Here is a 72,089-nt window from a genome sequence, read left to right on the forward strand (position 1 = left end):
AAAATCCTGAGTTAATCACAACTAGCTTATTGCAAAGTTTGTAGTTGCCTCTACCCCACCCATTTCTCTATTTTTATAACCATTCATTGATATTCAGTGTCTGACCCTGGTATGGAATAGGGGATGGCTTGTGTTTAGAATTGCTTTTCTGGATTATTTATAAATCCTCTTTCCTGATGATTCTATTTTAATGATTGAATGATTTTGAATCTTGGTCATTTCACAAATTAAAAATGAGCACTATTACAAATAGTGATATATTTTAAATATTAAATCTCCATCCCACATTCTCAACACTCATAACAATTAAATGGTGATGGGTGACTATAACTTTATTCTTCTTTTGGACACTTTTGGCTTAAGACTGAATGGGCTTGTGGAGAGAAAGAGGAACAAATGAAAATATATTTTGTTGTTGTTGTTAGAGATGATGCTATGATGAACATTTTTTTACAGTACTTTATTTACTGATCCAGAAAGAATCCTAACCTTCATTTTTGCCATTCAACAAGTCAATAAGAAATCTCAGCTTTTATACAATCTCACACTTGGCTACAACATCCATGACAACTATTTAAACACCCTTGGGACTTCAGATGCCTTGCTGGACATTCTCTCAACTGGAGAAGCCAATATTCCCAACTATAGCTGTGGCAAGAAGGACAATCTGATGGCTATTCTTGATGGATCTCTTGATGACACCTCCATTCAGATTTCAACATTAGTAGGTACCTACAAAGTCCCACAGGTTTGTTTTTTTGTTTCTCTATCTGGCAAAGTGAGCAGGTTGTTGGTGGTTGGGTAATAGATTCAATCATATCTTTTCTATGGAATTCATGAGCTGCTTTTCACCATGGCCTTTGTCATGGCTAGGGATTGAGATCCAAAGGAGGCCTAAACATTTACTCGAGCAAGATTTGAGCAGCTGGACACAATGTTAAATAGGGAACATTTAAGCAAATCTCTAAAATGAACTGATTTGCATTTGCAGTGATCTAGAGATAGAAGACATAATATGTCTATTATCTGAATGTCAATTTTATTAGAAAAGAGAAAGAGAAGTATCTCAGACTCCAGATTAGACAAATAATTATATTCAATCTTCCTAGTATTTTGCATTTTGTATTCTTTATCTTGATTTGGTTAAGGGTTAATAACAATAGACTACTCCAGGGGTCACCAACTTTTCTGAACTCAGGGACTACCAAATTCATAATTTTAAATCAAATGGACCACTAATATGAGTTTTTTTCAAAAGATAAGTAGTATTTAGTGCAATATAAAATATGCAAATTTTTCTGCAGACCACCAACATTTTCTCACAGACCACCAGTGGTCCTTGGACCACCAATTGGTGACTGCTGGACTATTTTAGTATGTTCATGAGAACCACATTGGATGTGTTAAAAGCTTACATTTTGGACTTTATCTGATCTAATCATAATACACCATTCTTCATTGCTTCTTCAGATCAGTTATGGAATTGTTTCAGAGGCACAGAGTGATAAAAGTCAAATGCCTTTTTTTCATCAGATGCTTCCAAAAAATGGGATCCAGTATCCAGGAATTGTCCAACTCCTCCTCCATTTCAGATGGATTTTGATTGGTCTCTTTGCACCAGACTCAGAGGAGGGAGAGAATTTCATGAGAACTTTCACTCCTATGCTTGTCAGAAATGGAATTTGTGTGGTTATCTCACAACAATTCTCAAAGACTAGACGTACAGAAACTCTCAGAAATGCCATCTCTAAGTGGAGAAAAGTCAATGTCTTTGTTCACTTCATAGAATTTGCTTCCATTGTAGATAGAGTTCACGACATTCATTTAGCAATTGAAGGTTTGTCAGGACCCATTGAAGGGAAAGTCTGGATCACCACAATTGCGGACAAATTGACAGTGACAAGGGATACACATTTCAAATATATCCATAGCATTTGGAACTTTGCTTTTCAGGAAAGAAAATGGCCAAATGATGATGCCTTTCAACCCAGTCTTTTTAAGGATTCCAATTTTGAAGACCAGTCTTTTCGCTGTTCTTTTTCAAAGCATGTCCTTTCTGTCAAGGGCCGGAGACGATGCACCCAGATAGCACCACTGGACATGCAAGAGAAAAAGAATAGAATTCAGATAAAAAATGAGCACCGTTTTTATAGTGTTGTTAAGACTCTGGCCCATGTCTTGAATGTTGCATATTCCTCAATATCTACGAGGAAAAAAATGGAGAAGAAAGAGAGATTGGGGGCTGCAAGGCTAGAGCCATGGCAGGTATGGGCTCTTGACAAGGATTCATCAAACCTAGTTGATACCATCGACCATGTTATCATGCTGCACTGGCTGGAGGGATTGGGGGTGGGAGGCACCGTGTTGCGGTGGTTCTCCTTCTATCTCTCCGACCGGTCGCAGTCTGTGTTGGCAGGGGGGCAGAGGTCGACCTCGAGGCGCCTTGTTTGTGGGGTGCCACAAAGGTCGGTCCTCTCGCCACTCCTGTTCAACATTTATGTGAAGCTGCTGGGTGAGATCATCCGTGGATTTGAGGTGCGATGCCATCTGTACGCTGATGACACTCAGCTGTACATCTCCACCCCAAACCACCCCAACGATGCCCTTGAGGTGATGTCCCAGTCTCTGTAGGCCGTGCGGGTCTGGATGGGGAGGAACAGGCTTCGACTCAATCCTTCCAAGACCGAGTGGCTGTAGATGTCGGCATCCCGATATAGCCAGCTGGCACTCTCACTGGCTATTGGGGGCAAGTCATTGACCCCCACAGAGGGGGCTCGCAACTTGGGCATCCTCCTGGACACACGGCTGTCTTTAGAAGAGCATATGACGGCCGTGGCCAGGAGTGCTTTTTATCAGGTTCGCCTGATACGCCAGTTGCGCCCCTTTCTGAGTCGGGATTCCTTATGCACAGTCACTCATGCTCTCGTCACTTCTCACCTGGACTACGCTAATGGTCTCTACATGGGGCTCCCCTTGAGGAGCACCTGGAGGCTCCAACTGGTCCAGAATGCGGCCGCGCGGGTGATCACAGGAGTAACATGGCGCTCCCATATAACACCTCTCCTGTGCGAGCTGTACTGCTCCCGGTGGTCTTCTGGGTGCGCTTCAAGGTGTTAGTTGTCACCTTTAAAGCTCTCCATGGCTTAGGGCCAGGGTATTTACGAGACCGCCTGCTGCTACCGATAGCCTCCTACCGGCCAATACGCTCTCACAGAGAGGGCCTCCTCAGGGTGCCGTCGGTCAAGCAATGTCAGCTGGCAGCCCCCAGGGGGAGAGCCTTCTCTGTGGGAGCACCCGCTCTCTGGAACAAGCTACCTCCCGGAATACAGCTGATTCCGGATCTCCGCACTTTTTGTAAGGCCCTGAAGATGTTTTTATTTCAGCAAGCTGGCCTGGCCTGAATAGGTTTTAGGGTTTTTTTTAATTGTATTGCTAGGGGTTTTAAATTGGGGCGGCCGTTTAATTTAATTTATTTTTAATTATTTTAACTTTTATATTGTATGTTATTTTAATTCTCGGCTGTTCACCGCCCTGAGTCCCTTCGGGGAGAAGGGCGGGATATAAATTTAATAAATAAATAAATAAATAAATAAACAAATAAATAAATAAATAAATAAATAAATAAATAAATATTAAAAACTGCTATTATAAAATTCCTGTAGATATGGGTTAGTAATTATGGGTTTGTCATATATTCATAAATTTAAGGCAAGCCTGCGAGCATTTAGCCTAATCCCTGCTCACTGCAGGAATTTAATTAAAAATTTTCAGACTACACAGGGAACCTTCTTTCATGTCTGGTGGCTTTGCCCAAAAATTAAGAAATATTGGATAAAAACCAAAATTTGGATATCAGAAATAATTGAGGAGGATATTGAGTTAGAACCCGATTTTTTTTTGTTAGGAATGCTTAAACAAAATATTAGAAAGGAAAAAAGTACCTAATATTACATATAATTACGGCAGCTAGGTTAGCCCTAGCAAAAGTCTGGAAAACAGATCAATTGCCAAAGGAGCAGCAAATAATTCAAAAAATTTACACATGTGCAGAAATGGATAGACTAATGTTGAAATTGAAAGATAAAGAAGACTCACAGTATTTTAAGATATGGGACAGTTGGTATGAGTGGATAAACCAATGGAAAAGAAGGTAAAGTCAAAATTCAGTAAGAAATTAAAAATAATAATTATACACCGTCATTAAGGGGAAGAAAAAGGAAAATAAGTTTTTGTATATATGTGTACTTATATACATTATATATACTTTATTTTTTGTTTGTTGATACTGCTGATTGTATTTGAAGGTTGTGAATGTTTTATACAATTTTTTTAAAAATCTAATAAAGTTGGTTTTTTAAAATTAAAAAAAAAACTTTTCAGACTGATGACTACTCGGTCTTTGCATTTAGCCATGGCATTTATGCTAACCCTAACCCTAACCCTAACCCTAACCCTAACCCTAACCCTAGCCCTAGCCCTAGCCCTAGCCCTAGCCCTAGCCCTAGCCCTAGCCCTAGCCCTAGCCCTAGCCCTAACCCTAACTCACTGCTCACTGCCAGGAGTTCAATCCTGACCAGTTCAAGGTTGACTCAGCCTTCCATCCTTCCAAGTTGGCAAAATGGGAAACCAGATTGTTGGGGGCAATATGCTGATTGTATAAACATTTAGAGAGGGCTGTAAAAGCACTGTGAAGTGGTATATAAGTCTACGTGCTATTGCTAATTAGGCATATAGTGAAGAGGGGACTGAATATCTCTTGTCCACTAGCTAAGCTTTAAAATGGCTCCTCCTTTTATGATGTTTCAACTTGCTTTCAAAATTCCTGGATGTTTCAATTCTAGTTCCATCCCTTTCTGGAGAAGAATGAGTTTTGCAATTTTTCCTGGGAGAAACTGTACTTGGACCAAAGTGGAAATGTAGCAGCAGATCTGAATATCATAAGTTGGTTGCTTTTCCCCAAAGAGGATTCCATCAAAGAGCAATTGGGGAGTTTTGAAAGACAGCGGCTTATTATCGACCAAGATGCTTTTTCACGGCTAAAATTGCTCAACAAGGTGGTTGAAAATATTGGCAACTTTTCTGTCTGTATATTTTTGTCTGTTAGTATCCTGTGAAAGAGCAGGCTCAGATATTTTTAAAAAGCCCATATTTGACTACAGTTATTCATGCCTTTGTTTCACCCCACTGGGACAGACATCCTGCTGCTACAAAGGTGATCCAAGGTGTTCAATCAAAATGGAACCACAATGACTTTTCTGATGCGAGATAGTGCCTTCACCTAGAAAAATGAAGGACTGAAAGTTACCTTCACCACCAAACCCGTTCAAGTGTCGTTCTTGACACTTGAAATAATGATGGTCATTTTATAATGAAATACTACTTAGATTTGGTCTTTGACTTGTAAGCCATCTACAAATCCTTTAAATGCAATTGCTTATCTTGATTGGCAGCTACCTTAAGTCTTCCACTGAAACAAAGAATTCTCCAAATTTATGTATGAAATAAATGTGGGTCTGTCTTTCCATGTCATCTAATTGTAGTTCTAATTTTGGGAGGCAGTGGAGGACAGGGAGTCCTGGAGTGCTTTGGTTCTTGGGGGCTGAAAGAGTTGGACACACATAGCGACTAACAACAAAACTGTAATTCTTCAATGGAAAGGACCTTGTCTTGAATCCCTCACTTGGCCTTAGAAATAGCCCTTTCCCACACAGGGTTCATACTCATGTCCCATGGGCTGCAGGAAAACATGCCTGTCTTACCCTTTTTAAGTGACATGTTCTCATGATTTCATCTCCACTCCTCCTCAGTATAATTCTAGAAATTAGGCAGTAATGTTTAGTCTTATTTCACTAGTATGTCAGCTGTATGAATTAAAAATGTACAGATATAATTAAATAATACATCATTCGAGGTTGACAGTCCTAGTTGGTGAGGATTTTTTTCTTCATATTTTAACTGGAATAAGGATTAGGATTATTTTCAAAGGGGAGGGGCTTTGCAATATTTTATGTAGTCCAGAAGAAACCTTTTCTTGATCTACTGCTCAGAAATTTTTTCTTAAGCACAGTTTCATCTTATTTTAACCAACTTAATAAACACAAATTTGGCAGATATTTTGGAATGAATGTTGTTTTTCTGCTTAGTCTCTGCCTCAATCCAAATGTGTGGCCAAATGTCACCCTGGATTTGTAAAACGGGCTCGGAAAGAAGAACCCATTTGTTGCTATGATTGTATTCCTTGTCCGGAGAATACCATCTCCACACAGGAAGGTGAGTAACACAAGAGGAACTCTGGCTTTCCTGTCTCTCGGTATCAGCTGTCATCCAAAGAAAGTCTTTTTTGGAATGTAAAAGGAGGGACTATAAAAATAATATTACTGTTTTCTCAGATACTGAAAAATGCACCAAGTGCCCAGATGACAAATATCCCACTGAGGACAGAATCCAATGTATCCCCAAAAGAATAACCTTCCTGTCCTATGAAGAACTTCTGGGCATCATCCTGGTCTCCTTTGCTGTACTCTTGTTTCTAACAACAGGCCTTGTTTTAGTGATATTCCTTAAATACCTAGAAACTCCCATTGTCAAAGCTAACAACCGGGACCTGTCCTACATCCTCCTGGTTTCCCTCTTGCTTTGCTTCTTGTCCTCCTTTTTCTTCATTGGCCGACCAAGGAAAGCCACCTGCCTTCTCCGACAAACAATGTTCAGCATCATCTTCTCAGTAGCTGTGTCTTGTGTGTTAGCCAAAACAATCATGGTAGTGTTGGCCTTCCTGGCCACGAAACCAGGGAACAGGGTGAGGAGATGGTTGGGGAAGAGCTTGGCCAACTCCATCATCCTTTCTGGTTCTGCTGGAAAAATTGTAATTTGTGCAATCTGGCTGGGAGTTTCTCCTCCGTTTCCTGATTTTGACCTGCACTCCCAATCAGGAGTGATCATCCTTCAGTGCAATGAAGGCTCTGCGACCATGTTTTATCTTGTTCTCTGCTACATGGGTTTCCTTGCTGCCATTTGCTTCACAGTGGCTTTCCTGGCCAGGAACCTGCCTGGGGCCTTCAACGAAGCCAAATTGATCACCTTCAGCATGCTGGTCTTCTGCAGCGTCTGGATCTCCTTCCTGCCCACCTACTTGAGCACCAAAGGGAAATACATGGTGGCCGTGCAGGTTTTCTCCATCTTGGCTTCTGGGGCTGGCCTGCTGGGCTGCATCTTCTTCCCCAAGTGCTACATTATCATCCTGAGACCAGATCTAAATACTAAGGAACATTTAATGATAAAAGTTGGTATCTGATCATGAAGTAGTTTCTTAGTGTCATAACACTTAATTGTTTATTACAGTTATTATTGAGTTTGTGTCAGCCCCAGTGTGTTGCCTGGCCAGGGGCTGCTATTTTGCGGGGAGATGAGGAGGCGACCACACACTTGGCCATGATCCCGTGTAGCGTGCTCGATCATCCGGGGAAGCTTCAGACCCACCCGCTGCCATCCTGATGTTTCATAGGCGGTGGCGCGGCCGCTGCACAGCTGAGAGGCAGTCGCATATTGATGACATCACCAGACCAATCAGCTTGACCGGTGGATGCTACTGCTGTCCTCTACCTCGTACTGATGGATGTACCTGGAGGCTTTCTTGCAGGAACTGAAGGGCAACTATTTTCTTGTCTGATCTGCTGGGAGGAGGGGATTTCTCGCAAGCAGGGAAGTACATGGGAACATTGTAGGGAGCAGCAGCACTTACGGGTGTGAGGGGGAGGATACAACATGCAGGGATTGGATGGGGGTGATAAAGGGTAATTGTGGGCATGGGTAAGAAAAGGGCTAACATATAAAAGGTGGTGGGAAGCATGGGCCGTTAGCCCTAGCAATAGTTCCTCATTGTGTATTAATGAGTGCCACTAATAAAAAGGAAAAGCAACATCAATCCTAGTTTGTTTGTGTCAACCTTTCTTATTAGCCTGGAACCTGATAGATTTTATTCGGGCTCCCTTACAAACCATGGCTGAAGGCACGGTACCAGAGTTAGAGGCAGCTGACCTCGAGGAGTCCACAAATATTACTGGGCTGGAGGCTTCATCCCAAGCAGACAACACCCCTGCGGATGTTCGGCCTAAGGAGCGACCAAGCCACAGCAGGCTGCAGAGGCCCAGGTGCACCCTTTGGAAGCAGAACAAGGTGACTCTAGGAACTGGTGGTTGGGAAATATCAGGCTGGGGGACTTCAGAGGCCTTCCACCACCTGGACTCATGCTGACTGCATTGGGGGAACATTTCACCCAATCGAGGGAACGTAGAATATCGGACAATGATTACTGGAGCTATTCAATGGCTGTGGAGAACCAGACAATCAAAGCACTACAGAAGATGTATGGAGCAGCCGGTTTCCAAGAGCTGGGCCATCGTAGTGTTTGGCAAGGCCCTGCTGGAGGCCCACCTCCCTCCCCTGGAGCTCAGGGCCTTGAAGGTCTTCCTCGGTGGTCTAGGGTTCCAATGGCGGGTACACAATACGAGTTACATTATCATCCTGAGACCAGATCTAAATACTAAGGAACATTTAATGATAAAAGTCGGTATCCGATCATGAAGTAGTTTCTTAGGCTCATAACATTTAATTATTTATTACAGTTATTATTGAGTTTGTATGCTTCTTTTGACAAATAAGATTATTTAAAATCAAAAGAAATAAACATACAAAGAATGTAAGACTAACTTAAGATAATCATCAAAGTGTAAAATTAATTAATTAATAATTTAAATGGTCAAGAAACTAGGGAAGGACAAGAGAAGGAACGAGATTTTATTATCGTATAGGACTGACTGACTGAATAAATAAACAAACAGACATATGTTTGAAACAAGTTTACCAGTCAGTGCGTGGGATCTTCTTCAGTGCATTTAAAAAGAAAAAAAACATCTTTCCCACTTTGCAAAATCTTTATTTTTTGTAATCTTTTGTAATGTACAGCAAAGAGGTGATTTTAAAGTCACTTTTGGAAAATATTCCACAGCTGAAAATGGGGAAAGTCTAAAACGCTTTTGGCCAGGTGTTCAGAGCCATTAATGAACCCAGTTCCTGAAGTGCCAGGAATGAGCTCATCCTCCCTTGAGCTGACTTCTGAGGAGGAATCTGGGGAGTGGTCCAAGGGGGACATCATACTGCCTGCTGTTTGTTTAGTAAACAAAGACACTTCAAATTATAAATGTTCTCGGTTTCTTACATGAATACTGAAGGGCAAGTATAAAGAAAAAAAGTCTATCCCCATAACGTATTCCATACTTACCCAATGATACAGTTGGCCAATTATCAATTTCCAAACCCTTTGTCTCAAATATCACCCCAAAGTTGATATTTCTAGGGCAAATGAAATTTCACTATCGCATGAGAAATTTTAAAATCACTTCCAATTTCTGATTAATACAGGGAGATCTAAAAGAAAAGTAAATTACAAACAAGTCCTATTCTTAACATTAGGCAGAGTTCACAGTTACAGATTTCTTCCTTAACATTAAAAGACAGTCAGCATTAGAATTAAGTATCATCAACCTAAGTGTCAAGGTTCCAAGTAACAGCCCCTACGAAAGAAGAGTCTGAAGCTTGAATTTCCTCAATGTTCCATTTTATTGGAGATGGCACATCTGGGAAAACCCAAATCTGAAAGTTCCCAGGTTTTCCCCACACAAAAAAAATTCAAGTCCCTGCCCAGCACCCACATGTCCATCACATGATCCAATCAGGCACCATCCAAAACTGGAGATGCCTCTCAGTCACCTCATTGCAGCTTCAGGGCAAGGTGGCCATTGGCTCTATAAGAAAAGAATATTATTTTGACTACATATCACCCCTACTCTATGCAGTCCCCCCTCCCATTTTCCCATAGTAAAAAATGTGGCAGGCCTGAAGGCCCAAATGTAAAAGATGGCTTCCATGTCTGACACTAAGGTGGAACCAAACTCTATAGTTCTGGGTGACCTTCCCCAGGAGTCTCTGGAGACAAGAGAGTACATTGAAGGACAACACCCAATTTCCTGGGTGTCAACTTTCTTTCTTCAGCATCACTTTCTAGACATTTTCAGAAAGGAAAGACCACAATCACTTCAAACCAGTGCTCTCTAGGGGTATATCTATGATTTTTTCACTATGCTCTTCTCCAGATTCTCCTCTGCACATGGAGGCCCAGAAGTAGTTCAGGATTCCCAGAGGAGATATTGCTTCTTACGGTAATTATTAAAATCCTGGTCTGTGAGATCTCTCCTGTTAGATCTCTCAGCGGCTTTTGATACCATCGACCATGGTATCATGCTGCACCGGTTGGAAGAGTTAGGGGTGGGAGGCACTGTGTTGCGGTGGTTCTCCTCCTTTCTCTCTGACCGGTCGCAGTCTGTGTTGACAGGGGGACAGAGGTCGACCCCGAGGCCCCTCATATGTGGGGTGCCGCAAGGGTCGGTCCTCTCACCTCACCTGTTCAACATTTATGTGAAGCCGCTGGGCGAGATCATCCGTGGTTTCGGGGTGGAGTACCATCAGTACGCTGATGACACCCAGCTGTACATCTCCACCCCGGATCACCCCAACGATGCCCTTGAAGTGATGTCCCGGTGTCTGGAGGCCGTACGGATCTGGATGGGGGGAAACAGGCTCAGGCTCAACCCATCCAAGACCGAGTGGCTGTGGTTTCCGACGTCCCGATATAGCCAGTTGACGCCATCACTGACTATTGGGGGCGAATCATTGGCCCCCACGGAGAGGGCTCACAACTTGGGCGTCCTCCTGGATTCACGGCTGTCTTTAGAAGAGCACTTGACGGCCGTGACCGGGAGGATTTTTTATCAGGTCCGCCTGATTCGCCAGTTGCGTCCCTTTCTGGATCGGGACTCGTTACGCACGGTCACTCATGCCCTCGTCACCTCCCGGCTGGACTATTGTAATGCTCTCTACATGGGGCTCCCCTTGAGGAGCACCCGGAGGCTCCAGCTGGCGCAGAGTGCGGCCGCGTGGGTGGTAATGGGAGCAACATGGCGCTCCCATGTGACGCCTCTCCTGCGCGAGCTTCACTGGCTCCCGGTGGTCTTCCGGGTGCGCTTCAAGGTTTTGGTTACCACCTTTAAAGCGCTCCATGGCTTAGGGCCTGGTTATTTACGGGACCGCCTACTACCACCAATAGCCTCCCACCGGCCAGTACGCTCTCATAGAGAGGGACTCCTCCGGGTGCCGTCAGCCAAACAGTGTCGACTGGCGGCCCCTAGGGGGAGAGCCTTCTCTGTGGGGGCACCTACCATCTGGAATGAGCTCCCCCCGGAGATACGGAGGATCCCGGATCTGCGCTCCTTCCGCCGTGCTGTGAAGACCTTTTTATTCCATCAAGCGGGCTTGGCCTGATCTCTTCCCTTTTTAAATATGTAAATTTTAATCGGTTTTTAAATTATTGGGGTATTTTAATTTGTCTGGGCCAAAAAGCTTAATTTGATTTTATAGGGTTTTTAAATTTTGTGTATTTATGTATTTTACTGTTGGCTGTTCACCGCCCTGAGTCCTTCGGGAGTAGGGCGGTATACAAATCAAATAAACTAACTAAACTAAACTAACTAACTCCTGATATTCCTCCAGTGATCGCCTTCAATGTAAACATCAGACTGAAGCAACTTGAAAGGGATCTTGCATCAGAAAAGGATAAACGTCTCAGGTCACACTCTGTGTGGCACAAATTTTAGAGCATTCAGGGACTGTGCTTCCTGAATGTACCTTTCCTTTCTCTCCTTTCCAGGTGAAGTTCTGTTAATCTCTCTCTCGGTCAAGAAAGTCACTGTCATTTCCATCTTTGAATGGTGCTTTGAATTCTTTGAACTCTCCTGTTCTTCCTAAGAAATAGGAAGGGGATTGATTCAGCCCCATGAATTATGGACCTCCTCCTTCTGCTTCTGCTGCTGCTGATGTCCCAGCCAGTCTCTGGGAAGCCGAGAATGAAGTGCCTGCTGAGGTTGGAGGAACATGAGGGAAGAAAACTATGGAGCTATTACAGGCCAGGAGACCACCTCATTGGTATAGTCACCATTGCCACAATAATATCCCATATAACACTGTCTTTCAACACAGCTCCTTATACTCAATCTCCCTCGTAAGTCATTCAATGTGATGGAGTTGCTTTCCTTCCATTTGCAGTCCTAACACTCTTCTTCGTTTCTTTCAGTTACTCCTATATTGCAGGAGTTGTTTAATTTCTTGAATCATTGAGATTTCCATAGATTCTCTCCTATGTCTTATTTTAAGAGACAAAAATTCAAAGATGGAACAGCCCTGGCCCCCAAAGTCCAAATTATTTCCCCCTCTTGTACAATCCTGAGTTAATCACAACTAGCTTATTGAAAAGTTTGTAGTTTCCTCTGCCCCACTCATTTCTCTATTTTTATAACCATTCATTGATATTCAATGCCTGACCCTGGTATGGAATAGAGGATGGCTTGTTTTTGGAATTGCTTTTCTGGATCATTTACAAATCCTCTTTCCTGATGATTCTATTTTAATGATTGAATGATTTTGAATCTTGGTGATTGCACAAATTAAAAATAATTACAAATAATGTAATTACAAATTACATTACAAATAATTATATATTTTAAATATTAAAACTCCATCCCACGTTCTCAACACTCATAACAATTAAACGGTGATGGGTAACTATAAATTTATTCTTGTTTTGGACACTTTTGGCTTGGTATTGAATGGTTTTGTGGAGAAAAAGAGGAATAAATGAAAATATATATTGTTGTTGTTAGAGATGATGTTATCATGAACATTTTTTACAGTAGTTCATATACTGATCCAGAAAGAATCCTAACCTTCATTTTTGCCATTCAACAAATCAACAAGAAATCTCAACTTTTGTACAATCTCACACTTGGCTACAACATCCATGACAATTATTTAAGCACCCTTGGCACTTCAGATGCCTTGCTGGACATACTTTCTACTGGAGAAGCCAATGTTCCCAACTACAGCTGTGGAAAGAAGGACAACCTGATGGCTGTTCTTGATGGATCTCTTGATGACATCTCCATTCAGATGTCAACATTAGTAGGCACCTACAAAGTCCCACAGGTTTGTTTTTTTGTTTCTCTATCTGGCAAAGTGAGCAGGTTGTTGGTGGGTGGGTAATAGATTCAATCATATCTTTTCTATGGAATCCATGAGCTGCTTTTCACCATGGCCTTTGTCATGGCTAGGGATTGGGATCCACAGGAGGCATAAATATTTACTCAAGCAAGATTTGAGCAGCTGGACACAATGTTAAATAGGGAACATTTAAGCAAATCTCTAAAATGAACTGATTTGTATTTGCAGTGGTCTAGAGATAGAAGACATAGCACATCTATTATCTGAATATCAATTTTATTAGAAAAGAGAAAGAGCAGTATCTTAGACCCCAGATTAGATAAATGATTATATTCAATAGACTATTCCAGGGGTCACCAATCTTTCAGAACTCAGGGACCACCAAATTCATTATTTTAAGTCCTGTGGACCACTAATATGATTTTTTTTTCAACAGATAAATAGTATCTGTGCAACATAAAAATGCAAATAATTTTTCTACAGACTACCAAAATTTTCTCGCAGACCACCAGAGGTCCTTGGACCACCAGTTGGTGACTGCTGGACAATTCTAATATGTTTGTGAGAACTACACTGGATGTGTAGTGACCATAATACACGATTCTTCATTGCTTCTTCAGATCAGTTATGGAATTGTTTCAGAGGCTCTGAGTGATAAAAGACAAATTCCTTTTTTCCATCAGTTGCTTCCAAAAAATGGGATCCAGTATCCAGGAATTGTCCAACTCCTCCTCCATTTCAGTTGGACTTTGATTGGTCTCTTTGCAACAGACACAGAAGAGGGAGAGAATTTCATGAGAACTTTCACTCCTATTCTTGTCAGAAATGGAATTTGTGTGGTTATCTCAATGACTAGACATATAGAACCTCTCAGAAATGCCATCTCTAAGTGGAGAAAAGTCAATGTCTTTGTTCACTTCTTAGAATTTGCTTCCATTGTGGATAGAATTCACCACATCCATTTAGCAATTGAAGGTTTGCCAGGACCCATTGAAGGGAAAGTCTGGATCACCACAATCGTGGAGAAAGTGTCAATGAGAAGGGATCCACTTTCCAAATATATCCATAGCATTTGGGTCTTTGCTTTGCAGGAACGAAAATGGCCAAATGATGATGCCTTTCAACCCAGTCTTTTTAAGGATTCCAAATTTGAAGACCAGTCTTTTCGCTGTTCTTTTTCAAAGCATGTCCTTTCTGTCAAGGGCCAGAGACGATGCACTCAGATAGCACCACTGGACATGCAAGAGAAAAAGAATAGAATTCAGATACAAAATGACCACCGTTTTTACAGTGTTGCTAAGACTCTGGCCCATGTCTTGAATGTTGCATATTCCTCAATATCTAGGAGGAGAAAAAGGGAGAAGAAAGAGAGATTGGGAGCTGCAAGGCTAGAGCCATGGCAGGTATGGGGTCCTGACAAGGATCCATCAAAATTATTTCCTATTTAGAAAAAAAATCCAGTGCTGAAATAGGGGAAAAATTGTTCTACAAAAACCTAACAGGTTTGGCCAAGCTGAGGCCAGATTTAGTTCACAGAATTATTTTCCAAACAGCAGGCACTGAGACAATTATATTTTGATATTAAACATTTCTATTATAAAATTATTTAAAATGTATACATTGTAAATAAATTCCTGTACTGATGGGTTTGTAATTAGCATGATAGAATTTTATATTCATAAATTGCAGCTAAACCTGGGAGCATTTCACCTAACCCCTCCTCACTGCAAGAATCCAGTTAAAACCTTTCAGACTGATGGCTACTCAGTCTTTGCATTTAGCTGTGACATTTATGTGAATGCTAACACTAACCCTAACCCTGACTCACTGCTCACTGCCAGGAGTTCGATCCTGACCAGCTCAAGTTTGACTCAGTCTTCCATCCTTCCAGGTTGTTAAAATGGGTACCCAGATTCTTGCTGATTCTATAAACCACTTAGAGAGGGCTGTAAAAGCACTGTGAAGTGGTATATAAGTCTAAGTGTTATTGCTATTCAGGCAAATAGTGATGAAGGGACTGAACATCTCTCATTCACTAGCTCAGCTTTAAAATAGCTCCTCCTTTTATGATATTTCAACTTGCTTTCAAAATTCCTGGATGTTTCAATTCTAGTTCCATCCGTTTGTGGAGAAGAATGAGTTTTGCAATTTTTCCTGGGAGAAACTGTACTTGGACCAAAGTGGAAATGTAGCAGCAGATCTGAATATCATAAGTTGGTTACTTTTCTCCAAGGAAGATTCCATCAAAGAGCAACTGGGGAGTTTTGAAAGACAGAGGCTTATTATCAACCAAGATGCTCTTTCACAGCTAAAGTTGCTCAACAAGGTGGTTGAAAATATTGGTAACTTTTCTTGGTCTATATGGTTGGTGTTAGGGTCCCCTGAAAGAGCAGGCTCAGATATTTTTTAACAGCCCATATCTGAGCACAGTTATTCATGCCTCTGTTTCACCCCACTGGGATAGGCCTCCTGCTGCTAGGAAGGTCATCCAAGGTGTTCAATCAATGTGGAACCACAATGACTTGTCCGATATGAGATAATGCGTTAAACTAGAAAAATGAAGGACTTAAATTTGCCTTGACTGCCCATCCCCCAAGTCCTTCATGATACTTGTAATAATGAGGGTCAATTTGTAATATAATGCTACTTATATTTGGTCTTTGGCTTGTAAGCCGTCTAAAAACCCTTTGAAACAATTTTTTATCTTGATTGTCTTACATTAAAACGAAGAATTATCCAAGAGTTGGACACAACTAGCAATGAACAACAAAACTGTAATTCTTCAGTGGAAAGGGCCTTGTCTTGAATACCTCACTTGGCCTTAGAAATATCCCTTTCCCACACAGGGCTCATTCTCATGTCCCATGGGCTGCAGCAAAATATGCCTGACTTAACCTTTTTGAGTGACATGTTCTCATGATTTCATCTCTACTCGTCCTCATTATAATTCTAGAAACTAGACAGTAATCTTTAATCTTATTTCATCAGCATGGCAGCTGTACGAATTGAAAATATGAATGTACAGACATAACTTAATAATACCTCATTTGAATTTGGCAGCTGTAGTTTGTGAGGGATTTTTTTCTTTATATCTTAACTGGAACAAGGATTTGGATTATTTTCAAAGGGGAGTGGCTTTACAATATTTTATGTTTTCCTGATCTATTGCTCAGAAGTGTCTTTCTTAAGCACAGTTTCATTTTAATCAGTCAATCTAAGAAATAAAAAAATATTTATTTATTTATTATTTATTTATTTGTTCAACTTGTATGCTGCCTTTCTCCGAAGACTCAAGGCGGCTTACAAACCATATTTAAAAACCATATATAAAAACATTAAAAATTAAAACATTAAAAAAAAATTAAAACCCATTCACACCATTCATGGCCGGATCTCACCAGATCGCAACAGCGAGATCAACGGCCTAGGCCTGCTGGAAAAGCCAGGTCTTCACCGCTTTTCGGAAGGCCAATAGGGTGGGGATGGCCCAGATCTCAGGAGGTAACTGGTTCCAGAGAATTAGGGCAGCCACAGAGAAGGCCCTCCACCCCAGGCATGCCACCTGGCATTGTTTAGCTGACGGGACCTGGAGGAGACCAACTCTGTGGGATCTTACTGGTCACTGGGAGCTATGTGGTAGAAGGCGGATTTGGCAGATATATTGGAATGAATGTTGTTTTTGTGCTTAGTCTCTGCCTCAGTCCAAATGTGTGGACAAGTGTCACCCTGGATTTGTAAAACGGGCTCGGAAAGAAGAACCCATTTGCTGCTATGATTGTATTCCTTGTCCAGAGGGGACCATCTCCACACAGGAAGGTGGGTGACACCAGAGGAACTCTGGATTTCTTATCTCTCAGTATAAGCTGTCATCCAAAGAATTTCTTGGAATGTGAAAGGAGGGACTATAAAAATAATAATACTTACTATTTTCTCAGATACAGAAAAATGCACCAAGTGCCCAGATGACAAATATCCAACTGATGACAGAATCCAATGTATCCCCAAAAGAATAACTTTCCTGTCCTATGAAGAACATCTGGGCATCATCCTGGTCTCCTTTGCTGTACTCTTGTTTCTAACAACAGGCCTTGTTTTAGTGATATTCCTTAAATACCTGGAAACTCCCATTGTCAAAGCTAACAACCGGGACCTGTCCTACATCCTCCTGATTTCCCTCTTGCTTTGCTTCTTGTCCTCCTTTTTCTTCATTGGCCGACCAAAGAAAGCCACCTGCCTTCTCCGACAAACAATCTTCAGCATCATCTTCTCAGTAGCTGTGTCTTGTGTGTTAGCCAAAACAATCATGGTAGTGCTGGCCTTCCTGGCCACCAAACCAGGGAACAGGGTGAAGAGATGGTTGGGGAAGAGCTTGGCCAACTCCATCATCCTTTCTGGTTCTGCTGGAAAAATGGTAATTTGTGCAATCTGGCTGGGAGTTTCTCCTCCGTTTCCTGATTTTGACCTGCACTCCCAATCAGGAGTGATCATCCTTCAGTGCAATGAAGGCTCTGTGACCATGTTTTATGTGGTTCTCTGCTACATGGGTTTCCTTGCTGCCATTTGCTTCACAGTGGCTTTCCTGGCCAGGAACCTGCCTGGGGCCTTCAACGAAGCCAAACTGATCACCTTCAGCATGCTGGTCTTCTGCAGCGTCTGGATCTCCTTCCTGCCCACCTACTTGAGCACCAAAGGGAAATACATGGTGGCCGTGCAGGTTTTCTCCATCTTGGCTTCTGGGGCTGGCCTGCTGGGCTGCATCTTCTTCCCCAAGTGCTACATTATCATCCTGAGACCAGACCTAAATACTAAGGAACATTTAATGATAAAAGTCGGTATCTGATCATGAAGTAGTTTCTTAAGCTCATAACACTTAATTATTTATTACAGTTATGATTGCATTTGTATGGTTGTTGGGACAATTAAGGTTATTTAAAATCAAAAGAAATAAACATACAGAGAATGTGAGACTAACTAAAGATAATAATCAAAATGTAAAATAAATACATTAATAATTTAGTGAAGGACAAGATAAGAAATGAGATTTTAATATCGGCTGACCGACTGAATAAATAAACAGAGAAATGTTTGAAACAAGTTTACCAGTCAGTGGGTAGGATCCTCCTCAGTACATTTAAAAAGAAAGAACACCACATCTTTCCAATTTGTAAAATCTTTATTTTTTGTAATGTTTTGTAATATACAGCAAACATATGATTTTAGTGTCGTTTTTGGAAAACTTTTCCCAGCTGAAACTGGGGAAAGTCTAAAACACTTTTGGCCAGGTGTCCAGAGCCATTAATGAACCCAGTTCCTGACAGGCCAGGAATGAACTCATCCTCCCTTGAGCTGACTTCTGAGGAGGAATCTGGGAAGTTGTCCAAGGGGGACATCATACTGCGTGCAGTTTGTTTAGTAAACAAAGATACTTCAAAGTATAAAGGTTCTTCGTGTCTTACATGAATACTGAAGGGCAAGTATAAAGAAAAAAAAGTCTATCCCCATAACGTATTCCATATTTACCCAATGATACAGTTGGCCAATTATCTATTTCCAGATCCTTTGTCTCAAATGTTCCCCCAAAGTTTCTAGGGCAAATAAAATTTCTTTTTTTCTTTTTAAAAAGTTTTTTTATGAACAATACAAAATTTAAAAAAAAAAACCATTGGACATAGATATGACATCACTGGTTCCAAACATCTTCTGTCGCTTTACAATAATATTAGTACTCAATATTAGTACTCATATAAACCTATAATTCTTAAACATACATTTATCTATAATAACATCTATATCCTACATCTATATCCATCCCAGGCCATCCCAACGATGCCCTTGAAGTGATGTCCCAGTGCCTGGAGGCCGTGCGGATCTGGATGGGGAGTAACAGGCTCTGACTCAACCCTTCCAAGACCGAGTGGCTGTGGCTTCTGGCATCCCAATATAGCCAGCTGGTGCCATCGCTGGCTATTGGGGGTGAGTTATTGGCCCCCACGGATGGGGCTCGCAACTTGGGCGTCCTCCTGGATGCACGGCTGTCTTTAGAAGAGTATATGACGGCCGTGGCCGGGGGGGGGTTATCAGATCCGCCTGATTCGCCAGTTGCGTCCCTTTCTGGATTGGGATTCCTTACGCACAGTCACTCAGGCACTCGTCACTTCCTGCCTGGACTACTGCAATGCTCTCTACATGGGGCTCCCCTTGAGGAGTACCCGGAGGCTCCAACTGGTGCAGAATGCAGCCGCGCGGGGGATTATGGGAGCGAGGGGTCGCTCCCATGTGACACCTCTCCTGCGTGAGCTGCATTGGCTTCCAGTGGTCTTCCGGGTGCACTTCAAGGTGTTGGTTACTACCTTTAAAGCGCTCCATGGCATAGGACCTGGGTATTTGTGGGACCGCCTTCTGCCACCAATAGCCTCCCACCGACCAGTACGCTCCCACAGAGAGGGACTCCTCAGGGTGCCGTCGGCCAGGCAATGTCAGCTGGCGACCCCCAGGGGGAGGGCCTTCTCTGTGGCAGCTCCCGCCCTCTGGAACAATTTGCCCCCGGAGATAAGAAGGATATCGGATCTCCGGGTCTTTCGCTGTGCCCTGAAAACTCTTCTTTTCCAGCAAGCAGGGCTGGTGTGAACCCCGCCCCCTTTTTTAGTTTTTAATTGTTTTTAATTGTTTAGTTTTAATCTGTTAATGGGTTTTAATTTGCATTGTTTTAATTCGGGCCAAAGTATATAATTCTTATAATTAATTTTAAATTTTGTATTGTTATGTATTTTAGTTCTGGCTGTGCACCGCCCTGAGTCCACTAGGAGAAGGGCGGTATATAAATTGAATAAATAATAATAATAATTTTTGTTCTAACACTATATACATTTGTCTTGGCTACCGTCTGGTTATCCATCCAATCATAAAATTGTTCCCAGATTTTGTAGTACTTAGTTTCGCTTTTATCCTTGAGTTCCAAAGTGAGTCTGTCCATTTCTGCACAGTTAAAGATTTTCAGTAGTATTTCCTCTTCAGTTGGAATATCTTTCTCTTTCCATTTTTGAGCGAAGGCTATTCGTGCCACTGTGAGTATATGCAGTAATAAATAATTTGTATCTTTCTTATATTTTCTTTCTATAATTCCCAGTAAGAAAAATTCCGGTTTGACTTCTATATTTGTTGACAAAATATCTTCCAGCCAGTTCTTTACTAAATTCCAAAATTTCTGTGCCTTTGGGCATTCTCACCAATTCGATTCCTTCTTCCTTTAAAGTATTTCTCACTTTTAATTCTCCTTTCTCATTCAAAATATCTTTATAGGTGACAGCTCCCCCTCGTTTTGTCAAATTTGTGTGTACATTTCTAATGTTGACACCCATTTAGGAATTTCCATGTAATTATTTCTTTTTGTTTTTTTCCAAATATCCAATAGTGCTCTCCTTATATAATGCCTCCAGAAGAACTGATGGACTAGATGTTTTTCCTCCCATAGAATAGCATGCCACCCTGTCTCTAAGTCATGACTTTCTAGTGCCAATAGTCTTGGGTTTTTAAGATGCATCCACTCACTTAGCCAAACCAACGCCGCTGCCGGATAATAATTTGTCCAGTCTGGTAGGCCAAATCCTCCTCTTTTCTAACATCTTGTAATAATTTGAATCTGATTCTCAGTCGTTTCCCTTGCCATATGAATTTTGAAATGAGTCTCTCCAAATTTGTAAAAAAAATCTTTTTTGAGCCGAATTGGTATGCATTGGAATAAAAACAACATTTTTGGAAGAACATTCATTTTGATGGTGGCTACCCTGTCTATTAGAGATACTGTAATTTTCCCCATTTTTCCAAATCAGACCTAATTTGCGCCATTAATTTGCCATAGTTATCTTCTCTAAGTGTGATGCATCTTGCTCTCAATTGAATTCCCAAATATCTTATTTTTTTTGTAGTCTGAATATTTATACAGGCAGTATTAGAATGAAGCATCATCAATCTAAGTGTCAGGGTTCCAAGTAACACCTCCAACAAATGAGGACTCCGAGGCTTGAATTTCATCAAAGTTCCATTTTATTAGAGATGTCATATTGGCACATCTGGGAAAACCTGAATCTGAAAGTTTCCAGGTTTTCCCCACCCAAAAGAAAGTTCAAGTCCCTTCCCCCTGCACCCACATGTCCATGACATGATCCAATCAGGCACCAACCAAAACTGGAGATGCCTCCCAGTCACCTCATTGCAGCTGCAGGGCAAGGTGGCCTTGATTCTCAGAGAAAAGAATGTTATTTTGACGACATATTTCCTGTACTCTATGCAATCCCCCCTCCCATCTTCCCACAGTAGAAAATGTGGCGGGCCTGAAGGCACAAATGTAAAAGATGGCTTCCAGGTCTGACACTAAAGTGGAACCAAACTCTATAGTTCTGGGTGACCTTCCCCAGGAGTCTCTGGAGACAAGAGAGTACATTGAAGGACAACACCCAATTTCCTGGGTGTCGAACTATCTTTCTTCAGCATCACTTTCTAGACGTGTTCAGGAAGGAAGGACCACAACCTCTTATTTTATTTTATTTTATTTTATTTTATTTTATTTTATTTTATTTTATTTTATTTTATTTTATTTTATTTTATTTTATTTTATTTTATTTTATTTTATTTTATTTTATTTTATTTTATTTTATTTTATTTTATTTTATTTTATTTTATTTTATTTTATTTTATTTTATTTTATTTTATTTTATTGAATTTGTATACTGCCCTACTCCCAAAGAACTCAGGGCAGTGAACAGCCATAGAATAAAACATATAGATACAAAATTTAAAATAAACTAATACAAATTAAATAATTTGGCTGAACAAATTTAAAACTCCAATAATTTAAAACCAAATTTAAAATTTCCATTTAAAATGGGGAAAGACTTAGGTCAGGCCAGCTTGATGAAATAAGAAAGTCTTGAGCACGCGACGGAAGGTACGCAGATCCAGGATCCTCCGTATCTCCGGGGGGAGCTCGTTCCAGATAGTAGGTGCCCCCACAGAGAAGGCTCTCCCCCTGGGGGCTGCCAGTTGACATTGTTTGGCCGACAGCACAAGTAGGAGCCCCTCTCTATGGGAGCGTACTGGTCAGTGGGAGGCTATTGGTGGTAGCAGGCGGTCCCGTAAATAACCAGGTCCTAAGCCATGGAGCACCCTAAAGGTGATAACCAAAACCTTGAAGCGCACTCAGAAGACCACCGGGAGCCAGTGCAGCTCGCGCAGGAGAGGTGTTACATGGGAGCGCCACGTTGCTCCCGTCACCACCTGCGCGGCCGCACTCTGCACCAATTGGAGCCTCCGAGTGCTCCTCAAGGGGAGCCCCATGTAGAGAGCGTTACAATAGTCCAGACGGACTGTTCTTCAGAACAGTGCCCTCTAGGGGTATATCTATGATTTTTCACTATGATTTCCTCCAGCTTTTCCAGAAGCCCAGATGTAGTTCAGGATTCCCAGAGGAGATGTTGCTTCTTACAGTAATTATTAAAATCCTGATCTGTGAGATCTCTCCTGATATTTCTCCAGTGATCGCCTTTGATGTAAACATCAGACTGAAGCTACTTGAAAGGGATCTTGCATCAAAACAGGATAAATGTCTCAGGTCACACTCCGTGTGGCACAAACATTGGGCCATTCAGGGACTGTGGTTCCTGAATGTACCTTTCCTTTCTCTCCTTTCCAGGTGAAGTTCTGTTAATTTCTCTCTCAGTCAAGAAAGTCACTCTCATTTCCATCTTTGAATGGTGCTTTGAATTCTTCGAACTTTCTTGTTCTTTCTTAGAAACAGGAAGGGGATTGATTCAGCCCCATGAATTATGGACCTCCTCCTTCTGCTTCTACTGCTGCTGATGTCCCAGCCAGTCTCTGGGAAGCTGAGAATGAAGTGCCTGCTAAGTTTGGAGGAACATGAGGGAAGAAAACTACAGAGCTATTACAGGCCAGGAGACCACCTTATTGGTATAGTCTCCATTGCCACAATAATATCCCATATAACACTGTCTTTCAACACAGCTCCTTATACTCAAGCTCCCTCGTAAGTCATTCAGTAGGATGAAGTTGCATTCTCTCCATTTGCAGTCCTAACACTCTTCTTCTTTTCTTTCAATTACTCCTATATTGCAGGACCTGTTTAATTTCTTGAATCATTGGATTTCCATGGATTATCTCTTATGTCTTATTTCAAGAGACCCAAATCCCAACTTGGGACAAACCCTCTCCCCAAAGTCCAATTTTTCCCCCCTCTTATACAATCCTGAGTTAATCAGAACTAGCTTATTGAAAGGTTTGTAGTTGCCTCTGCCCAACCCACTTCCCTATTTTTATAACTATTCATTGATATTCAATGCCTGACCCTAGTATGGAACAGAGGATGGCTTGTTTTTAGAATTGCTTTTCTGGATCATTTATAAGTCATCTTTGCTGATGATTCTATTTTAATGATTGAATAATTTTGAATTTTGGTCATTTCACAAATTAAAAATGAGCACTATTACAAATAATGATATATTTTAAATATTAAATCTCCATCCCACTTTCTCAATACTCATAACAATTAGAATAGAATAGAATTCTTTATTGGCGAAGTGTGATTGGACACACAAGGAATTTGTCTTTGCTGTATATGCTCTTAGTGTACATAAGGAGAATAAAATACATTCATCAAGAATAAAAAGATACAACACTTAGTGATAGTCAAGGTTACTGATAAGCTATTAAATCGTACTAAGAAACAAATAAAAACAATATAAATTGAAAGATACAAGCAACATGGTTATAGTAATAAGTGGGAAGAGATAGATACTAGTAAGGAAGAGAAGAAGAATAGTAATACAGTCTTAGTAAACTATTTGACAGTGTTGTGGGAATTAGTTGTTAAGCAGAGTGATGGCATTTGGGAAAAAAGTTTCCTTGTGTCTAGTTGTTGTGGTGTGCAGTGTCCTGTAGCATCATTTTGAGGGTAGAAGTTGAAACAATTTATGTCCAGGATGTGAGGGGTCTGTAGATATTTTCACAGCCCTCTTTTTGACTCGTGCAGTACACAGATCCTCAATGGAAGGCAGGTTGGTAGCCATGGTTTTTTCTGCAGTTCTAATTATCCGTTGAAGTCTGTGTTTGTCTTGTTGGGTTGCAGAACCAAACCAGTCAGTTATAGAGGTGCAGATGAGAGACTCAATAATTCCTCTGTAGAAGTGGATCAGCAGCTCTTTGGGCAGTTTGAGCTTTCTGAGTTGGCACAGAAACAATGATGAAAGAAAAATGGTGATGGGTGACTATAATTGGATTGTTGCTTCGAACTCTTTTAGTTTAAGGCTGAATGGGCTTGTGGAGAGAAAGGAATAAATGAAAATATATTTTGTTGTTGTTTGAGACGATGTTATCATGAACATTTTTTACAGTAGTTCATTTAATGAGCCAGCAAGAATCCTATGCTTCATTTTTGCCATTCAACAAGTCAACAAGAAATCTCAGCTTTTGTACAATCTCTCACTTGGCTACAACATCCATGACAACTATTTCAACACCCTTGGGACTTCAGATGCCTTGCTGGACATGCTCTCTACTGGAGAAGCCAATATTCCCAACTACAGCTGTGGAAAGAAGGACAACCTGATGGCTGTTCTTGATGGATCTCTTGATGACATCTCTATTCAGATGTCAACATTAGTAGGCCCCTACAAAGTCCCACAGGTGTGTTTGTGTGTTTCTCTATCTGGTAAAGTGAGGAGGGTAGTGATGGGTGGGTAATAGATTCAATCATATCTTTTCTATTGAATTCATGAGTTACTTTCCATGGCCTTTGTCATGGCTAGGGATTGAGATCCACAGGAGGCCTAAACATTTACTCGAGCAAGATTTGAGCAGCTGGTTCAATATGGAACATTTAAGTAAATCTCTAAAGTGAAAAGATTTGCATTTGCAGTGCTCTTTTTTTTTGGAAAAGTTTTCAGTTTTAATTCTTATACACATAATATAAAATGTTCATTTTCTTATACATAATTAATCATACATATACACGTTTTCCTTAAAGGAAGCATTAAAATAAGGTATTTTGATTGCATTCGGAGTTGCTCTTCTACCCTTTCTTCTCTCATTTTGCAACAAATTTTCTTCTTCTTTTCCTCTTTCCCTTCTCTCCCTCCTCTCCTCTCCCACTTTCTCCTTCCTCCTCTCCTACCTCATCTTACTTCCCCTTCCTTTCCCGCACTCCTCTCTTCTTTTCCCCCTTCTCACCTTCTCTCCTACTCCTGTCCCCTACCCTTCCTTCCTCTCCTTTTCCCTTCCTTCCATTCCTCTCCCTCCCTCTCCTCTTCCTCCCCTCTCCTTCCCTCTCCTTTCTATCCTCTTTGCTGTGGATTATTCTCCTTGTTTGGTATCTGAGGAACTCCTGAATTCTAATAGTATATAATTTCTTTCGATTTCTTTTCACATTTATTCTATCTATCAGTATTATCATCATGATTGTACATTTATTCTTATTATCTTCTTTCTTTCCCCCCCCTCCCATCCCCCTTTTTCATTTTCTCTGGTGTCATCTGGTATCCTCTCCCTCGTTTAACTTTCTATTATCTAAATCATTTATTTATCATGTTATCTTCATATTTCTTTTCTAACCATATATAAAATCTTCCCCATGTCTTGAAATACACTGATTCCTCTTTATCTCTTATTCTTAAAGTTAATCTATTCATTTCTGCACAGTCTAAACTCTATTTTATTACTTCACCTTCTGATGGAATTTTTTCTCTCTTCCAATTTTGTGCAAATACAATTCTTGCTGCTGTTATTATATGTATAGTTAAATACACATCTTCTTTACTATATCTCTCTGGGAGAATACCCAATAAAAAAAACCTCTGGTTTTAATTCTATAGATTTATGTAATATGTAATGCTTCCAACCATTTCTGTATTCTAGACCAATAATTTTTTTGCTTCTAAACGTGACCCCCACATATGATAGTATGATCCCGGCAAATGCAAACATTTCCCATTTGGCTGATCCTTAAACATTTTTGCTAATCTTTCTGGTGGCATATGCCACCTATAAAACATTTTATATAGATGTTCTTTATATGCAGTTGCCATTGTGAATTTATAATTCCTTTCCCATAGTTGTTGCCATTTCTCTAATTCTATTGCATATCCAAATTCTTTTGCCTATGTTATCATTGTCTCTTTTATCTCTTCATCTTCCAATCTAATTTACAACAAACAATTATACAGTCTTTTAATCATTTTTTCATCCTTTCCAATCATTATCTGATCCAACTCTGATTCCCCCAAATTAAAACCATATGTTTCAAGTCTTTATCATATCTTGATTGTATCTGCAGCCGTGTATACCAGTCAATCTCAATCCCTTGTTTTTCTAAGTATTGTTTCTATTTTAATTCTCCCTTCTCTGATAAAATGTCTTTATATCTTACAATCTTGTCCATGTTAATCATATTTGGGTGTGTCAATGCTTCTATTGTTGAAAGCCACATTGATACTTCCATATAATGTTTGTTTTTTTTACTCTTTCCCATACTACCAACAAACCATTCCTTACACAATATCTCTGGAAGTATTCATGGATCCGATTTTTTCCATACCATAAGAAAGCATGCCATCCTAGTTGCAAGTCATGTCCTTCCAAAGTCAATAGTTTTGTATTTCTCAATAAGATCCATTCTTTAATCCAAGTTAACATCGCCACTTGATGATACAATTCCCAGTTTGGTAGACCAAATCCTCCTCTAATTCTGGAATCTTGAAGCAATTTAAGGTTAATTCTCGCTTTTTTCCCTTGCCATATATATTTCCACATCAATTTATTCAAACTTTCAAAGTATTTTTTCTCCAACTTTATCGGAATTGTTTGAAAAAACAACAATAATCTTGGCAATACATTCATTTTGATTAACGCTATTCTCCCCATTAAAGATAATTGTAAATTTTTCCATTTAGAATAGAATAACAGAGTTGGAAGGGACCTTGGAGGTCTTCTAGTTCAATCCTCTGCTTAGTCAGGAAACCCTACACCACTTCAGACAAATGCTTATCCAACATCTTCTTAAAAACTTCCAGTGTTGGAGCATTCACAACTTCTATAGGCAAATTGTTCCACTTATTAATTGTTCCAACTCTCAGGAAATTTCTCCTTAGTTCTAAGTTGCTTCTCTCCTTGATTAGTTTCCACCCATTGCTTCTTGTTCTACCCTCAGATGCTTTGAAGATTAGTTTGACTCCCTCTTCTTTGTGACAACCCCTGAGATATTGAAACACTGCTATCATGTCTCCCCTAGTCCTTCTTTTCATTAAACTAGACATACCCAGTTCCTGCAACCGTTCTTCGTATGTTTTAGCCTCCAGTTCCCTAATCATCTTTCTTGCTCTTTTCTGCACTCTTTCTAGAGTCTCAACATCTTTTTTACATCATGGCGACCAAAACTGAATGCAATATTCCAAGTGTGGCCTTACCAAGGCATTATAAAGTGGCATTAACACTTCACGTGATCTTGATTCTATCCCTCTGCTTATGCAGCCCAGAACTGTGTTGGATTTTTTGGCAGCTGCTGCACACTGCTGGCTCATATCTAAATGGTTGTCCACTAGGACTCCAAGATCCCTCTCATAGTTACTACTATTGAGCAAGGTACCACATATACTATACCTGTACATTTTGCTTTTTTCCCCTAAATGTAGAACCTTGCTTTTTTCACTGTTGAATTTCATTTTGTTAGATAGCGCCCAATGTTCAAGTCTGTCAAGATCCTTCTGTATCTTGAGCCTATCTTCTGGAGTGTTGGCTATTCTACCAGCTTGGTGTCATCTGCAAATTTGATGAGTTCCCCATCTATCCCCTCGTCCAAGTCATTGATGAAGATGTTGAAGAGTAATGGGGTTAAAACAGAGCCTTGTGGTACTCCACTGCATACTTCCCTCCATGTAGATGCAGTTCCATTGAGGACTACACGTTGAGTGCGGTTGATCAGCCAGTTACGAATCCATGTGGTGGAGATGCTGTCTAACCCACATTTTTCTACTTTATCTAGTAGTAAGTTATGGTCTACTTTATCAAATGCTTTACTGAATTCCAAGTAAATTATATCGACAGCATTCCTCTGGTCCACTAATTTTGTCACTTTGTCAAAGAATACAATAAGATTAGTCTGGCATGATCTGCTTTTGACAAACCCATGTTGGCTTTATCCCATGTTGGATTATCTTTTCCAGAATCTTCTCTGGTATTGAGGTCAGGCTGATAGGTCTGTAGTTTTCTGGATCTGTTTTTTTCCTTTTTTGAAGATTTTTCCAAATCTGTTTCAATTTGATTTCTTAGTTTATAATAGTTACCTTCCTTCACTGTAATGTATCTTGAGGTTAATTGGATATCCAACTAAATATTTCACTTTCTTCACTATTTGAATATCTAACTTCTCCATTAATTGCTTCTTTTGGTTTTCTCTCATATTTTTAACTATATTTTTTGTTTTATCTTTATTTATTTTCAATCCAGCTACTTTTCCATATTCCTCTACTTGCTCAATCAATTTGGACCCATTTCTATTGGTTCTTCCATAATGAATAATAAATCATTTGCAAATGCTTGTAGCTTATATACTCTTCTTTTTTTAATTCTCATCCCTTTTATTTCTTTGTCTTGTCTTATTTTCCTGTTTAAAATTTCTAGGGTCAGAATAAATAATAGTGGAGATAATGGACATCCTTATCTAGTTCCTTTTCTTATATCTACTTTCTCTGTCATTTCATTGTTTATTATTATTTTAGCCAATTGGTCTTTATGTATAGTCCTAACCATATTGATAAATCTGTCCCCAAAGTCCATTTTTTGTAATTATATAGTCATAAATTGCCAATTCACATTATCAAATGCTTTCTGCGCATCTAAAAATAACAATGCCATATGTTTCTCTGAATGTGCCTCATAATATTCCAATGTATCCAAAATAATTCTTATATTGTCTCTAATTTGTCTTTTAGGCAAAAAACCATTTTTGGTTTGGGTGTATACATTCATTTAACAGCCTCTTCAATCTTTCTGCCATAATTGATGCAAATATTTTATAATTTGCATTTAATAGTGAAATTGGTCTATAATTCTTTATTTGTTGTAAATCTGTTTCTTCTTTTGGTATAAGAGTTATATATGCCCCCATCCATGAGTTCGGTGCCTTGGGTTCTATTAATCAATCATTAAATACTTGTAATATTACTTAGTACATCTTGCAACTTTTTATATCCTTCTGCTGGTAGCCCATCTGGTCCTGGGGTTTTTCCATTCTTCTGCCTTTTAATTCCCTCAATCAATTCCATCACTTATATCTTTTCTTCTGGTATCTGCTCTTGTTGATATAATTTCTTATAATAGTTCTCAATTATTTTTTTCTTTTCCTCATTCTGGTAACATATCTTTCCATCTTGATCTAATAATTGATTTATCTGTTTCCTTTCTCTTTCCTTCTTCATTTTACATGCAAGCCATCTTCCTGGTTTATTTGCATTTTCAAAGAAATTTTGCTTTGTTGAATTTATTTTCTTTGCCAGCTCTTCATTCTCTATTAAATTCAATTTGTTTTCTTTCAAGTCCATTAAATTTTTATTTTTATTTTGTCTTGTGGGGTTTTTTTGCAACTCTTTCTCTAATTTCTTATATTCCTCCTCCAACTTCTTTTGAGTTTGTCTATTCTGTTTATTTCTTTTTCCTATTTAGGTCATTACCAACCCCCTTATATATGCTTTACTGGTGTCCCATACATTTTGAAATGATGTATCTTCTTTTCTATTCTCTTTAAAGAAAAATATCAATTCTTTTTCCATATGTTGTATAAAATCTTTCTCATTTAATAGGCTTTGATTTAATGTCCATCTCATTCTTTTTCTTTGTCCTTTCCATGTCATCATTCTTGAATTGTGATCTGCCCATATATTTTCTTCTATATCCATCTTGTCTATCCTGGATATTAAGTCTATGGATATCCACATCATATCTATTCTTGACCATGACATATGCCTGTTTGAGTAAAATGTATATTGTTTTTCTTTTAAATTTCTTTTCCTCCAAGCATCCTGTAAACTTAATTTGTCTACCATTGTATAGAATGTTTTTGGGAGGGTCTTTCTTGGTTTTTTATTCACTTTTGTAGATTTATAATCTAACTCATAATCAACAATCGCATTAAAATCCCCAATTATGCAAATATCTTCATATTCATATTCTAATATTTTCCGGTGTAATTTTGCATAAAATTCTTCTTGATTTTCATTTGGAGCTTATATACCCACAAGTAATATTTTTTTTAATAGTTCATTACAATTTCTACCATTAATACTCTTCCTTCTTCATCCTCATATATTTGTTCAGATTGGATTGTGTGTTTGATATAAAATGCTACTCCTCTTTTGCTTTGACAAGCCAAAGTTGTATACAATCTCCCTAATTTTATTCGCTCCAAAAGTTTTTTATGTTGCTTTCTAATATGCACTTCTTGTAAGCATATAATTTCTAATTTTAGCTTCTCTAATTTATTGAATATTTTCTTTCTCTTTATTGCCAAGTTTAATCCATTTATATTCAAAGATATTATTTTAATTTCTTCTTCCATTTCTTATTTATTTATTTGTTTTGTTGATCTAGTCATTCTTATTTCCCTTAGTTTCTTAACTTCTTTCGCCCTCGCTCCTTCTCTTAACGCTTTCTCTAGTTATTTTGTTGTCTTTCTTGGCTGTTCTTTCTTCTCCTCCTCTTGTTCATCCCCTTTTTCTTCCCTCAACCTTCCTTCCTCTTGGACATCTATGTATTGTTTACTGCTTTCTCTACTGAGACTATAGAAGACATAGCACATCTATTATCCGAATGTCAGTTTTGTTAGAAAAGAGAAAGAGCAGTATCTTAGACCCCAGATTAGACAAACATTTATATTCAATCTTGCTAGCATTCTGCATGTTGTATTCTTTATCTTGATATGGCTTAAGGGTTAAGAACAATCTACTATTCTAATACGTTCGAGAGAACTATACTGGATGTGTTAAAAGCTTACATTTTGGACTTGATCTGATCTAAAAATAATACACCATTCTTCATTGCTTCTTCAGATCAGTTATGGAATTGTTTCAGAGGCTCTGAGTGATAAAAGACAAATTCCTTTTTTCCATCAGATGCTCCCCAAAGAAGGGATCCAGTACCCAGGAATTGTCCAAGTACTCCTCCATTTCAGATGGACTTTGATTGGTCTCTTTTCAACAGACACAAAGGAGGGAGAGAATTTCATGAGAACTTTCACTCCTATGCTTGTCAGAAATGGAATTTGTGTGGTTATTTCACAACATTTCTCAATGGCTAGAGCAACAGAACCTCTCAGAAATGCCATCTCTAAGTGGAGAAAAGTCAATGTCTTTGTACACTTCATAGAATTTGCTTCTCTTGTGGATAGAGCTCGCCATATCCATTTAACAATTGAAGGTTTGCCAGGACCCATTGAAGGGAAAGTCTGGATCACCACAATTGTGGAGAAAGTGTCAATGAGAAGGGATAAACTTTTCAAACATATCCATAGCATTTGGAACTTTGCTTTTCAGGAAAGAAAATGGCCAAATGATGACGCCTTTCAACCCAGTCTTTTTAAGGATTCCAAATTTGAAGACCAGTCTTTTCGCTGTTCTTTTTCAAAGCATGTCCTTTCTGTCAAGGGCCGGAGACGATGCACCCAGATAGCACCACTGGACATGCAAGAGAAAAAGAATAGAATTCAGATAAAAAATGAACACCGTTTTTATACTGTTGTTAAGACTCTGGCCCATGTCTTGAATGTTGCATATTCCTCACTATCTAGGAGGAGAAAAATGGAGAAGAAAGAGAGATTGGGGGCTGCAAGGCTAGAGCCATGGCAGGTATGGGGTCCTGACAAGAATCCATCATACCTATTTCCTATTTAGAAAAAAATCCAATGCTGAAGTAGGGGAACCATTGTTCTCCAAAAAACCAAGAGGTTTGGCCAAGATGAGGCCAGATTTAGTTCACAGGATTATGTTCCAAACAGCAGGCACTGAGACAATTATATTTTGATATTAAACATTTCTATTATAAAATTATTTAAAATGTATACATTGTAAATAAATTCCTGTACTTATGGGTTTGTAATTAGCATGATAGAATTTTACATTCATAAATTGCAGCTAAACCTGGGAGCATTTAGTCTAATCCCTCCTCACTGCAAGAATCCAATTAAAGTCTTTCAGACTGATGGCTACTCAGTCTTTGCATTTAGCCGTGCCATTTATGTGAATGCTAACGCTAACGCTAACTCACTGCTCACTGCCAGGAGTTTGATCCTGACCAGCTCAAGGTTGACTCAGCCTTCCATCCTATCAAGGTTGATAAAATGGGTACCTAGATTGTTGGGGGCAATATACTGATTATATAAACCACTTAGAGATGGCTGTAATAGCACTGTGAAGCGGTATATAAGTCGAAGTGCTATTGCTGTTTAGGCAAATAGCAAAGAGGGGACTGAATATCTCTTATTCACTAGTTAAGCTTTAAAATGGCTCCTCCTTTTACGATATTTCAAGTTGCTTTTAAAATTCCTGGATGTTTCAATTCTAGTTCCATCCCTTTCTGGAGAAGAATGAGTTTTGCAATTTTTCCTGGGAGAAACTGTACTTGGACCAAAGTGGAAATGTAGCTGCAGATCTGAATATCATAAGCTGGTTATTTCTCTCCAAGGAGGATGCCATCAAAGAGCAACTGGGGAGTTTTGAAAGACAGAGGCTTATTATCAACCCAGATGCTCTTTCACGGCTAAAGTTGCTCAACAAGGTGATTGAAAATATTGACAATTTTTCTCGGTCTGTATGGTAGTAATTAGGGTGAAAGAGCAGGCTCAGATATTTTTTAACAGCCCTTATCTGACCACAATTATTCATGCTTTTGTTTCACACCACAGGGATAGGCCTCCTGCTCCTAGGAAGGTGATCCAAGGTGTTCAATCAAAATGGAACCACAATGACTTGTCCAATATGAGATAATGCCTTAATTTAGGAAAATGAAGGACTGAAAATGACTTTGAGACCCCCAAAAACTTTCTTGACTCTTCAAATAATGAGACATTGTGCATCAATTTGTAATGAAATGCTACTTAGAGTTGATCTTTGGCTAGTAATCCATCTAAAAACCCTTTAATGCAATTGTTTATCTTGATTGTCAGCTATCTTAAGTCTTCCACTGAAACAAAGAATTCTCCAAATTTAAGTAGTAAATAAATGTAGGTCTGTCTTTCCATGTCATCTAATTGTAGTTCTAATTTTGAGAGGCAATGGAGGACAGGGAGTCCTGGAGTGCTATGGTTCTTGGGGACTGAAAGAGTTGGACACAAGTAGCGACTAACAACAACACTGTAATTCTTCAATGGAAACAACCTTGTTTTAAATCCCTCACTTGGCCTTAGAAATATCCCTTTCCCACACAGGGTTCATACTCATGTCCCATGGGCTGCAGGAAAACATGCCTGGCTTACCCTTTTTAAGTGACATGTTCTCATGATTTCATCTCCATTCATCCTCAGTATAATTCTAGAAATTAGGCAGTAATGTTCACTCTTTTTTCACCAGAATGGCAGCTGTATGAATTGAAAATATAAATGTACTGATATAACTAAATAATAACTCATTTGAATTTATTGTTTATATTTTAGGAAGGATTTGGATTATTTTCAAAGGGGAGGGGCTTTACAATGTTTTATGTTTTCCTGACCTATTGCTCAGAAGTGTCATTCTTAAGCACAGTTTAATTTTATTTTAATCAATCAATATAATAAATAAAAATTTGGCAGATATTTTGGAATGTGTTTTGTTTTTCTGCTTAGTCTCTGCCTCAGTCCAAATGTGTGGAGAAGTGTCACCCTGGATTTGTAAAACGGGCTCGGAAAGAAGAACCAATTTGCTGCTATGATTGTATTCCTTGTCCGGAGGGGACCATCTCCACACAGGAAGGTGAGTGACACCAGAGGAACTCTGGCTTTCCTGTCTCTCGGTATCAGCTGCCATTGAAAGAAGGTCTTTCTTGGAATGTGAAAGGAGAGACTATAAAAATAATAATATTATTGTTTTCTCAGATACTGAAAAATGCACCAAGTGCCCAGATGACAAATATCCCACTGATGACAGAATCCAATGTATCCCCAAAAGAATAACCTTCCTGTCCTATGAAGAACTTCTTGGCATCATCCTGGTCTCCTTTGCTGTACTCTTGTTTCTAACAACAGGCTTTGTTTTAGTCATATTTGTTAAATACCTAGAAACTCCCATTGTCAAAGCTAACAACCGGGACCTGTCCTACATCCTCCTGGTTTCCCTCTTGCTTTGCTTCTTGTCCTCCTTCTTCTTCATTGGCCGACCAAGGAAAGTCACCTGCCTTCTCCGACAAACAATGTTCAGCATCATCTTCTCAGTAGCTGTGTCTTGTGTGTTAGCCAAAACAATCATGGTAGTGCTGGCCTTCCTGGCCACAAAACCAGGGAACAAGGTGAGGAGATGGTTGGGGAAGAGCTTGGCCAACTCCATCATCCTTTCTGGTTCTGCTGGAAAAATGGTCATTTGTGCAATCTGGCTGGGAGTTTCTCCTCCGTTTCCTGATTTTGACCTGCACTCCCAATCAGGAGCGATCATCCTTCAGTGCAATGAAGGCTCTGTGACCATGTTTTATGTGGTTCTCTGCTACATGGGTTTCCTTGCTGCCATTTGCTTCACAGTGGCTTTCCTGGCCAGGAACCTGCCTGGGGCCTTCAACGAAGCCAAACTGATCACCTTCAGCATGCTGGTCTTCTGCAGCGTCTGGATCTCCTTCCTGCCCACCTACTTGAGCACCAAAGGGAAATACATGGTGGCCGTGCAGGTTTTCTCCATCTTGGCTTCTGGTGCTGGCCTGCTGGGCTGCATCTTCTTCCCCAAGTGCTACATTATCATCCTGAGACCAGATCTAAATACTAAGGAACATTTAATGATAAAAGTTGGTATCCAATCATGAAGTAGTATCTTAGGGTCTTAAAACTTAATTATTTATTGCAGTTATTATTGAGTTTGTATGCTTCTTTTGACAATTAAGGTTATTTAAAATCAAAAGAAATTAACATACAAAGAACGTAAAACTAACTTAAGATAATCATCAAAATGTAAAATAAATCATTTAATAATTAAATAATGAATTTGTGATGAAACTAGGGAAGGACAAAATAAGAAATGAGTTAGTTATGTTAATATAATGCATCTGCAGAGGAGACAAGACTTCCCAGATTGGGGTGAGGGGGAGGGATATGACATCATCTATCTCCAGTCCTCAACACAGTCCTCTCAACAGTTCCAAAAAGGCTCCACATCCATTTGCTCTACTTAGGTTACCCCAAGGACACAGATCAACCTCCAAGTGGCCTCAATGACTCTCTAAAACAGGGGTGTCAAACTCGCGGCCTGCGAACTGGGCTGGATGTGTCAAATGCTGGCCCTGGTTTAGCGAAGGGAAAAAAATCCCGATACGTTGCCACTCTGATGACATGAGTTTGACACTCCTGCTCTAAAAGGATGCAAATGACCAGATGTCTGCAAGGAGTATAAATCCTTCCATTCCCCACCATCCAGTCAGAGCTGAAGAAGCTTCTTGGATGAGTAGTGAAATGTCTTCAAAGAAAAGCAAAACAGTCCAGTTACCTCTTGAAAAAAGCACCTTTGGGACATCACCATACTAGAAAACTGCACTTCAACTGTAGTCTCAAATGATGATGAAATTGAACAAAAGAAAACAAAATAAACAGTGAGTAGACAGGCCTTCATTGCAAGCGGTAGAACTTCCATTTCACTGGGGACAGAACTTTACCTCAAATTTTGGATATTATGGGCATCAAATAAAGTACCATATTTTGTTCCTTAAGCTTTAAGACCTGATTCTGTAAATAGCTTCAGATCCCAATGATGGAGCATCACAATGGAGATGGTTGATGAACTAAGAGACAATCCCACCCCCCACATATCCAGCTCCTTCCCTCCCTATTGTTTAACTATAATTCTGTTTTTGTTTTTTTTGTTTTTTGTTTTTTTAATTTGATTTATATGCCGCCCTTCTCCGAAGACTCAGGGCGGCTTACAATGTGCTCAGCAACAGCCTTCATCCTTTTTGTATACATTTATACAAAGTCAGCTTATTGCCCCCACAAACTGGGTCCTCATTTCACCTACCTTAGAAAGGATGGAAGGCTGAGTCAACCTTGAGCCTTGGCGAGATTCGAACCCTGCAGTAATTGCAGACAGCTGGTCTTAATAAGCTTAATAACAGGGTGCCTTAAACCCCTGTACTACCAAGGCTCGTTTTGATTGTAGTTTCCATTTTAATCATTTTAGAAATATTTCTCTTTTAGGATTTTAATGGTATAAGTTTCCCAGAGTTGTTTCAAAACAAGATGGGTGGCAAATAAACTGAACAAATGAACAAACAAACAAACAAACAAATGTCTGAAACAAGTTTACCAGTCAGTAGGTGGAATCCTCTTCAGTCCATTTACCACATTTTTGGGAGTATAAGACGCACCTTCCCCCCCCCCAAAAAAGAGGGTGAAAATCTGGGTGCGTCTTATTCTCCGAATGTAGCCCTGCCCAGCTTCTCAAATGGAGGTTTCAGAGGCTGAAAAAAGCATCAGAAAAGAAGTTTCAGAAAAAACAAGCCCCCAAACAGAGCTTCAGAGGCTTTGTGAGATTTAGAAAAACAGCAAACCTCATAAAAAGTGAAACAGAGACCATGAACAAGTAAAAAGGAGATTTATTGTAAGGATATATGTATCCCATAAACTTTTGCAAAAGGGTTCTCCCATGAAGGAGAGAGAACGTCTTATCACTCCGGTTATATGGTTTAAATACAGTTTCAGATGATCGGCAAAACAATTCGAACGCCCCCACCAGATATTGTTTTCAGTTGTTATATAATGTTTTGGCTTTCTTCACATGTTCTGCCCTGGAGTTCCCCTCCAAAATTACCCTCTAAAAATACCCTCTAAATATGTATTCATAATTGTTTGTTATTGTTCTTATTAATTGGACACTTAGTCTCTTCCTCCTTTTTCAATGGAGCTTGGATCAGCCTGACCCAACTTAGAATGTACCAAAACATCTGTTTCCTCAAAACAGGCATTTCTATATATCTTACTCAGCTTAATAGCTGAGGGTTAGCTCAGGTTACGTAAAGGGTAAATATGAAGTCACTTAGGCTATATTCTTTACAGGAATAATTCTTTTTCTCTCAGGCTTTTATTCTGAAGCTCTGTTTCAGAGGCTTTCAGAGCAGAAAAAAAAGCAAGGCACAGAACTCACAACCAAGGAACCTGTTGCTAAAATTCCCCTCTGGGAACAGCTGATTGGGAGTATTCCGGGAGGCCGATCCACCTGCCAATCTTCTTTTTTGTTATTTTCCTCCCCAAAAACTAAGGGGCATCTTATACTCCGAAAAATACGTTAAAAAGAAAGAACATTACATCTTTTCAACTTTGTAAAATCTTTATTTTTTGCAATCTTTTGTAATATACAGCAAAGAGGTGATTTTAGAGTTGTTTTTGGAAAACTTTCCCCAGCTGAAACTGGGGAAAGTCTAAAACACTTTTGGCCAGATGTTCAGAGCCATTAATGAACCCAGTTCCTGACGTGCCAGGAATGAGCTCATTTCAGAGGAAGAATCTGGGGAGTTGTCCAAGGGGGACATCATACTGCCTGCTCTTTTTTTTAGTAAACAAAGACATTTCAAATATAAAGATTCTTGGTGTCTTACATGAATACTGAAGGGCAAGTAGAAAGAAAAAAATGTCTATCCCCATAACGTATTCCATATTTATCCAATGATACAGTTGGCCAATTATCTATTTCCAGACCCTTTGTCTCAAATATCACCCCAAAGTTGATATTTCTAGGGCAAATGAAATTTCACTAACGCATGAGCAATTTTAAAATCACTTCCAATTTGTGATTAATACAGTGAGATCTAAAAGAAAAGTAAATTACAAACAGATCCTATTCTTAACATTAGGCAGGGTTCACAGTTACAGATTTCTTCCTTAACATTAAAAGACAGTCAGCATTAGAATTAAGACTCATCAACCTAAGTGTGAGGGTTCCAAGTAACAGCCCCTACGAAAGAAGAGTCTGAAGTTTGAATTTCCTCAATGTTCCATTTTATTGGAGATGGCACATCTAGGAAAACCCAAATCTGAAAGTTCCCAGGTTTTCCCCACACAGAAAAAAATTCAAGTCCCTGCCCAGCACCTACATGTCCATCACATGATCCAATCAGGCACCATCCAAAACTGGAGACGTCTCCCAGTCACCTCATCGCACTTCAGGGCAAGGTGGCTGTTATGTATGTATCTATTTTGTGCGGGAGATTCAAATGTACAGTGAATTCTGATTGGTTCATGGTTGCCTCTGAAAAGTATATAAAGAGGGCTGTTGCCTGTGTTCCTTTGCTGAAATCTCACCCTGAATTAAAGAGCTGTTGTCACTAGCTTGCTTGTGCCTCTCGTTATTCCCACGCTACAACATTGGCGATGAAGGTGGGATTGAGGCCACAAGAAGCAAATCAAAAAGAGCTCTGAGTTTCAGCCAGGGTGACTAGTGAACACGGAGACACAGCATGTCCACCTATGTTCCGCCAAAACCCTTCGACCCGACCTGAGAGAAGTGGGGATCGTATCTGACCAGGTTCGAGTGTTCCCTGGAAGCAAGTGAAATGCAAGGGCTCTCAGCGTACCGAAAAAGAGCCCTGTTCTTAAGCCACTGTGGGCCAGACGTTTTCGAGATGGCCGAGTCCCTCTGCGAGCCAACCCCAGTCCACACAGTCTCCTGGGACGTCCTTCAAGCCAACCTGAGAGCCCACTACGCTCCAGTTCCTTCCAAATTTGTACAGCGCTACGAACTCCGGCAACGAGTACAAAAAGAAGGAGAACCGGTCAGCACTTATGTGGCCGCGCTTCGAAAAGCCACAACACATTGTGACTATAGAGACTTAGACGACGCGCTGCTTGAACAATTGATTTGCGGGGTTCGAGATACCCGGTTACAAAGGCGTCTTCTACCCAAGCCAGACCTAACGCTAGCCAGTGTGCTAGACGAAGCCCGAGCACACGAGGCATCAATGAAAGCTTCGGAAGCGCTGCAGCGACCACTTCCAAGCAAAGACGGGCCGAAAACAGCCCCCGTCCACAGAGAAGAGGCGCGAACCAGCACAGAAGAAGAGTCGGAGGAGGACGTCTTCCATACTGAAAAGAAGAAGACTGAGCAAAGCCGCCGCCACGAGAACTGTTCCAGCTGTGGCGGAGATTACGAGAGACAATCGTGTAAATACAGAGATGCCATTTGCAGGCGTTGCGAGAGGAAAGGCCACCTAGCATGAGTTTGCAGAGCTCAATTTCCGTGTAGTCGCAAGCCACGTGACTACCGTGACCAACCAGAACCGGCTCGTTCAAAACAGCCAATCAAAGATGACGGCGTGAGGAAATGCCGCGAATCTCAAAGGCGGGAAACCTACAGCACGAGAATCACCCAAGCCAGCACAACCAACAATGAGAAAGTCTACACAAAAGTAGAAATCGAAGGCAGACCGTGCAAAATGGAAATCGACACCGGGTCTATGTTATCGATCATGTCCTGGACAACAATCAACGCATTCCTGCCTAAGTTCCAGAAAGCCCAGCTGTCCTGACAGAAAATTCGCCTCCTCGACTACCAGGGAAACCGAGTACCCGTAGAAGCGTGGGCACATTCCGGGTCACCTACAGCGAGTTACAGAGAGAGCTGCCCCTGACCATCGTAAGCAAGCCACTACCGAGTCTCCTGGGCATGTAATGGTTCCGAGCCCTCGGCATGGGCTTTATGGGCGTTCACAGCATCGGCGGCCCATCCCTCAAAGAAACCCTTCTTCATGAGTTTCGGGACGTTTTCGAAGAGACTCTAGGCAAGTACGTGGGGACCCCTATTTCTTTTAATTTAGACCCCAACGTAGCGCCAATTAGACTGAAAGCAAGACGAGTTCCATTTGCTTTAAAGCCCAAAATAGATGCGGAGCTCGACAAGCTCATTAAGCAAGGGGTGCTAATTCCCATAGATCACGCTAAGTGGGAAACCCCAATAGTCACGCCAGTCAAATCGGACGGTTCAATTAGAATTTGCGCTGACTATAAGTGTTCGATCAACAAGGCGTTGCAGCAGAGCACCTATCCGGTTCCGATAGTCCACCATCTACTACACTCCCTGGGGCCTGGCAAGCTATTCGCAAAACTAGACCTTGCGCAGGCGTACCAGCAGCTGTCAGTAGATGACGCTATGGCAGAATCACAGATAATAGTAACTCACAGAGGTGCCTTTAAATGCACCAGACTACAGTTTGGGGTTAGCATAGCCCCTGGGCTCTTCCAGAGTACCATGGAGCGCCTTCTACAAGGCCTCCCAGGGGTCATCTCATATTTCGATGACGTTTTAATTAGTGGCCAAGACGAGACTCAGTTAGGACAGAGGGTTAGACAGGTTCTAACCAGATTCAGAGAAGCGGGACTTAAACTCAAACAAGCAAAATGCAAAATAGTGGTCCCATCAGTGGAATTCTTAGGTTACCAGATCGATGGCTCAGGCATTTACCCCACAGAAAGCAAAGTCAGGGTCATCCAAAACGTGCCCACCCTGAAATCAAAGACTGAACTGCAGGTCTTTTGGGGGCTTCTCAATTTCTACACCATGTTTTTAAAACACAAAGCCACTATTGCGGAGCCTCTGCACAGGGTCCTTGGAAAAAATGTTCCGTGGGTGTGGGGCAAACGAGAAGCAGCTGCATTCAACGCAGTAAAGAAACTTTTGTCTGAGGACAGTTTCCTCATCCAATACAATTCTGAACTACCTCTAGTGTTGGTTTGTGACGCTTCCCCCTTTGGCGTAGGCGCAGTTTTAAGCCATAGACTGCCGAATGGCCCATCGCCTATTACTCTCGCACTTTGTCTAGTGCTGAAAGGAACTATAGCCAGCTAGACAGGGAGGCATTAGCGGCTGTAGCTGGGGTCAAAAAATTTCACGAGTATTTGTTTGGCCGTACTTTTGAACTCATTACGGACCACCAACCTCTTTTGGGACTTTTGGCTGGCAATAAGCCGACCCCGGCTGCTCTTTCCCCCCGGATGAACAGACGGTCCATTTTCTTAGCCGCCTATTCTTACAGACTGCTCCACCGGCCGGGCAGAACTCTGGGACATGCTGACACCCTCAGCCGATGCCCCTTGCCCGAACTATTGGACAACCCGGCCCCGGAAGCCCCAGTTTTACTTATTGACGTTGTACCCCCGGGCCCCATTTCTTCAAACGAGGTTGCAAAAGTTTCTGCCAGAGACTCTGTTTTGCGCACTGTAATGGGCTGGGTAACGCGGGGTTGGCCTACCAAGGTGGACGGTGGAGATTTTCAATTGTACTTTAATAAAAGAAATGAACTGTCAATGTTGGGGGGTTGCTTGTTGTGGGGAGACAGGGTGGTCATTCCTTCATGGTTAAGGCACAGGGTTCTAGAGATGCTGCATGAGGGACACCCTGGTATTTTTTGCATGAAAGGCCTAGCTCGTAGCTATGTTTGGTGGCCACATCTCGACCAAAACATCACTGAGTGGGTGGGGAAGTGCAGGCCCTGCCAGGAATCCCGCCCAGATCCTCCTATAGCTCTCGTTCAGGAATGGGAAAAACCAAAGGGACCATGGGGGAGGATTCACATTGATTTCGCTGGCCCGTTCCACGGCCAGAACTTTCTAATCATTGTAGATGCATATTCTAAATGGCTCGAGATTGCCTTAATGCCATCAACCACTTCTGAGGCTGTAATCAAAGTACTCAGAAAACTGTTCGCAACCCATGGGTTGCCGGACACCCTGGTATCCGACAATGGGCCCCAATTCACAGCAACTCAATTTGAGGGCTATCTAGCCGAATTAGGCATAAGACATGCATTATTCGCTCCTTTTCATCCGGCTTCGAATGGCCTTGTAGAAAGATTTGTAAGAACAGCCAAAGAAGCTCTTCCCCGGCTTGATGCAGGGGACTGGCAGGCTAGAATAGATGAGGTCTTAGCTGTACAGCACGCCACCCCGTGCCCCACCTCGGGCCGCAGCCCAGCCGAGCTCTTAATGGGCTGAAAACTTAGATGCATTCTCGATCGATTGCATCCCAATTACTCCTCCGATAACTTCAAGGGGGAAGGGGGAGGACTAAGACAATTCCAAGTGGGAACACCAGTGTTTGCCAGAAACTACACCAACGGGCCCTTGTGGGTAGAGGGAATCATCGTAGGAATTACTGGTCCAAAGTCATATACAGTTGATATAGGGCATGGAAAAATTTGGAGGAGACATATAGATCAATTGCGTAAATGTTTACAAAACGAAAACTCATGTCCTAACTATTGGCGGAGCCGGGAGAGACGGGAGGTCCTTCCGACCGGCTCGACGCCTCACCAACAACTGAACTGCGCAGGTCAACAAGGATTAAGACACGCCATGGTCACCTGAGTGATTTTGTATGTAAATATGTAAATAGATAGAATAAGTGCTTTCTGGGAGTGGAGGGGTGTTATGTATGTATCTATTTTGTGCGGAAAATTCAAATGTACAGTGAATTCTGATTGGTTCTTGGTTGCGTCTGAAAAGTATATAAAGAGGGCTGTTGCCTGTGTTCCTTTGCTGAAGTCTCACCCAGAATTAAAGAGCTGTTGTCACTAGCTTGCTTGTGTCTCTCGTTATTCCCGCGCTAAAACAGTGGCCATTGGCTCTATGAGAAAAGAATATTATTTTGACTACATATCACCCCTACTCTATGCAGTCCCCCCTCCCATTTTCCCATAGTAAAAAATATGGCAGGCCTGAAGGCCCAAATGTAAAAGATGGCTTCCATGTCTGACACTAAAGTGGAACAAAACTCTATAGTTCTGGGTGACCTTCCCCAGGAGTCTCTGGAGACAAGAGAGTACATTGAAGGACAACACCCAATTTCCTGGGGGTCAACTTTCTTTCTTCAGCATCACTTTCTAGACATGTTCAGAAAGGAAGGACCAAAACCACTTCAAACCAGTGCCCTCTAGGGGTATATCTATGATTTTTCACTATGCTTTTCTCCAGCTTCTCCTCTGCACATGGAGGCCCAGAGGTAGTTCAGGATCCCCAGAGGAGATGTTGCTTCTTATGGTAATTATTAAAATCCTGGTCTGTGAGATCTCTCCTGATATTTCTCCAGTGATCGCCTTCAATGTAAACATCAGACTGAAGCACTTGAAAGAGATCTTGCATGAGAAAAGGATAAATGTCTCAGGTCACACTCTGTGTGGCACAAATTTTAGAGCATTCAGGGACTGTGCTTCCTGAATGTACCTTTCCTTTCTCTCCTTTCCAGGTGAAGTTCTGTTAATCTCTCTCTCGGTCAAGAAAGTCACTCTCATTTCCATCTCTGAATGGTGCTTTCAATTCTTTGAACTCTCCTGTTCTTCCTAAGAAACAGGAAGGGGATTGATTCAGCCCCATGAATTAGGGATCTCCTCCTTCTGCTTCTGCTGCTGCTGCTGATGTCCCAGCCAGTCTCTGGGAAGCTGAGAATGAAGTGCCTGCTGAGTTTGGAGGAACATGAAGAAAAAAAACTACGGAGCTATTACAGGCCAGGAGACCACCTTATTAGTATAATCTCCATTGCCACAATACTATCCGAAATAATGCTGTCTTTCAACACAGCTCCTTATACTCAAGCTCCCTCGTAAGTCATTCAGTGTGATGGAGTTGCAATCCTTCCATTTGCAGCCCTAACACTCTTCTTCTTTTCTTTCAGTTACTCCTATATTGCAGGACCTGTTTAATTTCTTGAATCATTTAGATTTCCATGGATTCTCTCTTATGTCTTATTTTAAGAGACCCAAATCCAAAGATGAAACAGACACGGCCCCCAAAGTCCAAATTATTTTCCCCTTTTGTAAAATCCTGAGTTAATCACAACTAGCTTATTGCAAAGTTTGTAGTTGCCTCTGCCCCACCCATTTTCCTATTTTTATAACCAGTCAGTGATATTCAGTGTCTGACCCTGGTATGGAATAGAGGATGGCTTGTGTTTAGAATTGCTTTTCTGGATTATTTATAAATCCTCTTTCCTGATGATTCTATTTTAATGATTGAATGATTTTGAATCTTGGTCATTTCACAAATTAAAAATGAGCACTATTACAAATAATGATATATTTTAAATATTAAATCTCCATCCCACCTTCTCAACACTCATAACAATTAAACGGTGATGGGTGACTATAACTTTATTCTTCTGTTGGACACTTTTGGCTTAAGACTGAATGGGCTTGTGGAGAGAAAGAGGAACAAATGAAAATATATTTTGTTGTTGTTGTTAGAGATGATGCTATGATGAACATTTTTTTACAGTACTTTATTTACTGATGCAGCAAGAATCCTACGCTTCATTTTTGCCATTCAACAAGTCAACAAGAAATCTCAGCTTTTGCAAAATCTCACACTTGGCTACAACATCCATGACAATTATTTGAACACCCTTGGGACTTCAGATGCCTTGCTGGACATTCTCTCAACTGGAGAAGCCAATATTCCCAACTACAGCTGTGGCAAGAAGGACAATCTGATGGCTATTCTTGATGGATCTCTTGATGACACCTCCATTCAGATTTCAACATTAGTAGGTACCTACAAAGTCCCACAGGTTTGTTTTTTTGTTTCTCTATCTGGCAAAGTGAGCAGGTTGTTGGTGGTTGGGTAATAGATTCAATCATATCTTTTCTATGGAATTCATGAGCTGCTTTTCACCATGGCCTTTGTCATGGCTAGGGATTGAGATCCAAAGGAGGCCTAAACATTTACTCGAGCAAGATTTGAGCCGCTGGACACAATGTTAAATAGGGAACATTTAAGCAAATCTCTAAAATGAACTGATTTGCATTTGCAGTGATCTAGAGATAGAAGACATAATATGTCTATTATCTGAATGTCAATTTTATTAGAAAAGAGAAAAAGAAGTATCTCAGACTCCAGATTAGACAAATAATTATATTCAATCTTCCTAGTATTTTGCATTTTGTATTCTTTATCTTGATTTGGTTAAGGGTTAATAACAATAGACTACTCCAGGGGTCACCAAGTTTTCTGAACTCAGGGACTACCAAATTCATAATTTTAAATCAAATGGACCACTAATATGAGTTTTTTTTCAAAAGATAAATCGTATTTAGTGCAATATAAAATATGCAAATTTTTCTGCAGACCACCAACATTTTCTCACAGGCCACCAGTGGTCCTTGGACCACCAATTGGTGACTGCTGGACTATTCTAGTATGTTCATGAGAACCATACTGGATGTCTTAAAAGTTTACATTTTGGACTTTATCTGATCTAATCATAATACACCATTCTTCATTGCTTCTTCAGATCAGTTATGGAATTGTTTCAGAGGCACAGAGTGATAAAAGTCAAATGCCTTTTTTCCATCAGATGCTTCCAAAAAATGGGATCCAGTATCCAGGAATTGTCCAACTCCTCCTCCATTTCAGTTGGACTTTGATTGGTCTCTTTTCAAAAGACACAGAGGAGGGAGAGAATGTCATGAGAACTTTCACTCCTATGCTTGTCAGAAATGGAATTTGTGTGGTTATCTCACAACAATTCTCAAAGACTAGACGTACAGAAACTCTCAGAAATGCCATCTCTAAGTGGAGAAAAGTCAATGTCTTTGTTCACTTCATAGAATTTGCTTCCATTGTGGATAGAGTTCACGACATTCATTTAGCAATTGAAGGTTTGTCAGGACCCATTGAAGGGAAAGTCTGGATCACCACAATTGCGGACAAATTGACAGTGACAAGGGATACACATTTCAAATATATCCATAGCATTTGGAACTTTGCTTTTCAGGAAAGAAAATGGCCAAATGATGATGCCTTTCAACCCAGTCTTTTTAAGGATTCCAATTTTGAAGACCAGTCTTTTCGCTGTTCTTTTTCAAAGCATGTCCTTTCTGTCAAGGGACGGAGATGATGCACCCAGATAGCACCACTGGACATGCAAGAGAAAAAGAATAGAATTCAGATAAAAAATGAGCACCGTTTTTATAGTGTTGTTAAGACTCTGGCCCATGTCTTGAATGTTGCATATTCCTCAATATCTATGAGGAAAAAAATGGAGAAGAAAGAGAGATTGGGGGCTGCAAGGCTAGAGCCATGGCAGGTATGGGCTCCTGACAAGGATCCATCAAACCTAGTTCCTATTTAGAAAAAAATCCAATGCTGAAGTAGGGGAACCATTGTTCTACAAAAACCCAACAGATTTGGCCAAGAGGAAGCCAGATTTAGTTCACAAGATTATGTTCCAAAGAGCAGGCACTGGGACAATTATATTTTGATATTAAACACTGCTAATATAAAAATATTTAAAAAGTATATATTGTAAATAAATTCCTGTACTTATGGGTTTGTAATTAGCATGATAGAATTTTATATTCATAAATTTGAGCTAAACCTGGGAGCATTTAACCTAATCCCTGCTCACTGCAGGAATCTAATTAAAGCATTTCAGACTGATGGCTACTCAGTCTTGGCCTTTAGCCATGGTGGTGCAGAGGTTACAAGGCAAATATTGCTGGCTATTTCACTCCTCATTGCCAGGAGTTCGATCCTGACCAGCTTAAGGTTAGCTTACAAGATTATGTTCCAAAGAGCAGGCACTGTGACAATTATATTTTGATATTCGAGTTCGATCCTGTGACTCCTGAGGACGTGGACAGGATTCTGGGGAGGTTAAACGCAACCACATGTTTACTGGACCCGTGTCCCTCCTGGCTGGTAGTGGCTACCCGGGAGGTTACGCGAGGCTGGCTCCAGAGGATTATAAATGCTTCTTTGGGGGAGGGTTTCCTGCCGCCTGCTTTGAAAGAGGCGGTCGTGAGGTCCCTCCTTAAGAAGCCTTCTCTGGATCCGGCTGTTATGGCTTACTACCGTCCTGTCTCCAACCTTCGCTTTATTGCGAAGGTTGTTGAGAGTGTGGTTGCGCAACAGCCCCCGCAGTACCTGGAGGAAACCGTCTATCTAGACCCGTGCCAGACCGGCTGCAGGCCTGGGTACAGCATGGAAACGGCATTGGTTGCCTTGGTTGATGATCTCTGGAGGGCTCAGGACAGGGGTTGCTCCTCTGTTCTGGTCCTATTAGATCTCTCAGCGGCTTTTGATACCATCGACCATGTTATCATGCTGCACTGGCTGGAGGGATTGGGGGTGGGAGGCACCGTGTTGCGGTGGTTCTCCTCCTATCTCTCCGACCGGTCACAGTCTGTGTTGGCAGGGGGGCAGAGGTCGACCTCGAGGCGCCTTGTTTGTGGGGTGCCACAAAGGTTGGTCCTCTCGCCACTCCTGTTCAACATTTATGTGAAGCCGCTGGGTGAGATCATCCGTGGATTTGAGGTGCGATGCCATCTGTACGCTGATGACACTCAGCTGTACATCTCCACCCCAAACCACCCCAACGATGCCCTTGAGGTGATGTCCCAGTGTCTGGAGGCCGTGCGGGTCTGGATGGGGAGGAACAGGCTTCGACTCAACCCTTCCAAGACCGAGTGGCTGTAGATGCCGGCATCCCGATATAGCCAGCTGGCACCCTCACTGGCTATTGGGGGCGAGTCATTGACCCCCACAGAGGGGGCTCGCAACTTGGGCATCCTCCTGGACACATGGCTGTCTTTAGAAGTGCATATGACGGCCGTGGCCAGGGGTGCTTTTTATCAGGTTTGCCTGATACGCCAGTTGCGCCCCTTTCTGAGTCGGGATTCCTTATGCACAGTCACTCATGCTCTCGTCACTTCTCGCCTGGACTACGCTAACGGTCTCTACATGGGGCTCCCCTTGAGGAGCACCTGGAGGCTCCAACTGGTCCAGAATGCGACCGCGCGGGTGATCACGGGAGAGACATGGCGCTCCCATATAACACCTCTCCTGTGCGAGCTGCACTGGCTCCCGGTGGTCTTCTGGGTGCGCTTCAAGGTGTTAGTTCTCACCTTTAAAGCACTCCATGGCTTAGGGCCAGGGTATTTACGAGATCGCCTGCTGCTACCGATAGCCTCCTACCGGCCAATACGCTCTCACAGAGAGGGCCTCCTCAGGGTGCCGTCGGTCAAGCAATGTCGGCTGGCAGCCCCCAGGGGGAGACCCTTCTCTGTGGGAGCACCCGCCCTCTGGAACGAGCTACCTCCCGGAATACAGCTGATTCCGGATCTCCACACTTTTTGTAAGGCCCTGAAGACGTTTTTATTTCAGCAAGCCGGCCTGTCCTGAATAGGTTTTAGGGGTTTTTTTTAATTGTATTGCTAGGGGTTTTAAATTGGGGTGGCCGTTTAATTTAATTTATTTTTAATTATTTTAACTTTTATATTGTATGTTATTTTAATTCTCGGCTGTTCAACGCCCTGAGTCCCTTCAGGGAGAAGGCCGGGATATAAATTTAATAAATAAATAAATAAATAAATAAATAAATAAATAAATAAATAAATAAATAAATAAATATTAAAAACTGCTATTATAAAATTCCTGTAGATATGGGTTAGTAATTATGGGTTTGTCATTATATATTCATAAATTTAAGGCAAGCCTGCGAGCATTTAGCCTAATCCCTGCTCACTGCAGGAATTTAATTAAAACTTTTCAGACTACACAGGGAACCTTCTTTCATGTCTGGTGGCTTTGCCCAAAAATTAAGAAATATTGGATAAAAATCAAAATTTGGATATCAGAAATAATTGCGGAAGATATTGAGTTAGAACCCGAAATTTTTTTGTTAGGAATGCTTAAACAAAATATTAGAAAGGAAAAAAGTACCTAATATTACATATAATTACGGCAGCTAGGTTAGCCCTAGCACAAGTCTGGAAAACAGATCAATTGCCAACGGAGCAGCAAATAATTCAAAAAATTTACACATGTGCAGAAATGGATAGACTAATGTTGAAATTGAAAGATAAAGAAGACTCACAGTATTTTAAGATATGGGACAGTTGGTATGAGTGGATAAACCAATGGAAAAGAAGGTAAAGTCAAAATTCAGTAAGAAATTAAAAGTAATAATTATACGCCGTCATTAAGGGGAAGAAAAAGGAAAATAAGTTTTTGTATATATGTGTACTTATATACATTATATATAGTTTATTTTTTGTTTGTTGATACTGTTGATTGTATTTTAAGGTTGTGAATGTTTTATACAATTTTTTTTTAAAATCTAATAAAGTTTGTTTTTTAAAATTAAAAAAAAAAACTTTTCAGACTGATGACTACTCAGTCTTTGCATTTAGCCATACCATTTATGTGAATGCTAACCCTAACCCTAACCCTAACTCACTGCCAGGAGTTCAATCCTGACCAGCTCAAGGTTGACTCAGCCTTCCATCCTTCCAAGTTTGGCAAAATGGGAAACCAGATTGTTGGGGGCAATATGCTGATTGTATAAACCATTTAGAGAGGGCTGTAAAAGCACTGTGAAGTGGTATATAAGTCTAGGTGCTATTGCTAATTAGGCATATAGTGAAGAGGGGACTGAATATCTCTTGTTCACTAGCTAAGCTTTAAAATGGCTCCTCCTTTTATGATGTTTCAAGTTGCTTTGAAAATTCCTGGATGTTTCAATTCTAGTTCCATCCCTTTCTGGAGAAGAATGAGTTTTGCAATTTTTCCTGGGAGAAACTGTACTTGGACCAAAGTGGAAATGTAGTAGCAGATCTGAATATCATAAGTTGGTTGCTTTTCCCCAAAGAGGATTCCATCAAAGAGCAATTGGGGAGTTTTGAAAGACAGAGGCTTATTATCGACCAAGATGCTCTTTCACGGCTAAAATTGCTCAACAAGGTGGTTGAAAATATCAGCAACTTTTCTGTCTGTATATTTTTGTCTGTTAGTATCCTGTGAAAGAGCAGGCTCAGATATTTTTAAAAAGCCCATATTTGACTACAGTTATTCATGCCTTTGTTTCACCTCACTGGGATAGTAGGTGTAGCAGCACCTTTGCTGCTGCAAAGGTGATCCAAGATGTTCAATCAAAATGGAACCACAATGACTTTTCTGATGCGAGATAGTGCCTTCACCTAGAAAAATGAACGACTGAAAGTTACCTTCACCACCAAACCCGTTCAAGTGTCGTTCTTGACACTTGAAATAATGATGGTCATTTTATAATGGAATAGTACTTAGATTTGGTCTTTGACTTGTAAGCCATCTACAAATCCTTTAAATGCAATTGCTTATCTTGATTGTCAGCTACTTTAAGTCTTCCACTGAAACAAAGAATTCTCCAAATTTATCTATTAAATAAATGTGGGTCTGTCTTTCCATGTCATCTAATTGTAGTACTAATTTTGGGAGGCAATGGAGGACAGGGAGTCCTGGAGTGCTATGCTTCTTGGGGGCTGAAAGAGTTGGACACACGTAGCGACTAACAACAAAACTGGAATTCTTCAATGGAAAGGACCTTGTTTTAAATCCCTCACTTGGCCTTAGAAATATCCCTTTCCCACACAGGGCTCATACTCATGTCCCATGGGCTGCAGGAAAACATGCCTGTCTTACCCTTTTTAAGTGACATGTTCTCATGATTTCATCTCCACTCCTCCTCAGTATAATTCTAGAAATTAGGCAGTAATGTTTAGTCTTATTTCACTAGTATGGCAGCTGTATGAATTGAAAATGTACAGATATAACTAAATAATACATCATTCGAGGTTGACAGTCCTAGTTGGTGAGGATTTTTTTCTTCATATCTTAACTGGAATAAGGATTAGGATTATTTTCAAAGGGGAGAGGCTTTGCAATATTTTATGTAGTCCAGAAGAAACCTTTTCTTGATCTACTGCTCAGAAGTTTCTTTCTTAAGCACAGTTTCATTTTATTTTAACCAACTTAATAAACACAAATTTGGCAGATATTTTGGAATGAATTTTGTTTTTGTGCTTAGTCTCTGCCTCAATCCAAATGTGTGGACAAGTGTCACCCTGGATTTGTAAAACCGGCTCGGAAAGAAGAACCAATTTGTTGCTATGATTGTATTCCTTGTCCAGAGGGGACCATCTCCACACAGGAAGGTGAGTAACACAAGAGGAACTCTGGCTTTCCTGTCTCTCGGTATCAGCTGTCATCCAAGGAAGGTCTTTCTTGGAATGTGAAAGGAGGGACTATAAAAATAATATTACTGTTTTCTCAGATACTGAAAAATGCACCAAGTGCCCAGATGACAAATATCCCACAGATGACAGAATCCAATGTATCCCCAAAAGAATAACCTTCCTGTCCTATGAAGAACTTCTGGGCATCATCCTGGTCTCCTTTGCTGTACTCTTGTTTCTAACAACAGGCCTTGTTTTGGTCATATTCCTTAAATACCTAGAAACTCCCTTTGTCAAAGCTAACAACCGTGACCTGTCCTACATCCTCCTGGTTTCCCTCTTGCTTTGCTTCTTGTCCTCCTTTTTCTTCATTGGCCGACCAAGGAAAGCCACCTGCCTTCTCCGACAAACAATGTTCAGCATCATCTTCTCAGTAGCTGTGTCTTGTGTGTTAGCCAAAACAATCATGGTAGTGCTGGCCTTCCTGGCCACGAAACCAGGGAACAGGGTGAGGAGATGGTTGGGGAAGAGCTTGGCCAACTCCATCATCCTTTCTGGCTCTGCTGGAAAAATTGTCATTTGTGCAATCTGGCTGGGAGTTTCTCCTCCGTTTCCTGATTTTGACCTGCACTCCCAATCAGGAGTGATCATCCTTCAGTGCAATGAAGGCTCTGTCACCATGTTTTATGTGGTTCTCTGCTACATGGGTTTCCTTGCTGCCATTTGCTTCACAGTGGCTTTCCTGGCCAGGAACCTGCCTGGGGCCTTCAACGAAGCCAAACTGATCACCTTCAGCATGCTGGTCTTCTGCAGCGTCTGGATCTCCTTCCTGCCCACCTACTTGAGCACCAAAGGGAAATACATGGTGGCCGTGCAGGTTTTCTCCATCTTGGCTTCTGGTGCTGGCCTGCTGGGCTGCATCTTCCTCCCCAAGTGCTACATTATCATCCTGAGACCAGATCTAAATACTAAGGAACATTTAATGATAAAAGTCGGTATCTGATCATGAAGTAGTTTCTTAGGCTCATAACACTTAATTATTTATTACAGTTATTATTGAGTTTGTATGCTTCTTTTGACAATTAAGGTTATTTAAAATCAAAAGAAATAAACATACAAAGAATGTAAGGCTAACTTAAGATAATCATCAAAGTGTAAAATAAATTAATTAATAATTTAAATGGTCATGAAACTAGGGAAGGACAAGAGAAGAAATGAGATTTTATTATCATATAGGACTGACTGACTGACTGAATAAATAAAGAGACAAATGTTTGAAACAAGTTTACCAGTCAGTGGTTAGGATCCTCTTTAGTGCATTTAAAAAGAAAGAACATAACATCTTTTCCACTTTGTAAAATCTTTATTTTTTGTAATCTTTTGGAATATACAGCAAAGAGGTGATTTTAAAGTCGTTTTTGGAAAACTTTCCCCAGCTGATACTAGGGAAAGTCTAAAACTCTTTTGGCCAGGTGTCCAGAGCCATTAATGAGTCCAGTTCATGACAGGCCAGGAATGAACTCATCCTCCCTTGAGCTGACTTCTGAGGAGGAATCTGGGGAGTTGTCCAAGGGGGACATCATATTGCCTGCTGGTTGTTTAGTAAACAAAGACCCTTCAAAGTATAAAGGTTCTCGGTGTCTTACATGAATACTGAAGTACAAGTAGAAAGAAAAAAAGTCTATCCCCATAATGTATTCCATATTTATCCAATGATACAGTTGGCCAATTATCTATTTCCAGACCCTTTGTCTCAAATATCACCCCAAAGTTAATATTTCCAGGGTAAATGATAATATAATATAATATAATATAATATAATATAATATAATATAATATAATATAATATAATATAATATAATATAATATAATATAATATAATATAATATAATATAATATAATATAATATAATATAATATAATATAATATAATATACTATACTATACTATAATAATATAATATAATATAATATAATATAATATAATATAATATAATATAATATAATATAATATAATATAATATAATATAAAATAATATAATATAATATAATATAATATAATATAATATAATATAATAGCACATTTTAAGCCGCCCTGAGTCTCCGGAGAAGGGCATCATATAAATCAAATTAAAAAAAAAACTTAAGATAATAATTAAACTGTAAAATAAATTATTTAATAATTAAATTGTGATGAAACTAGGGAAGGACAAAATAAGAAATGAGTTAGTTATGTTAATATAATGCATTTGCAGAGGAGACAAGACTTCCCAGATTGGGGTGAGGGGGAGGGATACGACATCATCTATCTCCAGTCCTCAACACAGTCCTCTCAACAGTTCCAAAAAGGCTCCACCCCCATTTGCACCACTCAGGTGACCTTGAGAACCCAGATCAACCTCCAGGTGACTTTCATGACTCTCTAAAACAGGGGTGTCAAACTCGTGGCCTGCGGGCCGGATGCGTCATCTTTAACACAATTTTATATGTTCAATTTTCCTCATAGCATTTATTCTCTCTAATTTTAAGAAACCAATATTACCCTTCATCATAACTTCTCATCCTATTATAGTTCAAATTTTCTTTTCCTTCCTTAAAATTTGAACCCCTAAATTTACATCCATATAACATAGTACAATCCCCAATTATTTCCTTAAATTCTCTTATTCTAATCACCAATAATTCTCTTATTAGCTATTCCAAATAATACAATTCAATATATTAGTAGAAACCAATTAAATAAATAGAGAAACCAGCAATCCAAAATTAATAGGGCTATCAATGCATGTAACATAGATGTCTGTGCGAGTAAGATTTTTTTTTTAATATACTTTATTGAAATTTTTTACAAAACAAAAAAGAAGTAAAAAAGAAAAGAGAAAAAGGATAAACAAACATTTAAACAAAAACATAAAACACAGAAGTATAATAAACATTTTCAATTTGTATCGGATGTGCAGTGTTTTAACTATTTACATAAATAATACTTGGTGACATTTCAGCTCACTTTTAACCAGTATTTAACACACCTTTAGATCTTTCTTTCATTTTATCATGCAACCACTTGTACCACCTTTCCCACACCATATAGTAAATTGACTTCTCATCATTTAATTCATAAGTTAATTTAGTCATCTCTGCGCACTCGAGTATTTTCTTAATTGTAAGCTCTTCTGGTGGTTGGGTTTTCTCTTTCCAGTACTGTGCGTATGCCAATCTAGCGGCTGTAATTATGTGGATTATTAAATGTGTCATTTCCTTTCTATATGGCTTCTTTATTATTCCCAGGAGGAAAATCTCTGGTGTTAATTCAATATCTTCGTCAATTATTTCATATAACCACCTCCTAATTTTATTCCAGTATCCTTTTGCTTCCGGGCATGTCCACCACATGTGAAAGAAGGTGCCTTGACCGTGGCCACATTTCCAACAATTGGGATGTATATTGGGATATATCTTCGCTAGTCTGGCCGGGGCTAGGTACCATCTATGAAACATTTTGTAATGGTTTTCCTTATATGCCACCGCTCTAGTCAGTTTAAGATTTCTGTTCCATGCCTCCTCCCATTCCCCAAAATTTATATCGTGCCCTATATTTTTCTCCCATGCAATTATTTGGTTCTTTGTGACATCTTCGAACTTATCATCACTTAATAAATAATTGTATAGTTTTGCCAGAATCTTTTTATTTGTTCCCATCAGGACTTTATCCAGTCCATTTGGTCCAAGTTCTAGACCATATTGTTCTTTGTCTCTCTGATATCTGGATTTTACTTGTGAGTAGGTCCACCAATCTAAAATTATTCCTTGCTCTCGTAAGGTGTCATTTGATTTAAGCCTCCCTCCTTCGTCTAAAATATCTTTATATCTGCCCATTTTCTCCCTCTCCCACCTATTTGGGTGGGTCAGGGCCTCCCTCACTGAGAGCCAATTTGGGATTTTTTTGTAATATTTTTGCCTAATCTGGGTCCATGTTTGTATCAAGGAGTCTCTAATTTTGTGTCTATGGAAATGTGTCCTCCTTTTCTTCTCTGGGTCCCAAATATGGGCGTGCCACCCTTTTTGCAAGTCATGGCCTTCTAAGGTAAGAATCCTCTCATTTTCCAGGGTGATCCAATCTCTTATCCAAACTAGCTTAGCTGCCCTGTAGTATGTTTCCCTAACCGGGAGTCCAAATCCACCTATATCTCTTTTGCCCCTTAAAATTTTAATGGAAAATCTCGGTTTTTTCCCCTCCCATATAAATTCTCTGATAATTTTGTCTAGTTCTAGAAAGAATTTTTTATCTAAATTTATCTAAAAATATTTTGGAATAAGAATAATATTCTGGGGAGGATGTTCATCTTAATTGTAGCTATCTTGCCCAAAAGTGATAGTCTTATTTTTTTCCAGCTATCTAGGTCTTGTTTTATTTTTCTAATTAGGGGAGTATAATTATCGTCTTTCAGGGTCGAACATCTTGATGTAATCCAAATTCCTAGGTATTTAATTTTTTTGGCAACCTGTAATCCTAATACCTCTTCTATTTCGTTTTTCTGGTTCTTGATCAATACTTTGATTTTAGTTTTGTTCAGTATGAAGCCTGCCACCTCTCCATATTTACTTAGTTCCTCTAATACTTTAGGTCCTGATTCTATGGGGTCTTCAAGGATTAGAGCTACGTCGTCCGCAAATGCTTGCGTCTTGTAAGTCTCCTTCCTGATCTTCAATCCTTTTATTTCCTCATTAGTTCTAATTTTCCACAGAAGAACTTCTAGGGCCAAAATAAACAATAAAGGGGATAGGGGACAACCTTGCCTTACTCCCTTACTAATTTGGAATGTTTTGGTCCTATCCCCGTTCACCAGGATACTCGCCTTTTGGTTATTATAGATAGATTTAATCATCATTTCAAAATTTGTTCCGAATTTCATAATCTCAATTTGTTTAATCATAAATTTCCAATTTAGATTGTCAAATGCCTTTTGAGCATCGACAAAAATCAGAGCCATCTGTTTTCCGGAGTGTTCTTCATAGTACTCTAGCGTGTCTAGCACGATTCTCAAATTATCCCTAATTTGTCTCCCCGGTAAAAATCTGTTCTGGTCTTTGTATATCCAATTATTTAAAATCTTTTTCATTCATTCTGCCATTATACCCATGAATAATTTGTAGTCAGTATTTAGGAGCGAAATTGGTCTGTAATTTTGGATTTGTTTTGGGTCGGCACCTTCTTTCGGCACAAGTGTAACATGTGCCTCTTTCCATGATTCTGGAATTTTATGGTCTAACAGTGCATCATTAAAAATTTCTACTAATTTCACTTGGAGTGTTTCTTCTAATTTTTTATATATTTCCCCTGGGAATCCGTCAGGTCCTGGCGCTTTATTGTTTTTCAATTTAGAAAGGGCTATTTTTAATTCTTCAATTGTAATCTTTCTGTTGAGCATTTCTTTCTTGTCATCAGTTATTTGTGGGAGCTCTGCTTTTATTAAATATTGTTCTATTTTGTCATCCGGTATCTCCTCTTCTTTATATAGGGATTCGTAGTATTCTCTCACCCTATCCCGTTTTTCTTCCTCGTTAATCAATAATTTGCCCTTAGAGTCTTCTAAAGTATGAATTATTCCTTTTTCATTTTTCCTTTTTTAATTTATAGGCCAGCCATCTGCCCGATTTGTTGGTATTCTCAAAAAGATTTTGTCTGTGCGAGTAAGATTATCACCCCTGGTGTCAACTAAAACCAAGCATTTAATAGCGAGTGCCATACCATGTGCATTAATCAAACAGGTGGCAAGAAAGTAGGGACAGTCAGGCACGACACAGGTTATGTAGACAGTAAACAAAGGGTCAATCAAAATGGACTCAAATGTCTATACACCAATGCACAGAGTATGAGGAATAAACCGGGTGAATTAGAAATTCAAGTAAATGAGGGCAGATATGATACTGTTGCCATTACGGAAACTTGGTGGGATGAAACCCACAAATGGAACATACAGTTAGAGGGATACAAACTATTTAAAAGAAATAGACGAAATAAAAGAGGAGGTGGAGTTGCACTATATATAAGAAATAACTACATCTCTACAGAAATAGAGCACAAAAATGATGAAAATTATCTTGAATGCATTTGGGTCAATATTAAAGGGGGGGGGAATGACCTTGTCATAGGTCTATACTATAGGCCACCCAACCAAACAGAGGAAGTAGATGAACTTTTTGCTCGTCAGCTAACTAAGGTATGTAGGAAGCACAGCACAATAATAATGGGGGATTTTAACTACCCTGACATCAACTGGGAGACAAACTCTGCACCAAGTGGAAGATCCAACACATCTCAAAGATCACCCCAAAGTTGATATCTCTAAGGCAAATGAAATTTCACTATCACATGAGCAATTTTAAAATCACTTCCAATTTGTGATTCAGACCAGTGCCCTATAGAACAGTGACTATCTATGATTTTTCACTATACTTTTCTCCAGTTTCTCCTCTGCACGTGGAGGTAGTTCAGGATCCCCAGAGGAGATGTCTTCTTACTTATTATTATTATTAACATCCTGGTTTGTGAGATCTCTCATGATATTCCTCCACTGATTGCCTTTGGTGTAAACATCAGACTGAAGCAACTTGAAAGGAATCTTACATGAGAAAAGGATAAATGTCTCAGATAAAACTCCATGTGGCACAAATTTTGGGACATTCAGGGACTGTACTTCTTGAATGTACCTTTCCTTTTTCTCCTTTCCAAGTGCAGTTCTGTTTATCTCTCTCCCAGTCAAGAAAGTTACTCTCATTTTCATCTTGTGACAGTGCTTTGAATTCTTCAAACTCTCTTGTTCTTCCTTAGAAAGAGGAAGGGGATTGATTCAGCCCCATGAATTATGGACCTCCTCCTTCTGCTTCTGCTGATGATGATGTCCAAGCCAGTCTCTGGGAAGCTGAGAATGAAGTGCCTGCTGAGTTTGGAGGAACAGGAGGGAAGAAAACTACGGAGCTATTACAGGCCAGGAGACCACCTCCTTAGTATCGTCACTTTTGCCATATTCATATCCCATATAATGCTGTCTTTCAACACAGCTCCTTATACTCAAGCTGCCTCGTAAGTCATTCAGTGTGATGGAGTTGCCTTCCTTCCATTTGCAGTCCTAACACTCTTCTTTGTTTCTTTCAGTTACTCTTATATTGGAAGACCTGTTTAATTTCTTGAATCATTTAGATTTCCATGGATTCTCTCTTATGCCTTATTTTAAGAGACCCAAATCCAAAGATGGAACAACCCCGCCCCCCCAAGTCCAAATTATTTCCCCCTCTCGTAGAATCCTGAGTTAATCACAACTATCTTATTGAAAAGTTTGTAGTTTCCTCTGCCCCACCCATTTCCCTATTTTTATAACCATTCATTGATATTCAATGCCTGATCCTGGTATGGAATAGAGGATGGCTTGTTTTTAGAATGGCTTTTCTGGATCATTTATAAATCCTCTTTGCTGATGACGCTATTTTAATGATTGAATAATTTTGAATCTTGGTCATTGCACAAATTAAAAATAATTACAAATAATGTAATTACAAATTACATTACAAATAATGATATATTTTAAATATTAAAACTCCATCCTACATTCTCAACACTCATAACAATTAAACGGTGATGGGCGACGATCATTTGATTCTTGTTTTGGACACTTTTGGCTAAAGACTGAATGGGCTTGTGGAGAGAAAGAGGAACAAATGAAAATATGTTTTCTTGTTGTTCTTAGAGATGATGCTATGATGAACATTTTTTTACAGTAGTTTATTTACAGATCCAGGAAGACTCCTAAGCTTCATTTTTGCCATTCAGCAAGTCAATAAGAAACCTCAGCTTTTGTACAATCTCACACTTGGCTACAACATCCATGACAATTATTTCAACACCCTTGGCACTTCAGATGCCTTGCTGGACATTCTATCGACTGGCGAAGCCAATGTTCCCAACTACAGCTGTGGAAAGAAGGACAACCTGATGGCTGTTCTTGATGGATCTCTTGATGACATCTCCATTCAGATGTCAACATTAGTAGGCCCCTACAAAGTCCCACAGGTGTGTTTGTGTGTTTCTCTACCTGGCAAAGTGAGCAGGTATTTGGTGGGTGGGTAATAGATTCAATCATACCTTTTCTATGGAAATCATGAACTGCTTTTCTCATGGCCATTGTCATGGCTAGGGATTGGGATCCACAGCAGGTCTAAACATTTAATTGAGGAAGACTTGAGCAGCTGGACACAATGTTAAATATGGAACATTTAAGCAAACCTCTAAAATGAACTGATTTGCATTTGCAGTGTTCTAGAGATAGAAGACATAGCACACCTATTATCTGAATGTCAATTTTATTAGAAAAGAGAAAGAGCAGTATCTCAGACCTCAGATTAGATAAATGATTATATTCAATCTTGTTAATATTATGCATTTTGTATTCTTTATGTTGATATGGCTTAAGAGTTAAGAATAACAGACGATTCCAGGGGTCACCAATCTTTCAGAACTCAGGGACCACCAAATTCATTATTTTAAATCCTGTGGATTTTAGAAAAAGATAAATAGTATTTAGTGCAATATAAAAATGCAAATAATTTTTCTGCAGACCACCAAAATTTTCTCGCAGACCACCAGTGGTCCTTGGACCACCAGTTGGTGACTGCTGGACTATTCTAATATGTTTGTGAGAACCACATTGGATGTATTAAAAGCTTACATTTTGCACTTGATCTGATCTAACCATAATACACCATTCTTCATTGCTTCTTCAGATCAGTTATGAAATTGTTTCAGAGGCTCTGAGTGATAAAAGACAAATTCCTTTTTTCCATCAGATTCTCCCCCAAAATGGGATCCAGTATCAAGGAATTGTCCAACTCCTCCTCCATTTCAGATGGACTTTGATTGGTCTCTTTGCACCAGACACAGCGGAGGGAGAGAATTTCATGAGAACTTTCACTCCTATGCTTGTCAGAAATGGAATTTGTGTGGTTATCTCAATGACTAGACATATAGAACCTCTCAGAAATGCCATCTCTAAGTGGAGAAAAGTCAATGTCTTTGTTCACTTCAGAGAATTTGCTTCCCTTGTGGATAGATTTTGCCACATTCATTTAGCAATTGAAGGTTTGCCAGGACCCATTGAAGGGAAAGTCTGGATCACCACAATTGTGGAGAAATTGCCAATGATAAGGCATACAGTTTTCAAATATATCCATAGCATTTGGGTCTTTCCTTTTCAGGAAAGAAAATGGCCAAATGATGACGCCTTTCAACTCAATCTTTTCAAGGATTCCAAATTTGAAGACCAGTCTTTTCGCTGTTCTTTTTCAAAGCATGTCCTTTCTGTCAAGGGCCGGAGACGATGCACCCAGATAGCACCACTGGACATGCAAGAGAAAAAGAATAGAATTCAGATACAAAATGAGCACCGTTTTTATACTGTTGCTAAGACTCTGGGCCATGTCTTGAACGTTGCATATTCCTCACTATCTAGGAGGAGAAAAACAGAGAAGAAAGAGAGTTTGGGGACTCTAAGGCTAGAGCCATGGCAGGTATGGGGTCCTGACAAGGATCTATCATATCTAGTTCCTATTTAGAAAAAAATCCAATGCTGATGTAGGGGAACCATTGTTCTACAAAAAACCAACAGGTTTGGCTAAGCAGGGGCCAGATTTAGTTCACAGAATTATGTTCCAAAGAGCAGGCATAGTGACAATTATATTTTTATACATTGTATATAAATGCCTGTACTTGTGGGTTTGTAATTAGCATGATAGAATTTTATTCTCATAACTGTCAGCTAAACCTGGGAGCATTTAGCTTAATCCCTCCTCACTGCAGGAATCCAATTAAAGCTTTTCAGACTAGTGGCTACTCAGTCTTGGCATTTAGCCACGGCATATACCCTAACCCTAACCCTAACCCTAACCCTAACCCTAGCCCTAGCCCTAACCCTCACTCCACCCGTAAGTCACTACTCACTTCCAGGAATCCGATCCCGACCAGCTCAAGGTTGACTTAGCTTTCCATCCTTCCAAGATTGGTAAAATGGGTACCTAGATTGTTGGGGGCAATATGCTGATTCTATAAACCACTTATGAGCACTGTAAAAGCACCGTGAAGTGGTCTATAAGTCTACGTGTTATTGCTATTCAGGCAAATAGTGAAGAGGGGATTGAACTTCTCTTATTCACAAGCTCAGCTTTAAAATTGCTCCTCCTTTTAGGATGTTTCAAGTTGCTTTCAAAATTCCTGGATGTTTCAATTCTAGTTCCATCCCTTTCTGGAGAAGAATGAGTTTTGCAATTTTTCCTCGGAGAAACTGTACTTGGACCAAAGTGGAAATGTAGCAGCAGATCTGAATATCATAAGTTGGTTGCTTTTCCCCAAGGAGGATCCCATCGAAGAGCAACTGGGGAGTTTTGAAAGACAGAGGCTTATTATCAACCAAGATGCTCTTTCACGGCTAAAGTTGCTCAACAAGGTGGTTGAAAATATTGGCAATTTTTCTCTGTCTGTGTGGTTGTAGATAGGGTCCCTGAAAGAGCAGGCTCAGATATTTTTAAAGAGCCCGTATCTGACCACAGTTATTCATACATTTGTTCCACTCCACTGGGATAGGCCTCCTGCTGCTAGGAAGGTGATCCAAGGTGTTCAATCAATGTGGAACCATAATGACTTGTCCGATATGAGATAATGCCTTAAACTAGAAAAATGAAGGACTGAAAATTACGTTGACTGTTCCCCCCCAAGTCTTTCTTGACAGTTGTAATAATGAGGGTAAATTTATAATAAAATGCTACTTAGATTTGGTGTTTGGCTTGTAATCCATCTAAAAACTCCTTGAATGCAATTGTTTATCTTGATTGTCAGCTACCTTAAGTTTTCCACTGAAAAGAAGAATTGTCCAAATTTAAGCAATAAATAAATGTGGGTCTGTCTTTCCATGTCATCTAATTGTAGTTCTAATATTGGGAGGCAATGGAGGACAGGGGGTCCTGGAGTGCTTTGGTTCTTGGGGGATGAAAGAGTTGGAAATAAATAATGACTAGCAACAAAACTAATTCTTCAATGGAAAGGACCTTGCCTTAAATACCTGACTTGCAGAGGTGGTTTGCTACCAGTTTGGACCGGTTCGGGGGAACTGTTAGTGGAAATTTGGCATGGTTCCCTGAACAGGTAGTGACCTCTGGATGGCCACGCCCCTTAACCGGTTCCCACTTGGTCACCCCGCCCACCCGATGCTCGCTCGCCCTGCCTGTCCACCCGCTGTGCCCAACCACTACTTGCAGAATCTAGCCACGTACTTCTGCTCACCGCTGCTGGCAAAGGTAAGGCCGAAGGGCATTGGCCAGTGGGTGGGCAGGGGAGGGAGAGCTGGTGGAGGGGTGATACCAGCAGTGGGTGGTGGACCGATGCACGTGGGGAGGGAGGGGAGCATGTGGGAGATCGTGGCACCAGAGTTCTTCCTGTGCGTTTTCCCCAGCCGGCCTGGCCTGAGAAAGAGGCACATGGGAGATATTAGCTGAAGTTTACTTGTGAGTAATAATGGACGGGAGAGGAAGGGAGAAAGGCCAATGGTGCTCACAAATAAATTGAGGCTCCTAAGTGTGGGGGGGTCAAGGCTCCCCACCCACATGTTCACCTGAGGGCATTGCTGGCAGCCACTTCCTGCACCTCCCGTCCTGTGCTCTTCCTGCTGCTGCTCGGCCTCCTCGATGCACAGAGGCAGGAGGCGGCAGTTTCTTTCATTGCCTGCAAGCTGCCAGCTGCCTCTATTCTGTAGTTTACTTGTGAGCAGGTTTAGTCATGAACATAGTGCTCTCAAGTAAACTGCAGATTACAGGAAGCTGGCAGATCCCTGGTTTACTCGCTCTGCTGCTCGCCTGGCAAAGCACAGACTGGCAGCTCCGGGTTGTCTCTCAGCCATTGTGTGCAGGGAAAAACCTTGCAAAGTAAAGAAAAATTTCTCTTGAGTGGGAGAAGTTAATTGCCTCGCAGTCGCAAAAAATTTTTCTTTACTGTGGCAAAGTGTTTCCCTGCACACAACTTCTGTAACAACAGATACTTTGTGTCCAGACCAGGTGTGTGTGTGTGTGTGTGTGTGTGTGTGTGTGTGTGTGTGTGTGTGAAAGAGAGAGAGAGAGAGAGAGAGAGAGAGAGAAGAAAGAAAGAGACTGAGAAAGAGAAAGAAAGAAAGAAAAAGAAAGAAAGAGGAAGTGTGTGTGTGAGAGAGAGAGAAGAGAGAGAGACAAAGAAAGACAGAGAGAAAGAGAGAAAGAGCCAGGAAAGAAAGAAAGAAAGAAAGAAAGAAGGAAAGAAAGAAAGAAAGAAAGAAAGAAAGAAAGAAAGAAAGAAAGGAAAAAGAGGAAGAGAGATAGACAAGACAGAGAAAGAAAAAGAAAAAGAAGAGGAAGGAAGGGGAGAGAGAGAGAGAAGAAAGAAAAAGAGACAAAGAAAGAAAGAGAACGAAAGAAAGAGGAAGGAAGGGAGAGAGAGACTAGAAAGAAAGAAAGAAAAGAAAGAAAGAAAGAAAAAGAAAAAGAAAAAGAAAGGAAGGGAGAGACAGTGTTTGTGTGAGAGAGAGAAAGAGAAGAAAGAAAGAATGAGACAGAAAGAGAGAAAGAAAAAAAGAAAGAGGGAAGGAGAGAGAGATAGAAGAGAGAGAAAGAGGAAGGGAGAGAGAAAGGGAGAGAGAGAAAATTGTGCTAATATTTTTAATTGTTCCATTATTTATCATGTGTTAATATTTTACACTGTCCCTAATCCTAGAGTGATTTTATTGCCTTTATTTTGCCCAGGGCGACCACATATTTTTCAGGGATTTACATGCATTCAATGTCTATAGTCCAGAGCATAAATATGTGTGTGTTTATTTTGTACATCAGGTTGCATAAATCCATCTTAATATGCTATTCCTGATATGTGATGTTTTGTATACATACAGAGAAAGAAGCACTCTTGTGATCTTGGACTTTTAGGCTTGTTAAACATCAGCCATAATACTAATGATTGTTTTGAATAATATGAAGGTTGTATTACACAAATGGCTATTTTATATATGTAATTATGACTGAAATATTTCGTCACCTATATTGGTTCTCACTGTCAGAAAGTTTCTCCTTATTTTTAGGTTGCTTCTCTCTTTGTTCTGTTTTCATCCATTGCTTCTTGTTTTGCCTTCTGTGGTTTTGGAAAATACATTGCCCCCCCATTCTTTCTGGCAGCCCCTTAAAAGCCTGTTGCCTATCACACTCTTGGACAAAGCATGGGAGCCATTTCCTCCCTTCAGTGGCCCATGAAAGTACATCTATAGTATGTAGATAATAAAGTTGAAAAAAGGTGAACAACATTTTTACAGAAGTATAGATACGTTGAGGCTGGGTGTGACAAGGAATGGCTGGGAGGGGAGGGGCCAAGCGAGGCACCCCTTGACATGAGTAACATTGAGTTGGCCACACCCACCCAGTCACATGACCATCAAGCAACACCCAGTGTCACATGACCAGCAAGCCATGCCCACAAAATAAGCCACGCCCACATAACTGGTAGTAAAAAATTTTACAACCCACCCCTGCTCACTTGACCTTAGAGTTGAACACAAGTAGCGACTAACAACAAAACTGTAATTCTTCAATGGAAAGGACCTTGTCTTGAATCCCTCACTTGGCCTTAGAAATATCCCTTTCCCACACAGGGTTCATACTCATGTCCCATGGGCTGCAGGAAAACATGCCTGGCTCACCCTTACTAAGTTACATGTTCTCATGATTTCACCTCCACTCATCCTCACTATAGTTCTAGAAACTAGGCAGGAATTGTTAGTCTTATTTCACCAGCATGGCAGCTGTATGAATTGAAAATATAAATGTATAACTAAATAATACCTCATTTGAAGTTGACAGCCGTAGTCTGTGAGGAATTTTTTCTTTATATCTTAACTGGAACAAAGATTTGGATTATTTTCAAAAGGGAGTGGCTTTACAATATTTTACGTAGTCTAAAAGAAACCTTTTCTTGATCTACTGCTCAGAAGTTTCTTTCTTAAGCACAGTTTCATTTAATTTTAATCAATCCATCTAATAAATAAAAATTTGGCAGATATATTGGAATGAATGCTGTTTTTCTTCTTAGTCTCTACCTCAGTCCAAATGTGTGGAGAAGTGTCATCCTGGATTTGTAAAACGGGCTCGGAAAGAAGAACCCATTTGCTGCTATGATTGTATTCCTTGTCCGGAGGGGACCATCTCCACACAGGAAGGTGAGTAACACCAGAGGAACTCTGGCTTTCCTCTCTCCTGGTATCAGCTGTCATTCAAAGAAGGTCTTTCTTGGAATGTGAATGGAGTGACTATAGAAATAATATTACTTAATGTTTTCTCAGATACTGAAAAATGTACCAAGTGCCCAGATGACAAATATCCCACTGATGACAGAATCCAATGTATCCCCAAAAGAATAACCTTCCTGTCCTATGAAGAACATCTGGGCATCATCCTGGTCTCCTTTGCTGTACTCTTGTTTCTAACAACAGGCCTTGTTTTAATCATATTCCTTAAATACCTAGAAACTCCCATTGTCAAAGCTAACAACCGTGACCTGTCCTACATCCTCCTGGTTTCCCTCTTGCTTTGCTTCTTGTCCTCCTTTTTCTTCATTGGCCGACCAAGGAAAGCCACCTGCCTTCTCCGACAAACAATGTTCAGCATCATCTTCTCAGTAGCTGTGTCTTGTGTGTTAGCCAAAACAATCATGGTAGTGCTGGCCTTCCTGGCCACGAAACCAGGGAGCAGGGTGAGGAGATGGTTGGGGAAGAGCTTGGCCAACTCCATCATCCTTTCTGGCTCTGCTGGAAAAATTGTCATTTGTGCAATCTGGCTGGGAGTTTCTCCTCCGTTTCCTGATTTTGACCTGCACTCCCAATCAGGAGTGATCATCCTTCAGTGCAATGAAGGCTCTGTCACCATGTTTTATGTGGTTCTCTGCTACATGGGTTTCCTTGCTGCCATTTGCTTCACAGTGGCTTTCCTGGCCAGGAACCTGCCTGGGGCCTTCAACGAAGCCAAACTGATCACCTTCAGCATGCTGGTCTTCTGCAGCATCTGGATCTCCTTCCTGCCCACCTACTTGAGCACCAAAGGGAAATACATGGTGGCCGTGCAGGTTTTCTCCATCTTGGCTTCTGGGGCTGGCCTGCTGGGCTGCATCTTCTTCCCCAAGTGCTACATTATCATCCTGAGACCAGATCTAAATACTAAGGAACGTTTAATGATAAAAGTCGGTATCTGATCATGACGTAGTTTCTTAAGCTCATAACACTTAATTATTTATTGCAGCTATTATTGAGTTTGTATGCTTGTTTTGACAATTAAGGTTATTTAAGATCAAAAGAAATAAACATACAAAGAATATAAGACTAACTTAAGATAATCATCAGAGTGTAAGTAAATTATTTAATAATTTAAATTTTGATGAAACTAGGGAAGGACAAGATAAAAAATGAGTTAGTTATCTTAACATAATGCATGTTGGATGTTGGACTAAATAATAAGAATGTTGGACTAAATCATCAAAGTGTAAAGTGAATGAATTAATAATTTAAATTGTCATGAAACTAGGGAAGGACAAGAAATGAGATTTTATTATCGTATAGGACTGACTGACTGAATAAATAAATAAAGAGACATCTGTTTGAAACATTTTTACCAATCAGTGGGTGGGAAAGAACATAACATCTTTTCCACTTTCTAAAATCTTTATTTTTTGTAATGTTTTGTAATATACAGCAAAGAGATGATTTTAGAGACGTTTTTGGAAAACTTTCCCCAGCTGAAACTACGGAAAGTCTAAAACTCTTTTGGCCAGGTGTTCAGAGCCATTAATAAACCCAGTTCCTGATGTGCCAGGAATGAACTCATCCTCCCTTGAGCTGACCTCTTTTCTTTTTTTTTTTTTTGGTAAAGTTTTTTTATTATTATTATTTTTTAAACAGACAAACATACAATACATCTTTTCTGAACAGAATATTTTCCCGGTCTTAAATTTGTACAGATTTTTGTTCATCTTTAACACAATTTTATATGTTCAGTTTTTCTCATAGCATTTATTCTCTTAATTTTAAGAAATCAATGTTACCCTTCATCATATATATATTATTGTTCATTTTTCTTTTCCCTCCTTAAAATTTGAACCCCTAAATTTACATTCACATAACATAGTACAATCCCCAATTATTTCCTTAAATTCTCTTATTCTAATCACCAATGATTATTTTTTCAGCTATTCCAAATAATACAATTCACTATATTAGTAGAAACCAATTAAATAAATAGAGAAACCAGCAATCCAAAATTAATAGGGCTATCAGTGCATGTAACATAGATGTCTCTGCGAGTAAGATTATCACCCCTGGTGTCAACTAAAACCAAGCATTTAATAGCGAGTGCTATACCATGTGCATTAATCAAACAGGTGGCAAGAAAGTAGGGGCAGTCAGGCACGACACAGGTTATGTAGAGAGTAAACAAAGGGTCAATCAAAATGGACTCAAATGTCTATACACCAATGTACAGAGTATGAGGAATAAACAGGGTGAATTAGAAATTCAAGTAAACGAAGGCAGATATGATATTGTTGGCATTACGGAAACTTGGTGGGATGAAATCCACAAATGGAACATACAGCTAGAGAGATACAAATTATTTAAAAGAAATAGATCAAATAAAAAAGGGGGTGGAGTTGCACTATATATAAGAAATAACTACATCTCTACAGAAATAGAGCACAAAAATGATGAAAATTATCTTGAATACATTTGGGTCAATATTAAAGGGGGTGGGGGAATGACGTTGCCATAGATCTATATTATAGGCCACCCAACCAAACAGAAGAAGTAGATGAACTTTTTGCTAACTAAGTTATGTAGGAAGCACATCGCAATAGTAAAGGGGATTTTAACTACCCTGACATCAACTGGGAGACAAACTCTGTATCAAGTGGAAGATCCAACAAGTTCCTGACAAACCTAGCAGACAACTTTGTTTCCCAAAAAGTAGAGAAGGGAACAAAAGGATCAGCCATATCGGACTTAATTCTCACTAACAGAGACGAAATGATAGAAGGTGTTGAAGCTACAGGAACCTTGTGAGCAAGTGATCATGCAATATTGGAATTCAACATTATGCAAACACAAGTAATAGAACAAAGTCAAACTAGAGTCTTGGACTTTAAGAAAGCTAATTTCAATAAACTTAGAGAGAGCTTGAGAAGGATTTTGTGGATGAGAATCCTCAAGGGGAAAACAACTCAAAAAGCTTGGAAAATTTTGAAAAGTGAAATAATAAAAGCCCAGTCTAGCACAATACCAATGAAGAAGAAAAATAATAAATTACAATATGTGTATAAGAAATAAAAATAAAAATCTTTTTAAAAAATAGAATTAAGCATCATCAACCTAAGTGTCAGGGTTCCAAGTAACACTGCCAATGAAAGAAGACGCCAAAGCTTGAATTTCTTCAAAGTTCCATGTTATTAGAGATGTCATATTGGCACATCTGGGAAAACCCAAATCTGAAAGTTTCCAGGTTTTCCCTGCTGAAAAGAAAGTTCAAGTCCCTTCCCCCAGCACCCACATATCCATCACATGATCCAATCAGGCACCATCCAAAACTGGAGATGCCTCCCAGTCACCTCAGTGCAGCTGCAGGGCAAGGTGGCCTTGACTCTATGAAAAAAGAATGTTATTTTGATTACCTATTACCCCTACTCTATGCAATCCCCTTTACATTTTCCCACAGTAGGGAATATAAATATAAATATAAAAGATGGCTTCCAAGTCTGACACTAAGGTGGAACCACACTCTATAGTTCTGGGTGACCTTCCCCAGGAGTCTCTGGAGACAAGAGAGTACATTGAAGTTCAACACCCAATTTCCTGGGTGTCTTTCTTCAGCATCACTTTCTATACATATTCAGAAAGGAAGAATAACAACCACTTCAGACCAGTGCCCTCTATGGGTATATCTATGATTTTTCACTATACTTTTCTCCAGCTTCTCCTCCGTACGTGGAGGCCCAGAAGTAGTTCAGGATTCCCAGAGGAGATGTTGCTTCTTACAGTAATTATTAAAATCCTGGTCTGTGAGATCTCTCCTGATATTTCTCCAGTGATCGCCTTTGATGTAAACATCAGACTGAAGCAACTTGAAAGGGATCTTGCATCAGAAAAGGATAAACGTCTCAGGTCACACTCTGTGTGGCACAAATTTTGGGACATTCAGGGACTGTGCTTCTTGAATGTACCTTTCCTTTCTCTCCTTTCCAGGTGCAGTTCTGTTAATCTCAGTCAAGAAAGTCACTCTCATTTCCATCTTTGAATGGTGCTTTGAATTCTTCGAATGCTCTTGTTCTTCCTTAGAAACAGGGAGGGGATTGATTCATCCCCATGAATTATGGACCTCCTCCTTCTGCTTCTGCTGCTGCTGATGTCCCATCCAGTCTCTGGGAAACTGAGAATGAAGTGCCTGCTGAGTTTGGAGGAATATGAGGGAAAAAACCTACGGAGCTATTACAGGCCAGGAGACCACCTCATTGGTATAATCTCCACTGCCACAATAATATCCCATATAACATTGTCTTTCAACACAGCTCCTTATACTCAATTTCCCTCGTAAGTCATTCAGTGTGATGGAGTTGCATTCCTTCCATTTGCAGTCCTAACACTCTTCTTTGTTTTTTTCAGTTACTCCTATATTGCAGGACCTGAATTTTGTTGTTGTTGTTAAAGATAATGCTGTCATGAACATTTTTTTTACAGTAATTCATTTACTGAACCAGCAAGAATCCTACTCTTCATTTTTGCCATTCAACTAGTCAACAAGAATTCTCAGCTTTTGTACAATCTCACACTTGGCTACAACATCCATGACAATTATTTGAGCACCCTTGGGACTTCAGATGCCTTGCTTGACATACTTTCTATTGGAGAAGCCAATGTTCCCAACTACAGCTGTGGAAAGAAGGACAACCTGATGGCTGTTCTTGATGGATCTCTTGATGACATCTCCATTCAGATGTCAACATTAGTAGGCCCCTACAAAGTCCCACAGGTTTGTTTTTTTGTTTCTCTATCTGGCAAAGTGAGCAGGTTGTTGGTGGGTGGGTAATAGATTCAATCGTATCTTTTCTATGGAAATCATGAACTGCTTTTCTCATGGCCATTGTCATGGGTAGGGATTGGGATCCAGAGTGGGGAGGAGGTCTAAATATTTACTCGAGCAAGACTTGAGCAGCTGGACACAATGTTAAATATGGAACATTTAAGCAAATCTCTAAAATGAACTGATTGTATTCACAGTGATCTACCTATAGAAGACATAGCAAGTCTATTATCTGGATGTCAATTTTATTAGAAAAGAGAAAGAGCAGTATCTTAGACCCCAGATTAGGCAAATGATTATATTTAATCTTGCTAATATTCTGCATTTTGTATTCTTTATCTTGATATGGCTTAAGGGTTAAGAACAATAGACTTTTCCAGTGGACACCAACCTTTCAGAACTCAGAGACCACCAAATTCATAATTTTAAATCCTGTGGACCACTAAGATGATTTTTTTAAAAAAAAGATAAATAGTATTTAGTGCAATATAAAAAGGCAAATAATTTTTCTGCAGACCACCAAAATTTTCTCGCAGACCACCAGTGGTCCTTGGATCACCAGTTGGTGACCGCAGGACTATTCTAATATGTTTGTGAGAACCACACTGTATGTGTTAAAAACTTACATTTTGGATTTGATCTGATCTAAACGTAATACACCATTCTTCATTTCTTCTTCAGATCAGTTTTGGAATTGTTTCAGATGCTTTGACTGATAAAAGTCAAATGCCTTTTTTCCATCAGATGCTTCCCAAAAATGGGATCCAATATCTAGGAATTGTCCAACTCCTCCTCCATTTCAGATGGACTTTGATTGGTCTCTTTGCACCAGACACAGAGGAGGGAGAGAAGTTCATGAGAACTTTCACTCCTATGCTTGTCAGAAATGGAATTTGTGTGGTTATCTCAATGACTAGACATACAGAACCTCTCAGAAATGCCATCTCTAAGTGGAGAAAAGTCAATGTCTTTGTTCACTTCATAGAATTTGCTTCCATTGTGGATAGAGCTCGCCATATCCATTTAGCAATTCAAGGTTTGCCAGGACCCATTGAAGGGAAAGTCTGGATCACAACAATTATGGAGAACATGTCAATTGGAACGCATAAACTTTTCAAATATATCCATAGCATTTGGAACTTTGCTTTTCAAGAAAGAAAATGGCCAACTGATGATGCCTTTCAACCAAACCTTTTTAGGGATTCCAAATTTGAAGACCAGTCTTTTCGCTGTTCTTTTTCAAAGCATGTCCTTTCTGTCAAGGGCCGGAGACGATGCACCCAGATAGCACCACTGGACATGCAAGAGAAAAAGAATAGAATTCAGATAAAAAATGACCACCGTTTTTATACTGTTGCTAAGACTCTGGCCCATGTCTTGAATGTTGCATATTCCTCAATATCTAGGAGGAGAAAAACAGAAAAGAAAGAGAGATTGGGGGCTGTGAGGCTAGAGCCATGGCAGGTATGGGTCCTGACAAGGATCCATCAAACCTAATTCCTATTTAGAAAAACATCCAATGCTGAAGTAGGGGAACCATTGTTCTACAAAAACCCAAAAGGTTTGGCCAAGCTGAGGCCAAATGTAGTTCACAGGATTATGTTCCAAAGAGCAGGCACTGTGACAATTA

The sequence above is a fragment of the Pantherophis guttatus genome, chromosome 2, assembly GCF_059756535.1.
Source record: "Pantherophis guttatus breed Tessera chromosome 2, ASM5975653v1, whole genome shotgun sequence".
In the NCBI taxonomy this organism is placed as follows: domain Eukaryota; kingdom Metazoa; phylum Chordata; class Lepidosauria; order Squamata; family Colubridae; genus Pantherophis; species Pantherophis guttatus.